Source organism: Quercus suber, unplaced genomic scaffold (genome assembly GCF_002906115.3).
Source record: "Quercus suber isolate HL8 unplaced genomic scaffold, Cork oak 2.0 scaffold_452, whole genome shotgun sequence".
Taxonomy (NCBI): Eukaryota; Viridiplantae; Streptophyta; class Magnoliopsida; order Fagales; family Fagaceae; genus Quercus; species Quercus suber.
Window position 1 is genome coordinate 255,376 of NW_027069903.1, and position 72,089 is coordinate 327,464.

Genomic DNA, 72,089 nt, shown 5'->3' on the forward strand with positions numbered 1-72,089 from the left:
TGTAATAGGAAAGATATATTTTGGTACACACATACATTTCTTTCGACTGATCTTCTAGCCTCTAATTATCTGTTAGCTTCTTCTTTCTTCCTAGTTGTTTATTCTTTTGCACTCTCTCCTGTCACTACAATAGGATCCTTAGCAGCTTGACTGTAAGCTCTGTAGCTACATGAATTGAATACTCTACTCCTAAGGAAGATTAGATGTACAATTGAAAACCCAATATGGATAAACATTTAGCAACTTTGCTTTCTTTGTGGTCGATGTTGTGTAATCCACAATTGTCTTAGTTGTGCTTACAATAGTGTCCTTTACTTGTGTTCCCTTCTTTGTTGCAATGTCTTTCATAGCCTCACTTTTCTCTACGAATGTATCCTTTGCTTGTGCTGGTACCTTAGTCTCTATTGCAAACATTAAAAATATATGTATATAGTGGATTATATACTTGAAGAGATTGTAGCCAGAGAGAGAATAAAGCCTCTGGAAGGCATAGCACTTTCTCGAAGGTAAAGGGAGGTAGCTTTTATTTGAGTCAATGATAAAGTGTGGGTTTTGGCAAAGAAGGGTTACGAAAAGAGAGAAATAAAGACGTGTTCTAGTTGGAATTGAAGAAAAAAAAATGATGTGGCAAATAAAAAGAAAAAGAAAATAGTGGTGACGTGAAAAATTGTGGGAATTCCAAAGGCTTTGGTTATATATATATATATATATATATAGACTATGAATTTACGAGATTCTATTCCAATTTCAAAATTAGAATGTTAGCTAACACCATTGGCTCCTAGAGAGCCGGTTGTACCATCATACAATTTTACACTATGGACATCCCTAATTACCTATATATACTCCTCATGCACATACCTTATTTCTCCACCATTCAGTTAACATTTTGCTTTCCACTAAAATGGGGTTGTGTAAGATTTCACAAGCTTTGTTTTCCTCTTGGGCTTAACCCTAATCGATCCCTCCTTTATTCAAGACTCCAAAAAAGACTACCTTAATGCCCACAATGCAGCCCGTGCAGAGGTGAGGAGTTCCACCTCTGAATTGGGATGACACTGTAGTAGCATATGCACAAAACTATGCTAATTAGCGTATTGGTGACTGTAATCTTGTGCACTCCAGTATGCAAGAATATGGTGAAAACCATGCATGGAGTAGTGCTGACCTCTCAAGCATGGAAACAGTGAAGATGTGGGTCGACGAGAAGGCGAACTATGACTACAAGTCTAACTTTGGTGGCTTGGAACAACTCAGTTTGTGTAGGATGTGCTAAAGTGAGGTTCAACAATGGAGGGACATTCATTGGTCGCAACTATGATTCTTTTGGCAACTATGTTGGCTAGAGGTCTTACTGAAAGCTATATCTTTAACTACCTGAAAGGGAGAAAATACACGCTAGGATGCCTATTGTGATCGTACGGGCTGGCTACAGTCTGCGGACGTAAGGATAGACGAGCCCATCATTTGCACGGGGCCTTAAGTGGACGGATCTTATGCGGACGGACCTAATATGGACGGAGCGAAGAAAGATGGGCTGGTTGGCCATGGGCCTGTTAGATCCCTTAGTGGAAATATTTTGGCCCATTCTCGTAAGGCCCTAAACAGAGTCCTTGCGCTACTTGGACTCTAGAAATCTCATATATTTGGTAAAGATTTTCCCCATAAGGAGAAGATCTGTCCACCATGTTTCAGACTCCAAAAAGGAGGACTCCTACAAGGAAAAGACTTGTATGCCAAGTCTAAGAGGAAAAACTTTCGACTACTATAAAAGCCCCAATACTCTCATTAATAGAGGTACGCATTATTTTACCCTCTCTAGCACTCTAGAGTTATGAGAATACTTTCTGACTTGAACTTCGGAGGGTATTTGGCCGGCACCATACTGGTGCCTTTTAATAGGTTTTCTCCTTTGTCTTGTGTAGGTTAACATACGAGCGTGAAGGCATAGTGTGACTCACTGGTGAATTTCTCAACTTCATCAGTTGGTGCCGTCTATGGAAACGTGAGAAGAAAGCAGTCAGATGTTGCTTCATCCCTGAGACAGAAGGGTTGCATGGTGCTCACTCGCTCGATGGCAATAACCAACGACATCCAAGGAGAGGAACTACCCACGACCGCACTCGAAAGACAGGTTTGGACCCTCACTGCGGCCGTGGAGCGTCTCACCAAACAAAATCATGACCTAGAAGAACAGCTGTCTCAAAGAAACACAGCACCCCACAATCGGAGGGAGGATTAGGAAGGTACCAGCGCCATGTAAAGAGACCGAGAAGGGCCTGAAGGGAGCAATGCCCCAAGCAGGCCAGAACGACAGAACACGAGCCTCCCATCCCTCATGGATGCGACTCCTCCGCCTATGTTTGCGGAGATGCAGGCGATGAAAGAACAGATGGAAGTCATGATGAACGCCCTAAAGGGACGAGTGTCCAGCGACCTGGACGACCTAGTGAACCGGACTGACTCTCCATTCACCGGCCCCGTCAATTCCTTCCCCCTACCACACAAGTTCCGGATACCACAAATAGAGAGCTATGATGGGGTCAAGGACCCCCATGACCACCTGGAGACATTCAAGACCTTGATGCATCTACAAGGGGTACCAGACGAAATCATGTGTAGGGCCTTCCCAACCACACTGAAGGGTCCCGCAAGGATTTGGTTCAGTTGGCTGACGCCGAACTCCATCAGCACTTTCAAAGAATTAAGCGCTCAGTTCACCTCACACTTTATAGGGGGACACAGGTATAAGAAGTCCACGGCATGCTTAATGAGCATCAGGCAGAGAGAAGACGAGACACTAAGATCCTACATAACCCGCTTCAATAAGGAAGCGCTCTCGATCGATGAAGCCGATGACAAAATACTGGTGGCGGCTTTCACGAACGGGTTGCAGAAGGGCAAGTTTTTGTTTTCACTATACAAAAACGACCCCAAAACCATGTCAGAGGTACTCTACAGAGCCACCAAGTACATGAATGCGGAAGACGCGCTACTTGCACGGGAGGAAAGGCCCAGGAAAAGGGAACGCCAGGTGGACGTGTGTCAGGATCAAGGGTAGAAAAGACCAAGGACAGGGCCTCGATTGACCAAGTTTTGATGCAAATCAAAGACGAGGAGACACTGACATTCCCGGGAAAACTAAAGAGCGACCCAAGCAAACGGCTGCGAGACAAATATTGTCGTTTCCACCGAGATCATGGCCACGGCACAGCCGATTGCTACGACCTGAAGCAGCAGATTGAAGCCCTCATTAGACAGGGAAAGTTGCAGAAGTTCGTCAACAAAGAGAGAGCAGATCACAATCGCCAAGAGCCGGCCCCCTGATGGGATAACGAGCGTCCTAGACCCCCCATCGGAGACATAAGGATGATAGTGGGAGGGACCGCGGCTACCGGTTCTTCCAAAAAAGCTCGAAAAATGTACCTTAGATCAGTCCTGAACGTCCATCTAACAGGCTCTAGGCCTAATACCACACGGGTGGAGAGCCCTATCATTGGATTCACCAAAGAAGACGCAAGGAGACTCCATCATCCGCATGACAACGCGCTGGTCGTCAGCATACGTGTAGGGGACTACAACGTCCACCGAGTACTAATCGACAACGGCAGCTCAGCAGACATTCTATACTATCCAGCATTCCAGCAAATGGGGATAGACAGAGCACGATTGATGCCAGCGAGTGCTCCACTTGTCGGTTTCGGAGGGACAAGGGTATTCCCAATAGGCTCCATCACACTCCCTGTAACAGTGGGCGATTACCCGCAAGAACTCACTAGGAATGTAATGTTCCTCGTGGTAGACTGCTCCTCCACTTACAATGGCATTCTCGGACGGCCCACACTTAACTCATGGAAAGCAGCAACATCAACATACCACCTAATGATCAAGTTCCTAACGGACTATGGGATTGGGGAATTGCGAGGGAATCAGGCAACCGCCCGAGAATGCTACATTGCCATGCTAGAAATGGAAGATCATCATCAGACAATGTGCATAGAAGAGCAGCGGACGGTCGCAGAACCGGTCGAAAAGCTGGAGGAGGTAACGCTCAACGAATCAAAACCAGAGCGGACGACCAGGATAGGAACATTGGCCTGCCAGCCTGTGCGCCAGGCCCTCATAACATTCCTCAGGAGGAACCAAGATGTTTTCGCATGGAACCACGAAGACATGCCCGGGATCGATCCCTCTGTCATAGTACACAAGCTGAACGTGAACCCTTCAACCCCACCTGTCCAGCAGAAAAAGCGAGTGTTCGCTCCCGAACGGGACAGAGCAATAGCGCAAGAGGTCGGAAAACTACTCGAGGTGGGTTTCATTTGGGAAGTATATTATCCGGAGTGGTTGGCGAACGTGGTCATGGTCAAGAAGGCTAGTGGAAAGTGGCGAATGTGTGTCGACTTCACGGACCTTAACAAAGTGTGCCCAAAGGACAACTACCCCCTCCCGTGGATAGATGCGCTGGTCGACTCCATGGCCAGACACCAGCTCCTAAGTTTTATGGATGCCCTCTCAAGCTATAATCAGATCAAGATGGAGGAATCTGATCAAGAGAAAACGTCCTTCATCACCAGCCAAGGCCTCTTTTGCTATAAGGTGATGCCGTTCGGACTCAAGAACGCTGGGGCAACGTACCAAAGGTTAATGGACAAAATGTTCGCACACCAGATAGGGAGGAACATACAGGTCTACATTGACGACATGCTGGTCAAGAGCCCACTCAAAAAAGATCACCTGAGCGACCTTTAGGAGACATTCAATACCCTACAGTCATACAACATGAAATTGAATCCGGGCAAGTGCGTATTCGGAGTAACAGCGGGAAAATTCTTGGGTTTTATGGTGTCCTAAAGAGGACTAGAGGTCAATCTAGAGAAGATACGGGCCATCATAGAGCTGGACCCGCCAAGGACAGTAAAGGATGTACAGAGCTTGAACGGCAAAATTGCTGCTTTGAACAGGTTCGTCTCAAAAGCAATGGACAGGTGTCTACCGTTCTTCCGCGTCCTAAAGAAATCATTCGAGTAGACGGATGAGTGCTAGAAGGCATTTGAAGATTTGAAGAAATACCTTGCCTCAACACCCTTGCTCAGCCCGTCCAAGCCAGGAGAAGACCTTTACTTATACCTAGCAGCTTCGCAGGTGGTAGTAAGCGCGGCCCTAGTAAGAGAAGAGGAAGGAACTCAGCGACCCGTCTATTTTATAAGCAGGGGGTTCCGGGGGGCTGAAGAAAGGTACCCCCACATGGAAAATCTTGCCTTCGCACTGATAACTGCAACCCGAAAACTGAAACCGTACTTCCAAGCTCACAGCATCATCGTCCTGACAAATCAACCCCTAAAAAGAGCAATGAGCAGCCCCGAAGCAGCCGGACGAATGGCCCTATGGGCGATAGAGCTGAGTGAATTTGACATACATTACCGACCGCAAACTGCAATAAAGGGCCAAGCAGTGGCGGACTTCATCGCCGAATACACGCAAACGGAGCAGCAGGAGCCACAAGCCCTTAGACAATGGAGCATCTACACAGATGGATCATCAAACAGGCAAGCTAGTGACGCTGGGGTAGTAATTCAAACCCCTGACAAGATAAAATCGAGTGTATGATTCGGCTGGACTTCCTGACAACCAATAATAAGGCTGAATATGAGGCATTGGTGGCAGGATTAGACCTGGCGAAAGCAGCAGGCACCGAGGCCATGGTTGTACATTGCGATTCGCAGGTAATAGTCAGTCAGATTAACGGCGCCTATGAGTGTAGGGGGGAAAAGATGAAGAAATACTTGGAAGAGGTCAGGAGACGGATCGATACCCTCCAGGTCATATTCGTCCAAATTCCAAGGGAGGAGAACGAATGTGCTGACTGGCTCGCGAAAGCCGCCTCCGCAGAGGTCATGATGGCCCCCGATCAGGTATTGTCGTTCATCCAGAATTCCTCAATCATTAACAGTAGGGCAGAAGTGCAGGAAGTAAACCCAGAATACAATTAGACTACGCCACTAACGGCCTACCTGAAGGAAGGCACACTCCCAAACAACAAAGACGCAGCAAGAAAACTGAAAGTCCGGGCTTCACGATTCATAATAATCAATGACGTCTTATACAAGAGGGGATTCTCACGACCATACCTAAGGTGTTTGGGCCACGAGGAAGCAGACTATGTAATGAGAGAGGTCCATGAGGGTATCTGCGGAAACCATTCGGGGGCGCGGTCTTTAGTACACAAACTGATCCGGCCAGGATACTATTGGCCTACAATGCAGAAGGACGCACAAGCCTACGTCAAGACTTGTGCAAATGTCAAAGGTTCGGTAACCTAATTAGGCAACCAACCGAAGAACTGACACCCATGACGGCCCTTTGGTCGTTCGCCCAATGGGGGTTAAACATCATGGGCCCTCTCCCGACGGCTGTGCGACAGCTGAAATTTCTGGTGGTAGGGATCGACTACTTCACTAAGTGAGTAGAGGCGGAAGCTCTGGCGACTATCACGGAGAAAAACATCAGGAGTTTCATATGGAGAAATATCATATGCAGATTCGGGATACCAAGGGTACTCATCTCCGATAACGGAAAACAGTTTGACAACAAGGCATTCCAAGATTTCTGCTCGGAATTAGGCATCAGAAATCACTACTCATCACCTACACATCCGCAGGCGAACGGGCAAGTTGAAGTCATGAACTGGTCCTTGCTCAAAATCATCAAGACCCGGCTCGAGGGGGCAAAAGGCATCTGGCCCGATGAGTTACCAAGTATCTTGTGGGCATATCGCACAACGGCAAGAACACCCACGGGAGAAACACCATTCAGGCTAGCATACGGGAGCGAGACTGTCATTCCAGCAGAGATAGGGCTTACAACTTATCGAGTGGAGAGCTACAATGAATTCAAGAACGAAGGGGCTTTGCGGCTATAGCTAGACCTAGTCGACGAAGTCCGGGCTACAGCTGAACAAAGGATGGCCCGATACCAAAACCTCATGGCAAAATACTACAACTCCAAAGTCAAACACAGAGATTTTCAGATCGGGGACCTTGTGCTGCAGAAGGTAATGGGAGCGGCTAAAGATCCTTCACAAGGAAAACTTGGCCCAAACTGGGAAGGACCTTATAAGATCTTGTCTTAGCAGAGGAAGGGGGCCTACCACCTCGAAACCATGGACGGGCGGAAATTGCAACACCCGTGGAACACAGAGCACCTACGGAGATACTACCAATAAAGACGACATAAAAGGGCATCAACCCCCCCCCCCAACTTTCCAGTTTATTTCTAAAGTTTTCAGTAGTTTTGCTTTGAACAACTATTTCCATTTATTTTTCTTTACCTTTACTTTGAACAAATCTCTCTACTAGTGCCTTTTTAAGCCCAAGGGGGCAGGCACCTTTTTTCCTATAAAGATTTCTTTCAGACTCTACTAAATTTTTCCTGCTTAATCTAGTTAATTCAATATCAGAAGGTTAAAAATATTGTCCACACAATGGACGGATCATCCCAAGAGGATGAAAACCTTAAGTCCAGATAATGGACGGACCAGTAAGACTGTCCACAAGATGGACGAATCATCCCAAGAGGATGAAAACCTTAAAGTCCAGATAATGGACGGACCAGCAAGATTGTCCACATGATGGACGGATCATCCCAAGAGGATGAAAACCTTAAGTCCAGATAGTGGACGGACCAGTAATATTGTCCACATGATGGACGGATCATCCCAAGAGGATGAAAACCTTAAGTCCAGATAGTGGACGGATCAGTAATATTGTCCACATGATGGACAAATCATCCAAAAAGGCTGGTAGCTACTAAATCCAGATAATGGACGGACAAGTAATAGCGTCCACAAGTGGACGGATCATCCTAAATGGATGGTAGCTACTAAGTCTAGATAATGGATGGACAAGTAATAGCATCCACAAGTGGACGGATCATCCTAAATGGATGGTAACTACTAAGTCCACATAATGGACGGACCCAGAATAACGTCCGCAAGTTGGACGGATCATCCAAAGAGGATGGAATGAGCTAAGTCTACACAGTGGACGAGCTCAAAAATAACAACCACAAGATGAACGGGTCATCTCAAAGGGTGATTGCACTTAGAATTCAGGCTAAACCCATGTACTAAACAGACCATTCTAAAACAAATGGTATTTCTATAAGTCCCACAAATCATCTTAAGAGATGACAACCCTTGGTTAAACGATTAATGAACGGAGGAATCATATAAGTGGAACGGAGTTCATTTTAACATAAAAATATGCTTTAAAATAAAAACATGCATTTCACAAAGATAAAACAAAGGTCAACGGACCTTTCAGAATGTAAACATACTGAATGGTCAATGTATATTTAAACCCCATAAACATGACGGGTATTAAAAATTGTTCCACACTTGATAATAAAAAAAAAAAAAAAACTGCTCCCTCTCCCTCTTCAGCTGGACGGTCCCCAATATCCTTAGCCTGGCTGTCCGCAATAGTTTGATCTATAGGAGCTTCGCAGACAGGGACGTTCTCATCAAAAAGAGCATCAATATCTTCCGACTGAACGGGCTGGACGATTGACGGCTCAGGGGCAGTGACGGTGACGGTGGATAAGTCTATATCTGGGTACAACGCCCTCACCTGACGGAGAGCATCGTCGAACCCGTCGTTATAAACAAGACTCAATTCCGCAATAAGGGCGTCAGAGTCGCGGTACTTGTGTATAGCATCCTCCTTGGCCTGACGGACCTCATTGTCTTTCTCCACCAGGGCTCTCTTCAGACGATCCGTCTGCTAGATAGACTTGTCCCGGGCCGTCTCGATCATCTTTAGCTTCTTCTCCTGGACGACCTTCCAGGCCCTGAGATCGAGCAACTCCTCCTCCATCACCTTGGCTTTCTCACGAATCCGGCCAATGGTCGTCTCATGATTGAGACACCGTCCCATCATGCCTTTCATCATGATCATAGCCTGAGGGACAACAAAAATGCATAAGTAAAATGTTTAAAGGCAGAAAATGGTGAACGGATGGACCAAAGACGACAGAGTAATTACCTGAGCAATGTTGAAGAGGCTCGTCTCCCCCATCGCCTCCGTTGAGTGATTCCCCAGATCCTCGTAGTCGTCGGTAGTAATGATTGACGACAACCTCTCCAGGGCATACTTAGAGTCCTCACGGAGCACGACGGGTGGCTTCTTTTGGCTGCCAGATGGACCCGTCATCAGACCCTTGCCCACACCATGTTTAGCCGGAGTGACTGACTTATTCCCCTCAGCCATCAAGCCGATGACCAGCTCCAGGGGGACCTTGGTCTGCTTTGGTGGACGGTCACCCTTCGCGGGCAATTTCCTCTTCAGATTCTGCTTGCTGGAGCCCGTCCCCATGGGGTCCTTTCCAGCCTCTTTGTTCTTCGCAGCCTGGAGTCTTATAGTTGCTCGCCTTTTTGCATCCTCCATCTTTGAAAAAGGTAGACGGATTAAGAAATAATAATGATAATGACGGTAAAAACAGGTCAGAAGGATCGACGGACTCATGTAGACGGGTCTGCTTCTTGTACTTTAAAGCTGCCGGGGTTGGCTTGGGCCCGTCACAATACCAGTAGATGGTATTGAGGTTGACGAGCTTGCCCCACGTCCGCTCCTCGGGTTTTGTCTTTGAAAAAATTCTTTCAAGGAAACTGAATTCCTCAAGTGTAATCTGGGGACGCCGTCGAACTGCATCAAAGAGGATGGACATTAGAAACATTATAAAAATTATTAAGTTGCACAGAGTCATTTACAACGAGCCATACCGGATGGGTTTAAAATGCCCCAAACTGTGTCGACGGGCATGAAGTCCGTCTCCCCTGGATGACACATCCAATTATCTCCTTCTATAAAAAAGTAGCGACTCTTCTAGTCTCTATTTGAGTCCAGGGTTTCAAAAATAACTTTCAGGATGGGGCTCCTAGGGACGAAGCTATACATGCCCCTCGACTTGTCTATCTCATCCGGACAGTAGCAATGGAGGAACTCTTTTATCGTAAGTCTTTTCCCATCGTTCGACATGGCTCCGTACAGAACCTCCATCACGATGAAAACTCTCCAGGCATTAGGAGACACCTGGCTGACGGATATACCTAGGTAGTTTAAGAGTTCACGGTGTAACGAACTTAACGGAAATCTCAGGCCAGCCTTAAGCACTTGTTCGTACACACCTACTCCGTCAACTCCTTCGTAATAATATTTTTCTGACATGTAGGGTAGACGAAGTGGGATGTGGTCTGGGATTTGGTAACGGGCCCTAAGGGTGTTAAAATGGCCTTCCTTGATAGTAGATGTGAAGGCGTGAACCGTCCACTCTGGGAGCATGATGAACTCCCTAAGTCCGTCAGCTCCCACGACGGACCTAACTATTGGCTCTTCGTCGTCAGCTGAACCCTCTTGTATTTCGATCATCTCCAAGCCCTCATTTGTTGAGGACGAGGAGGATGATGATGGACTACTCTCCTCGCTTGGGACGTCGTGGTCTTTGGGACCTGACGGGTATACCTCTTCGTAATCCACCCCGTCGCGGACGACCGACTGATTACTCAACGCACTAGACATGGCCTACAGGTAATGACAAAACTTAAGACTCTGACGGGTTTGGAAAGAACGACGGGCGCATAAAGTGTAAAAAGAGATAAATAAGAGCGAAAATTAAAAGAAGACAGGTAGGAAACAACTCACCAGAAGATCGAAATAAGCAAGATGTGGCAGGCGACGGGTATGTTAGTGAATGTACTATTCTCTGATAGGTGTGACAGACTCGCTCTGACAATTTCTTCCAGCAACAAGTGGAAAAATGAGGGCGGAGGGGTCGATATTTATAAAGGATGTGCACGGAAGACGAAGCGACACCTCGTTCCAAAACAATGGCCATTGACAGGATGACACTTGGCGCAGCTCATTAATGTGTTAACTCCTAATCCAGCAGTGTACGGATGAAAGTTCACGGACCTAGGTGTCATGGAAACATGATCGAGATTTTAAGTCCATCACCCCATGGGTCCGTTCTCTTATGCATGACGGACCCATCAGGTGAGGGGGCAACTGAAAGGGAGAAAATACACGCTAGGATGCCTATTGTGATCGTACGGGCCGGCTACAGTCCGCGGACGTAAGAATAGACGAGCCCATCATTTGCACGGGGCCTTAAGTGGATGGATCTCATGCGGACGGACCTAATATGGACGGAGCGAAGAAAGATGGGCTAGTTGGCCATGGGCCTGTTGGACCCCTTAGTGGAAATATTTTGGCCCATTCTCGTAAGGCCCTAAACAGAGTTCTTGCGCTACTTGGACTTTAGAAATCACATATATTTGGTAAAAAATTTCCCCATAAGGAGAAGATCTGTCCACCACGTTTCAGACTTTAAAAATGAGGACTCCTACAAGGAAAAGACTTGGATGCCAAGTCTAAGAAGAAAAACTTTCGACTACTATAAAAGCCCCAATACTCTCATCAATAGAGGTACGCATTATTTTACCCTTTCTAGCACTCTAGAGTTGTGAGAATACTTTCTGACTTGACCTTCGGAGGGTATTTGGCTGGCACCACATCGGTGCCCTCTGATAGTTTTTCTCCTTTGTCTTGTGTAGGTTAACATACGAGCGTGAAGGCATAGTGTGACTCACTGGTGAATTTCTCAACTTCATCACTACCTATGTAATTATGGGTAATGATCATCACACACTCACTATGACACACTCTTTGTACACGCACTGTCATGCGGGTTGAATTTGTGTTTTGCAAACACAATTTCAATTAAAATTGTGAAATCGTGCTTTAAAAAACAAAATTTCATCATATTACAATTTGAATTGAAATCTTGTTTTCAAAATACAATTTCAAAAAGAGTGTATACGGAGTGTGCAATAGTGAGTGTATAACAAAATTTACCCTACAGCTACAAAAATTTCAATGTATTGAAATCTTGTTTTCAAAATACAATTTCAAAAAGAGTGTGTATGAAGTGTGCAATAGTGAGTGTGTAAAAAAATTTACCCTATAGCTATAAAAATTTCCATGTATGAGCTAAAAAGGTTTAAATAAGGAATAAAAGTTTTTGGTTTCATTCTTAGTGTTTGTTTGGCATAATTAATTTTACTAATTTATTTTACTATTCAACTTATTTTTACTACTATTCATGGGTCCTATTGTACTACTAGTATTATTCATGAGTCTTACTTTACTATTTCAGCTAACTTTTATCTTAATCTACAGTACTTTCAACAAAATAAGCAGATTTCAAACAGACCCTTAATATATCAATTTATGCTCCACTACTAAGCAAGTCCCTTTCTTATTTTTCTATTATAAAGTAATCAAATCCTTTTTTTTTCCTTCTTATAATAAAAAATTAAAATGATAACAAATCATAAGTGCAACATATGTTGGTGGAATATAAATTAGTTGGAACATGACTTTGAATGGAACAAACTATGTTCATTTATAAATAAGCTACGTCACTACAAAAAAACAAGGGCTATAGCGGTGTTTTGCAAACGTCGCTATAAGTTCTAAAAACGCTGCTATAGGTCCATCGGGCTATGTTGGCATTTTCTATAACAGCACTACAAAATATTGCTATTGTCCTATAACTATAGGCAATTTTTTTTTTTTTTTTTTTTTTTGTAAACCGGTTATAGGATGAACGAAGATAATACTTACAATTTTTTTGAGTAGCTGTAGAAGTTACATGACGACTCCCATCTTTTATGTCTATATGCTTTGTTATATACCACAATACACTCTACCGGCACCCCTGCTTCTTTTTCCTGCAACGCGTTCATTATATCCATTACAATGTTTCTTTTTCTTTTAACATGTTCATTGTAGACCCTTCGAAATGTGGATGGAGAGGTACCTATAGCAGCTAGTAAGTGTTAAAGTTGTGTGAGTAGTTATTAGTTGGTTAGGGATCATCCATGGGTGATGGGACAAATGAAGCTATGATACCATTTGTTGGAGAGAGAACAAGTTTGGAGACTCCAATTTAGTAGTTGGTAATAAGCCTAATATATATAACATATAGGGATGTCACTTAACTGAAAAGCTTAAGTTTATGAGTTTTGGCTCAATTACGTTATAATAACCATTCCTTTCTATCATTCTCATTCAACACAGGACTTCAATCACATGTGTATACCAAAAAAACCTATTCTTGGTTGAGGCAATATTTTAGTTCCTTTCTTCATTTTGGATGGGTGACTCCTTAAATATGTCAGTTTATCCCTTTATTTTTCATCATTCTAAGAACTTCATTTGTCCAGGACACCAAACACTTAAACACCACCACCACCACCATCATTTCATTAAGCAGATTCATTACAAGTATTATTAAATGGTGTGATCTAGAAGTGGCTGATTATTTCCAAGAATTTTTCAGTTTCTCAATTGTTCGAGCCTTTGCAACCATAAACAATCAACCGCAAATGGAAATTCTGAACATAATGTCAAAGAATGTTAATTAAATATTATTGTCTCTAAAGTTCCTGTTCTAAAATTTAGTAAGGATACGAGATTCTTTTCATCAAATTTTAGAGTTCCTCAAGACGTTGATCGAGGAGGAAATCTAAAATTCTTGAATCAATGGAAAACGAAGAACTATCAAAACTAGACAATCCAATAAATGGCCATTAGGATGGAGTGGAACTAGCAGCTGCTGGTATGGAGTGCTATGACACTACTCGTTCATACCCAGTGTGCGTAGTCCCTTACTATTCATTAGTTTGGTAACCATTTAGGAATATAATTTTGAATATGCATTCACAATTTAGTAGAGTATAAAAAGAATGTGTAATTAAATCATTTTTAAGTCAAATTTCCTAAAATACACTTATTTTAGGGTGTTCAAAATAGAGCTAATAATTAACAACAAGGAAAATTTATTTTCTTTACTTTTGAAGATGTGGCAACTAATAGCTTTTTAGGAAATTTTTTGTAAAAAGTTATTACATAAGGTGAAGGAATAGATATTCAGTACTTTTAATAAGAAATAGTTATTCTCATTTTGAAGAATAGCTATTCATAAGAAATAACTATTCATTGTAATAAAAACATAACCAAACAGCCGAATAGTTATGTCATAGGAGTATCTATTACATTACAGTGTTTATTATAATCTACCAAACGTGCCCTTAGTGTTCTAAAAAAAAAAACCCTTATTATAATAATATATTAATTAAAAATAGCTCAACACTTAAAAAGGATAAAATCATCATTAAAAATGAATTTTTCATAACGGCTTGAGACTTCACTTTTTGTTAACCATCTCTCTCTCTCTCTCTCTATGAACACCATTATCAAAATTGAAAGTTAGATTTTAGGTTTTCTGCACAATGTATAACACTACCCAAGATAAAGTAAAACTCATTTATTTAACACATAATAAAGTCTCAAGCATAGATTCAATCGCTTTGCTGATTTTTTGGAGCTGGTTTTGCTGAGAAAGGACCTGGTTAATGTTAATCTCCCAGCCATGATAATTTGGCTGATTTGGAGTAGGCGTAACTGTGATAGGCTAGGTGAGCCCTTTACTCAAGTCTCTGTGATTCGGGCAAGAGCTGAATGTCTACTAGTTGAATTTCAATCAGCCCAAGTTCTGCATTCTCGGCTACCTCCAGATATGTCCAGAACAGCATGGTGGCTCTCTAATTTTGCTCATTATAAAATTAATTTCGATGGAGCCGTGTTTGATGAATTGGGAGCAGCTGGTTTAGGAGTGGTTATGCGTGACTCATATGGCTGTGTTATTGGAGCATTATCAGAACGGATTGCTATGCCTATTTGTGCTGCAACAGTTGAAGCGTTAGCCTGTTGAAGAGCTCTAATCTTCGCAAAGAGTTAAGCATCTTTGGGATTATTTTGGAGGGCGATGCAGAGGTGATTACTAAAGCACTCCTGGCTGAAGATGTGAGCCATCCAGAGTTTGGGCTCGTGCTGAATGATTTGCTGGTTCTAGCTGCAGAGTTCCGTTTTTGTAATTTTAACCATATTAAGCATTTAGGCAATTTAGTTGCCCACTTTCTAGCCAGACGTTCAAAGTCTGGCAGTGAGCTTTAGGTTTGGATTGAATTCATCCCTCACAATATAGCTCCTCTTGTTACTCGAGATTATGTGTAATTTCTTTCAGTATTTCATTGAATAATATATAGTTGGCCGATTGGTCTGGATTCTAAAAAAAAATTAATAGCAAATTCTCATTTATTTTAATTAACGTTTACATCTAAACCATGATATACTTCATTATCAATATGAAATTAATATTAGTGAGTATTAACTCATCAAATAATGTGTTTAGTCCATCTAGGCAGTATGCTTTGATAAAGTCGAGGTTATTATGTGATTGTATTATTAAGTAAAGTTGCACCTTTGACAGATTAGGTCTATTTTTGTACACTTTAAAATTTAGTTTATTCTAATTATATTATAAATTTATATACAAATAATTTTCCTTTGATTTGTAAATAATTTTTAATTATTACGGTCAAATAGAAAATGTCAAATAGTATATCTTAGCAAAGATATGAAAAATAGAAAAATTAGTTGAATCTCAAATAGCATACCAAAGCACGTTATCATATAACGTTTTCCTAAGGAGTAAATATTTCTTTTCCATAAGCAATTTCTATGATTCTTTTTGTTTGATTATTGGAAAAAAATTGACAATAATATTATTAAAAAATTCTAAAAAACTATAGAAAGAAAAAAAGAAAAAAAGATGAGTATCTAGGCCACTAGCATAAAATTGGCCCTTTGCAATCTAATATAAAGTTATTAATGTTGTAAATCTTTTTGAAGATGCACTAGGTGCAGTAGCTTCAGAGAAGCGCAAATTCTTGTATCTAATGTAGTTTTTCCACTTTTCTATAAATTTTTTTTTTTTAAAAGTATTTTTTTCTACAAAAATAGAATATTGTAATTACCAAATTTAATCTCAATCACGTGGCGTAGCTTTGATTCATTTTTCAGTTGTATAACTATTTTCAAAAGGAAAAGGAATCAAAGCCTATCCCACCATTAGTATAGCTCATGCCCCATTTCTTTCGGTTCGGTTTTTACTCGACCCAGGCCCATTCCTTCGCATAAACGTGACCCTCCATCAAACAAATTCAAATCCAAAGCCCATTCCTTGGCACACCAACCTTTGTTAGAGGTGGGCAGGAGTATGCCTAACCCACACAATAATTTGCCCAGATGTATATTCCTAGATAAAAGTAAAAAAATAAGTTAGAATTTTTTTTTTGAGTAAACAGTAATACTTATTATAACAAATATGAAAATAGTAATATTAGTGTTTTAAGCCGGATTTGTAATACATTATATAATCAGAGTACAACTACAAAAATGTCTAACCTCATGAGGTTATAAATAGTAGTCACTAGACACACACAACCAATGTAAGATGAATATCCTCTTTTTTTTCTTTTTTTCTTTTTTTTTGAGTAAACAATAATATTTATTAGAATACACATGAAAATAGTAATATTAGTGTTATAACCTCAGTCTACAGCTACAAAAGTTAGGTCATTTTGTAGTTATACTCTAATTACGTAATGTATTATAAGTTTAAGTTTAAGTTACTATCTATGGTGGGCCTTTTGTGTTTTTGGGCTTGATTTCTCCTGCTGTACCATGGCCTGTGATTCTGAGATAGGAAAGTTGGGACTGGCCTAAGTGAAACACACATTAGGCCAGCTTGTGCACTAGTTGGGCCATCCTAGTGTAGATGCGCATTGGCAGAAGTCTTAAATGTACAGCATGCTCACGGCAGGAACAGCTAAGCCATATGTGTATGCTCCGCTTCCGTTTGAATCCATTACTTTTCTGGCCTTCACGCATTTGTCATTGCTACATCGTTTGTCTGATTCTGCTGTCTGTTCTGGTAGCTGTTTAACTCTTGCGGTGCGGTGTGAAAGATACATGGGCCTTTAGGTTTGTGTTCTCTACCTTCCATCTCTTCTTTGGCCTAGGCATTACTTGGGCACAGGCCCTTTCCTTCTTGCCTAGCCCATGTCCTCTTCTTTCCTGTGTACTTGGGCTTCTTGGCTGGTGACCCTACCATGTCACTACACTGCTCCTGCTATATCATTACTTCTTTTTTATTTCTTTGTTACCCATGGGCTTACAGGCTAAGGCTCCTGCTAGCCCACTTTCCACATCCTTACCTCTTTTGGGCTCTATTGGACCACATTCCTGTTATGCTAGCCCATTTCATTCCTCAAGCTTCCTCGGCTCATTTACTTCTTTTTTACCTCTTTTACTCCCATGGGAAAAGCTAAATCCTTTGGGTTTCTTTGGCCCAAGTACTACATCCTTACCTCTTATTACCTTTTAGGCTTATTGTCCTTTATGCCAACCCTATAGGTTTTATTAACTCATTTCTTGGGCTTCCCCGGTCCATTTACTTCTTCTTTATCTCTCATTATTCTCCTGAGTTTACTACTTCATTTCTTGGGCTTTCTCGGCCCATCTGCTTTTTCTTTTCCATTTATTATTTTTGTGGGCCTACTAACCGTTATTCCTGCCATTCTGGCTTGCTGGTCTTTACTTTACTATTTTCTCTTCCCATTTTCTTCATATTGTTAGGCTTTTTCTACCATTGGGCCTTTTGTCTTTTTTTTTTTTTTTTGGGTCTAAAAAGGGTCCAAGACAATGGCAAACTACAGACCCATCAGTCTTGGGAACGTGGTATCCAGAATCTTATCTATGTTAGCTAACCGGTTGAAGATTGTGTTGCCTAATGTTATATCAGATGCACAGAGTGCCTTTGTCCCTGGAAGGCTTATCACAGATAATACAACGATAGCATATGAGTTACTACATAGGATGAGGAATAGAAGAAAGGGGAAGAAGGGGCAAATGGCAATTAAATTGGATATTAGCAAGGCATACGACCGGGTGGAGTAGACATTTTTGCGCATGATAATGCTAAAGATTGGGTTGGACCCAAGATGGGTTCATATGGCCATGGAGACAGTTAGTACAACTTCCTACTCGATATTAATCAATAGGGAGCCCAAGGGTATATCAAACCATCAAGGGGTATAAAACAAGGAGACCCACTCTCTCCATACTTCTTTTTACTATATGCGGAGGGGCTGTTTGCCCTATTACGGAAAGCAAAAGCAAACCACAACATAAAAGGCATTATGACCAGCCAACAAGGAGTGTGCATTTCTCACCTTTTGTTTGCGGATGACAGCTTGCTATTCTGCCGAGCAACTGTGGAAGAGTGCCAAAACCTACTTACCCTTTTGGAGAAGTATGAAGTTGCATCGGGTCAAGCCATAAATAGGCAAAAGACTTCTCTTTTCTTCAGTAAGAACACTAGACAGGATGTAAGAAATACTTTCCAACGGATGTTAGGGGCAAGAGTTATGCATGATTGTGAACATTACCTAGGCTTGCCCATGACATGCGGCAGGTCTAAGGTTAATACGTTCAAGGAGATCCAGGAGAAAATATCAAAGCGTGTAATGGGGTGGAAGGAGAAGTTCTTTTCTAAGGCGGGGCCTGAGGTACTCATTAAGACGGTGGCTCAAGCCATTCCGACATACTCTATGAGTGTGTTCAGGCTGCCTAAATCTATCTGTGATGGCATCAACTTTCTTTTGGCAAAATATTGGTGGGGACAGAACCATAAGAAGTGAAAAATCCACTAGATTAACTGGACTAAACTATGCTCTCATAAACGTAATGAAGGAATGGGGTTCTGGGATCTAAATGCCTTTAACCTAGCAATGCTTGCAAAGCAGGCCCAGAGGTTAATCCAAAATACACACTCCCTTTTCCACAGAGTATATAAGGCACGTTATTTCCCTCGAAGCTCATTCCTGAAAGCAGAACTAGGCCCCAACCCTTCCTTTGTATGGAGATCACTACTGGAGGCAAGAGATATCATCATGGGGGGTTAAGATGGCAGGTAGGGGATGGATGCACGATTGAAGTCTCCACACATGCCTGGCTGCCCCATGCTCCTATCTTCTTACAGGAACCAACACTGAATATGCGAGTCTGTGAACTTATAGACGAGGATAAATGGCAGTGGGTCCGGGGAAAGGTGCTGGCTACTTTTGCACAAAAGACATGTGAGGAGATATTGGGGACGCCGTTAAACAATGTAAACTCAAGGGACGTGCTGGTGTGGAAGGAGAACAGAGCCAAGAAATTCACAATGCGCACTGCATACCGTATCGCTGTCCGCTTGAAAAACCCTAGTTACGTGGAGCATTCCTTGGCTCAAAGCCACGGACCAACCTGGAGGAAGATTTGGAGGCTAAACGTGCCTCCAAAGGTACAAACCTTTTTATGGAGGGCTTGCTCTAACTGTCTACCGACTAAAGAGAACCTACTTAAGAGACGAGTAAAAGTGGAGGCCAAATGCGAAATTTGCTGCCAGAAACTGGAAACAGCTAGCCACGTGCTCTGGGAGTGTGCCTTTGCGAGGAATGTGTGGAGTTTGTCCAACAGAAGAACCCAAAAGTGTAGAAATGAAGCCATAGACTTCTTCCTACTATTTGAACAAATGAGGAGAAAACTGGACCAGCTAGAGCTGGAATGGTGGGCAACAACGGCTTGGGCGATATGGAACGCTAGAAACAGATTTTATTTTGAGCACGTTCAGGTTCATCCCCAGATTATATTTGATGGAGCAATTGCGTTCCTGGCTGAGTACCAAAGGTTAATGTCAGCTAACATTTAGTGGGAAGTCAGCACCTATATTTCGTTCTAGAGTTTTTTAAAACTTTAAAGTAACATAGGGACAGCATAGGCCCACAAGATATTTTGCATGGGAATTGGCTTTCTTGGGAGCACTGCTGCATGTAATTAGTGCTTCCCCCACGTCAATTTGTTAGTTCAGATTGACTTATACTTGTAATATGGTCTTTTTCAGTTGAATAAAATTCTATCTTCTTAGCTCAAAAAATATGTATGTCAAAATTCATGTGAATCAAATATTATTTATTATTCAATTCATAAACACATTTTTAATAAATATTAATAATAAAAATAAAATTAGATTCTTAAAATTAAAAAAAAAAAATATATATATATATATAACACATATACACATACACATACACAACACATAAATTTGAAATTTAAACATTTTATAGATGATATAATTATTGATCTCAGAGCATTATTAAAATTTGCAATCATGAAGATTGAAGTGTATAAGAAGAAGATTATAAACAAATTCAAGCAATTTCCATAATGCTTTTAATTTCTTTAATTTTTGGCAAATTTGTACCATGCGTTGCTGGCGTTGAAAAAACTTAGGAATCATGATATCGCCATGTTGAGGCAGCAATGATACCAACACTACAAGATGTTAAAAATTAGAGAGGTGCTATATACGTGCACAATATTTTTACAAATTTTCATAACAAATTATAGGTGGTTAATTGTTATTAATTCAAATTTAAATATAACACTAAGATTACGTTTTTACCCCAATAATAACAACCAGTAACAACTTGCTACTTAGAATTTGTTGTAAAAATATTATAGACATATCATTTCTCTAAAATTATGGACACTTTGAAGAGTTGCTGGGCCACTAATTCAAAAAAAAAAAAAAAAGATTGAGTAGTTGGGCCATAGAGTGTGTGTGTGAGAGGTGAGCAGGAGTCTGTATGGCCCATAGTGTGTATTTCTTGTGTTTGTGGTTTGATGGCCCATAGTGTGTGTTTCTTGTGTTTGTGGGCTTGTTTATATATATATATATAAAGAGGCCTAATAGTTGCACTACGCATAACCTGAACTCAAGTAAAAAAATTTAAAACACTATGCGGCTATGATACGTTACTCAAGAATTCTATGGACATTTGAAAGCACTGAAAAGTGAAAGCTAGATGAAAACCTTCTACTATCATTACTTAGAGCATCCGTATCAGATGTGACAAAAATTATGCCATTTTGCCACACTAAAACCCTGCTTTATTATTTTACCACATCATTTTACAATATCGCAATTATCAGATGTTTTATACTTCAATTCTCTACATTAAAATAATATTTCTACACATTAAAATAATATATTAAATTCCTCTCCCCATCATCATCGTCCTCATCAACACCACCGCAAACCAGAAAACCAGAACTGCAACAACAACAACTACAACCACAACCAGAAAATTGTTGCCGCCACAATCACCAAAAAAACCAAACGCACAACAACAACAACAACTACTACTACTACAACCACAACCAGAAAAATTGTTGCCGCCACAATCACCAGGAAAAAAAAAAAAAAAAAACCACCACCGGCCATCACCCCCAAGCCCACACCACTATCATTGTCACCCCCATAGCCACAGCCCACCACCACCATCAAATCAACCAAATGCAGCNTTTTTTTTTTTTTGGGTCTAAAAAGGGTACTTATATATTAAAGATTAGATGCAACAAGTCTATTACAAAAGTGGGCATTAATACAATCTATTTTTTATGTTTTTATAAATGGGTGAAGCTGTTCCTATTTAATTAGGACAGAATACCAAAAAAAAAAAAATTGTACAAGATCAAAAAAAACTTTTGGTGAACTAAAAAATTAATCTTTTATTGAAAAACAAATTTCACCGTTAGATTAAATGTTCTATATGTTCTAATAGTAAATATGTATGTCAGTCTTAAAAATCCCATCAATTAAGTATTTCTCATGGTTTTCTCACCACGGGTGAGCTCTCTTTCTCACCAAAGGGTGAGTCTTTTCTTCTACCAAGGGTGGGCCTTTTCTTTTCATGCACTTTTTGAGTAACGTCGGCCATTTCTTTTCACAACATTGGCCATTCTTTTCACGCACTTTTTGAGTAACGTCCAAAACATACTTCTATGCCATCTCCAGTGCTATTCTCATTATAGTTGTACCCATAAACATGGATTCAGACTTCATCGCTAGAATCCAAAGCTTAAACCTGACGGAGGATGAGGACGAAGTGATCACGGTGGGGAGGTCTCAATGTGGGAAAATACTAGATGAATGTTCATCGAACTTGCTAGGTCGTTTCTCACAAACTACCCTAAATCAGCGAGCACCAAAAGCTTGCTTTGGTCAGTATGGAAGCTAGGGACAGACTGAAGATTATCGACGTTGGACAGGGTCTTTTCCAATTCAAGTTTGCACTTGAAAGCCAGTTAACGTGGTGATGAACAACAGACCATGGAGTTTCGACGGAAACATACTGGTCCTCCGCAGGTGGGAGATAGGCATAACAGTGAGCTCTGTTACTTTTCCCGTCCTCCCGATATGGATCCAAATTGGGGACTGCCATTTGACTTACTTTCAGAAAAGGTGGGTCGGGAAATCGGAAGCGACGTAGGACGAGTGGTAGAAGTGGACACCAAGGCTTTCATGGCTGAGCAAGCCCGAATCATCTGAGTTAGAGTGGAAATCCCTCTCGATAAGTCAATCCGCTGCGGTGGGTCAGTTCTAATCCGGAAGGGAATAAAACTCGGATAGGCTTCAAGTACAAAAGACTAGTTGGGCTTTGCTTCCAGTGTGGCCGATTCGGCCATGAGAGGAGATCCTGCACCGCTTCAAGCACCGTACATGAAGCAGAAACACCATATGGTGAATGGCTAGGCTAGTACAAAGATAAGGGAGGATCACGGTGCAGCGGAAGGTGGCTTTAGGCCAAGGCAGACAAGAAGCACACCAAGGTCAGAAATGGCACCGGATAAGGGCCAAGCAGATCGGTTTCCATTACAACAAGCTATCAGTGCACTGCCACGTTAGACTGAAGCAATTAATGAGAATAATGCCAAATCAAGCAACGGTAATATTCTTGCGGATTCCAAGGATGTCAAGTCACAAAAATCATTAACTCCGGAGTCATTACAAACAAAATCTCGGGATTGGATTCTTCAATGCAGGAAACGGCAGATCACACAATCAAGGCTACCAAACCCGGATTTATGAGGAACGTGGGACCTAAATCAAGTATGAATATCAGCTTTCAAACCCACTGAAACTTTTGTCAGTATTCCTGTGAAATATCTTAGACAAGAACACATACCACACGTGCCAAATGAACAAGTGGGGCAATCACGTGAGGTTGCACATGACTCTATTAAAAATACTCAAAACAAGACCAATGAAAGAGAGTCAAGTGGACAAGAGTGGACGCATGCCCAATATACACAATACTGATACTCCTAGGGTGACCATCAACATGGAACTAAGAGGGGTAGGATGGAGTGCATGGAAGACACTGAGGGGAACAAGCAACTAACCTGTAAGAAAAGCAAAGGGGTGGAGACTCCTTCTACAGTACTTACTCAAAAAAACCTAGCATAACGGGGAGGCTGCAACCAGCCCGCCGAGGCAACGAGTATTTTAAGTTGGAACTGCCGGGGGCTTGGGAACCAACGTGCAGTCGATGTTCTCTCTCATCTTACGAGGGAAAAAGTCCAAGATTTTGTTTCTAATGGAAACAAAATAGTCTGTGGATGAAATGCGGCAAATACAATCTGACTTACCACCGTTGCATGTTTGTTGTATCAGTGTCCGCCGAAGTGGTGACTAGCATTACTATGGAAGGAAGAAGTGGATTTGCATATCCAAACATTCTCACCACACCACATTGAGTCTTATCCACAATGGTAACGACCCACATGGAGACTAACTGGATTCTATGGTTGGCCAAAAGAGCAAAATAAACATGAATCTTGGCAGCTTTTGAAACACCTTCACTCTAGGCTTCCAAACCCGTGGTTATGTTGTGGAGACTTCAATGAGATCCTACACTCAGGGGAGAAACAAGGAAACCGTCCAAAGCCACTTCAACCGATGCAAGAGTTTCGAGTACCTTGTTATGTTTGGCCTAGTTGATCTAGGTTCAGGGGAACCAATACACTTGGAACAATGGTCCCCTGGAGATGCTTTCGTGCAAGAACGATTGGACAGGGCATGTGCATCAGTGAGTGGCAAGAGCTTTTCCCTCATGTCAGTGTGTCTCATCTCTAAGCATCTTATTTGACCATATACCAATCCTAATCAACTCAAGGCCCAGACCAAGGGGTAGGAGGAAGAAAGTACCTCGACGCTTTGAGGAGAAATGGGCATCACATGCTGAATGTGAAAATGTCATTTGTCAGGCCTGGGAATCAGGAGCATGTCCAAGAAGTCCTATGTATGGCTTTTTGAAAAAATTAAACGGTGTCGGCTTGCATTGGTTGAGTGGAGCCGCAATACTTTAGCAACACAAAATCTGAGTTACAAGTGAAGCAGGTAGCTTTGGAAGAACTTTTAGCCATGAATGACCCTAACAAGGTACCAAGATCAGGAACTTAAAAACAGCATCAATACACTCCTCACCAGGATGAGCTCTTTTGGAGACAGAGGTCAGGTCCATCTGGTTACCAGCAGGAGACAAGAACACCAGTACTTCCATCAAAGGGGAGTCAGGACGCAGGAAAAATCACATACATGGTGTGGAAGACCAAAATGGGGAATGGTGTACTTTGAGAGACGCATTGCCACAGTAGCTAAACAATATTTTCAAGGCCTGTTTACTACGCCAACCTAGTGAACATGGAGACCTTCTAGACTCAGTGGAAAGAGTGGTCACTCGAATAATGAACAATTCCCTGCTTGAGCCATATACACCGAGGAAGTTAGGGAGCACTTTTCCAAATGCATCCCTCAAAGTCTCCGGCTCGATGGTATGTCCCCATTCTTTTTTCAAAAATACTGGCATATAGTTGGGCATGATGTTAGTGAAGCTGTTATTTCAGTCTTACAATCGGTCACATGTTGCATAAGATGAATTATACTCATATGTGCTATCCCAAAGAAACAAGACCCCAAGACAATGGCAACTACAGACCCATCAGTCTTGGGAACGTGGTATCCAGAATCTTATCTTGTTAGCTAACCGGTTGAAGATTGTGTTGCCTAATGTTATATCAAATGCACAGAGTGCCTTTGTCCCTGGAAGGCTTATCACAGATAATACAACGGTAGCATATGAGTTATACAAGGATGAGGAATAGAAGAAAGGGGAAGAAGGGGCAAATGGCAATTAAATGGATATTAGGAAGGCATACGACCGGGTGGAGTAGACATTTTTGCGCATGATAATGCTAAAGATTGGGTTGGACCCAAGATGGGTTCATATGCCATGGAGACAGTTAGTACACTTCCTACTCGATATTATCAATGGGAGCCCAAGGGTATATCAAACCATTAAGGGGTATAAAACAGGAGACCCACTTCTCCATACTTCTTTTTACTATATGCGGAGGGGCTTTGCCCTATTACGGAAAGCAAGCAAACCACAACATAAAAGGCTTATGACCAGCCAACAAGGAGTGTGCATTTCTCACCTTTTGTTTGCGGATGACAGCTTGCATTCTGCGAGCAACTGTGGAAGAGTGCCAAAACCTACTTACCCTTTTGGAGAAGTATGAAGTTGCATCGGGTCAAGCCATAAAAGCAAAAGACTTCTCTTTTCTTCAGTAAGAAACAAGACAGGATGTAAGAAATACTTCCAAGGATGTTAGGGGCAAGAGTTATGCATGATTGTGAACATTACCTAGGCTTGCCCATGACATGCGGCAGGTCTAAGGTTAATACGTTCAAGGAGATCCAGGAGAAAATATCAAAGCGTGTAATGGGGTGGAAGGAGAAGTTCTTTTCTAAGGCGGGCTGAGGTACTCATTAAGACGGTGGCTCAAGCCATTCGACATACTCTATGAGTGTGTTCAGGCTGCCTAAATCTATTTGTGATGGCATCAACTCTTTGGCAAAATATTGGGGGGACAGAACCATGAGAGTGAAAAATCCACTAGATTAACTGGACTAAACTATGCTCTCATAAACGTAATGAAGGAATGGGGTTCTGGGATCTAAATGCCTTTAACCTGCAATGCTTGCAAAGCAGGCCCGAGGTTAATCCAAAATACACACTCCCTTTTCCACAGAGTATATAAGGCACGTTATTTCCCTCGAAGCTCATTCCTGAAAGCAGAACTAGGCCCCAACCCTTCCTTTGTATGGAGATCACTACTGGAGGCAAGGGATATCATCATGGGGGGTTAAGTATGGAGGTAGGGGATGGAGCACGATTGAAGTCAAAAAAAAAAAAAAAAAAAAAAAAAAAAAAAACCACAACCAGAAAGAGGCAGAGTGAAAGGCGGACAGAAAGGAGAGGGAAGAGGGTGAGATCAACGACGGCCTCGGGGTGAGATTGACGAGATCGAGCGTAGGTGAGATCAAGCGTGGCTGGAGCGTGGTGAGATCGAGCTACGTCATCGTCGTGGGTGAGATCGTTGTCGGAGCTACGCCGTCTTGGCTGGAGCGTGGGTGAGATCGAGCTACGCTGTCGTCGTGGGTGTGAGTGTGGGTGAGATCGTCATCGGAGCAACGCTATCCTAGCTGGAGCGTGGGTGAGATCGTCGTCGGAGCACGCTGTCGTCGCTGTCGGACTAGTTGAAGAGAGAAGGAACTGGAGAGTGAGATCGAAGAGAGAGGGAACCAGAGAACCAGAGAGTGAGAGAGAAGAGAAGAAAAAATGAAGAGAGAGGAGAGAAAAAAGTGAATATAAAACAATTTTTATTTTTACCACATCTGTCCGTACCGTTGCAAATTTGCAACGATACTGTAGACATGTGGTATAAGTTTCGAGATTTGGCACATCTCATAATGCTCCATTTTTGTGTTTGGTGTGGCAAATGTGCCAAATATTTAGCATTTGGCACATTTGCCACACCTGTTGTGGATGCTCAGTCAATCCATTTCCTGAAAACCTTCTACTTATAACGTGATGTCACCCCTGCAGAGCCGGCCCTAGGCCATGCTATAAGATCATTTTCAGCAGATTCTCTAAATTTTTGTACTGTTAGGAGAGTAAACAGTGACTTTTACCTTTTAGCTACTCACTTTTTCAAATACACTTTTCAATAGATTGTCTATCTTATTTAAATATTATTTCTTCATTCATTTTTTTTATTATCATTTATTCTTTCTATATTCATTCCTAACAATTATATTTTTCCAATAAAAAGTGTTATATTCACAACATTTTTCACAATACTTTTACATGAATCACATCAAAATCTTTTGTGAAAAGTTGTTTCTAATTCTAATTTGAACTAACCACTGAAATTATTTTTTACTCATCAGTATTAGCTAATAACAATCTATTACTTAAGATTTATTGTGAAAATATTATGGTAGCATTTCTTAATTGTTATTTATTATTTTTTATATTATTTTTCCCTTCACACCATCTGTCATCCATACGATTCTTTTTCTTTTTTCTTTTTTCTTTTTTTCTCTTGGAGTTTTTCTCTACCACACATGTATTTCATTCCTTTCCTCTATCTACCTTCTTTTTCTTTTTCTAGTTCATTCCCGATCATTTCTTCAGCTGTCTCTCTCCCTCTTTCTAGAACACTCTCTCCTTCTATATCACACAAACAAATTCTCTCTCATACACACATAGATCACCGACAGAGAAGTGGAGGTCGGTGTTCTACACAGATCGGCATTCTACATGTTTTTTTTTTTTTTTAGTTCTAGTTTGATTAGTTTTATTTTATTGTTCAGATTTCATTAGGCTTATGAGAAAGATTGTTTTTGTGTTTCAAATCTTTCGATTGGGTTTTGTGTTTTTGTTTTGATTGTGTTATATTACCGTTGAGATAGAGAAGCACGAGAGAGTGAAGAATGAAAGAGAAGGAATGGGAGAGAGAATATTCAACTAGGTATTATTTTAAGGGATAATATTGTTTAGAGGTGCTACAGTAATTGCTACAGTGTTCTCTACTTGTAGAAAAGCACTGTAGCAACTCTAATCTAAAAAATAGAGATGGAGAGTGAGTTTTTGAGGTGAACAGTTGGCTTTTCTCTCCAAAAAAATAGATATAAAGAATCTGCGGGAGATGCTCTAGGGCCCCCTAACATAGAAAGGCCCCAAATTAAAATGGGGCCAGTAAGGAAAAAAAAAAAAAAAAAAAAAAAAAAAAACTAATTAAAAAAAGAGTGTGTAATTTGTACATTTCTTTTTATCACATAGGTCTTATAAATTGGTATCTTCAATCACAATAAATAATTTAATATTCATTTATTCTTTTCTTGAAATGTCACATCTGTTTATAAGTTTTTTATAGTAAAATTTGTAGTATTTTAGCATTTTCTTTCCAAAAAAATAATTATGAATTAATAAAAATACAACACAATTACCAATTCACCATTAAGTGAATGAAAAATGCTAAAACTAATAGAAATTTTATGACAAAAAATTTACAAACTGATCAAACAATATAATAAATTAATGTTTTAAATAACTTTAATTTATTGATGACTCGTCAGTTTGTAAAATTTATACAGTAAGTATCATTAGCTCACTTTGGATGAATTAGTCTTATTAATTAGTAAGAATTAATAATAGATTTGAAATAAAATAATTATAATATAAAAAATAAAATAAATATCATTTAAATTATATTAAGATATAAAAAGACCCTTTTAAAATTTTCACCTTAGGCCTCAAATTATCTTGGGCCAATCCTGCACCCCTTGTTACAAGTTTCAACCAATAATGGTTAGAAAGCTAGATGATCTACTCTAACATATTATTGGGTCTATTAAAAAGGTATTTATACTTAGAAAATCAAGAATGAAAAAGAGGCATGCTCCTAGTTTTTTCCTCCCTAATTTCATTAGTCTATTAAAATAATTTTATCCTAAGAATTCAAGCATAGAAAAGATGCATGTTCTAAGCATAATCATTGGGGATAAATAAAAAATTGCGGGAACCATTAGTTTTGATAATGGGTTTGACAATACCATATACTATATATTTTCTTTTTCTTTTTCTTTGCAGATATTGTGTCGTTTACTTTTTTAAATTCAAATTAATACCATATACTACATTTTCTTTTTCTTTTTCTTTTGGAGATAGTGTCATTTACTTTTTTTTTATTCTAATTAATGGTTCAAATCAGTCTAAGTAACGGATCATGACCAATGTGGATTTAATAACTATACAACAAATCCTAGCGGTAAGAAAAAAAATTTACCACCAGGATTTGTTCTGAAAATATTACAAAAATGTTGTAGATTTAGCACTTCAAATATTTAAATGAAGTAAAGTTTAAAATAAATAATCTAATATAAGTGTTTTGAGAGGTGGTTAGCTAAAAATTCGGAAAATAAGTTATTGTCCTAAAATAAGAAGAAAAAAGTATGGAATCAATATCAACTGAAATTGTTATTGTCCTAAAATCCCGGTAATAAGTTGCTACTGGTTTTAACTTGAACCTACTAATGAAATTATTTTTTTACCTATCAATAACAAAGTGTTACTAAGGATTTGTTGTCAAAATGTGGTATATATAACATTTCTTTTAAAGTAATATAGTAAAATCTTCCTACAACGGAGAATTAATAGGAAGTCTAATGTGAGAATACTATTTTTGGGATATTATCCGAAATTAGGAAACCTAATAACGATGTATGTATGCATCCCACTTGATCCATAACGACCACCGCTCTCTTGCCTATAAATAAATAAATCAATACTCAATAGTATATCACATTTTCATTAAGAACTAGAAATTGAAAAAGTTCACTCTGTCTTGCATTGAGATAAAAATGGGGTTTAGTAAGTTTTTGCTGGCTATATGCTTCTTGGGGTTAGCCCTAATTCATGTCTCCCTAGCCCAAAACTCTCAATCTGACTTTGTCCAGGCACACAATGTTGCTCGTGCCAAAGTTGGTGTTGGTCCAATTAGATGGAACAACACAATTGCAGCTTATGCTCAAAATTATGCTAATACGAAGATAGAAGACTGCAAATTGGAACATTCAGAAGGGCCCTATGGAGAAAATCTTGCTGAAGGTTATGATACCTTTAGCGGAGTAGATGCAGTGAATTTGTGGGTAGCTGAGAAGCCTAACTATAACCACAATTCCAACAAATGTGTTGGTGGTGAGTGCTTGCACTATACTCAAGTTGTGTGGCGTGATTCTGTTCATCTTGGGTGTGCTAGAGTCAAGTGCCACAATGGGTGGATGTTTATCATTTGCAGCTATGATCCTCCGGGTAATTATTATGGCGAACGTCCTTACTAATTATAATTAGCGATTAATTTATTGATTACTCATATTTGAGTATGTTGCTCTTGATCAGGAGTGTGTTTAGTAGTAACCAAATAAATATATGTGTACCCTTCTAATTTATATATATATATATATATATATAAAATAAAAATGAAGTCACTTTTATTATCATGAAGAAGAAATTTGTTTTTTACACTTACGTGCCATGGTGGCCATGCCAAGGTAATAAGTCAATTTTCTAGTAAGGAAATAAGTCACGAAATGGTAGTTAAGCAGGAAGGGTAAAAGAGAGTATGGAATTAAATCTTGGGTCTTGAGCCAACAATATTTTACAATGTAGAGTGTTTTTGTTTTGAGTCATCCCTTCCCTGGCCCACTAGAGACATGTGAGCGTTTCTTATATTTCATCAAAATGAGGTCTTAGCTTAAGAGCAGTTAGATGTAATTACAAGCAAGCCAAAGCGCACCGTTTCCTGAAGAAGGCAACACTTAAGTGAAACGGTGCGTTTCCTGAAGAAGTCCTTACTTAAGTGAAACGGTGCGTGTAGTATGAAACGCTGCGTTTGATTTAATCACAACGCAGTCGTTTTATGCTTCAGTCTTCTTCTTCTTCGTTGCTTCAGCATTCTTTTCAGGCTTCTTCTTTATTACTTCAACATATATATGACTGTATGAGTTTATGCATGGCTGATCTTTTCTTTTGTGGTATGAAAAGAAGAAAGGAAAATCTAAGATTAAAAAAAAATGCATTATGTTCTTGGTCACGTGAACATCGTTAATAATGACAATATTAAGATAGGAGGAATAGAATGACAATATAAAGACAGGGCAATCGTTAATTCCATTTCTAAGAGCTTTTGTTAATCTCGTCAAATCATGGGTGCTTTTTGCCATTTACGACAACATTGTCTTATTCTATATGAACATTGCCTTTGGTTCAGTCAGCTGTTGTCCAATATGGTAAAATTCTATGGTGCCATTTCTATGTTCATGAGTTATCGCATTGCTACGAGTGCATAACAATAAAGTTGATTTTTTTTTAGGGTCAAAACCCTTGAAAATAGTATTAAAAGCCCTCAAAAGATATTATTTTGAGGGTATAACTACTCTTGATGACTTTTGAAACAAATTTCCTTGAAATGGAAATTTATACCGCCTTTGTGACCCTTGAAACCGAAATTTCAACAGCTTACATGACCCTCAAAACAAATGTTTTATCTTTATTAAGGATTGGTTACCTTTGAAAATTTTAAAAGGAATAAAAGAACAATAACTTTTATTGAGGATTGGGCCTTTTTTTGAGGGTCTCCCGACCCTCAAAATAAGGTTTTTCTCTTTTAAAAAAATAAAAAATAAAAACCTACAGCTTTGCACATAGACTTTAAAGAATCACATATTAAAAAATCTATATTATACCAAAACACAAATATCAAAACAAAATTCAATTAGCTTTCCAAGTTACTCAAGGAACTTAGTATTTTAACTAGATAAAGGAAAAAAAAAAAAAAAAAAAAAAGAAGGAAGAAGAAGAAGAAGAAGAAGAGAAATGAATCAATACAAGAACCATGCATGATCAAAATCCTAATCTTAATATTATTCTAATTCAATGCAAAACAACCTGATATACTAATGTTTAAAAGGTCTCACATAAATGATTATGCCTTCTCTTGGTAGTTCTCAAAGACTGATGCATAGCGACCAACTTTCCCTTGCATTAAGAACTGTAAAGAATAGACAAACCAATTAATCATACACTTGTTAAATAGTTGAGGTGTTTGATTGAAAAATTGTCATACAATGAAATCCATATTGACATGTGATTTTCAAAATGTAACATATTTTTGAAAAAGCAAATAAATGATGCATATAAATCATTGTATTAATTTAAATTATAGACATGAATAGTTCATTAACACACAAGTACACACACTTACCCACTCTGTTTTGAACTTAAGGCTTGGTAACAATTGTCGTGTGACTCTGATCAGTTCATTATTTGTTTCATAGTTACAAAGAATATTTATTTGTTTCACTCTGATTTTATTTATTATTGAATCTAATCTTTTCTACCAAAAAAAAAAAAAATGGAAAAAAGAATCCAATTCCGTTTATATAGCTATGAATATCCTCAATATTTGGTCTACGTCATTTACTCAAATTAGACAAGCTAGACATCATATATTCAAAAAAACAGTAGTCCATAGAGTGCCGTAATAATTTTTCCCAAAAGGAAGGGCAAAACATTAATGAATGTACCCAATTATTATAGTTAAAAAGGTTAGATCTTTTATCATGCTGTTTTTGAGTAAATGATTGTATGTGTAGCCAATGCTACAAAAAAAGCAATTACAAACCAATTTAGCTAAAGCCAAGTATGTAATTCTAACATCTTTCTTCCTACAAGTTGACAGAAAAACCATCATAATGGAACTACAATAACTGACAAATTATCCACGCTACCTTTCTCAAATGCTGTATTTACTAGGCATTCAGCTAACGAGGATGAGGGCGAGCATGAACTTGAATCATGTATAAGATCACATACATCTTGCGGTGTCATGCTTTCAAAAATACCATCAGAAGTAACCACCAAAAATCTATTATCGGCATCTAGAGTTTGCCAACCTGTCACTTCAGGTTCAGCTATAACACCAAATCTGACCAAAATAGAATGAAAATACAAGCTCCATTATACTTGCAAGGCTATATAGATGTTAACATGAAATAGATAACAGAATTGACAGTGAATCATAACAAAGCGGTTAGTCTCAAAACTTTTGAGATTGGTTTTTTATTTCTGGATGGAATAAAAATAGAAAATCAGGTAATAAAATATGACAAACTGAGAAAATAAAGGAAAATTTAGCTGCATTCAAGTTAAGAAACCCACCTCTTTTGGTACACATCACTAATGGCTCGGGTCACAGGAAGTTCAGCATTGACCCTAAAGAGTGACGATGATACCATCAGCTGCTTCAATTCGAGCTCTTTCATCATCTCTACCTGGACTATGATCTTCTGTTAGTTCAGTAGCTGAAAGACTGGCTGTCAAGTTACCTGTCATTTTCATGTTAACATACAGATATTCAATTATTAGGTTAAAATAAGGTAAAGTTTTATACTCCTTTACTTGATGTACAACTAATGCTTAGGAAAGTCCTATTTCAGGTAAGAGCATTAAGAGAAAGGAATTTTTTATGATCTTAGCACATATCTAGTAGACACAACTAATTTCAACTCAAATCAGCTAAACCTTTCTTCCCATTAATTAGGATTATCTTCTGGATGCAACTGGTTGAAGAGTCAATAATCAATATCACTACTTAACAAAAAAAAAAAGGGAGATATCAGAGAACCAGTACCCTGACTAGACTGGATTTTCTTTGTGCATAAAAGGGCCTTTGAGTCACCAACATTGGCAATTAAAATCTTCCCGTCAAGAGTTTAAGCCATCTCATATTTTACGCAATTTTGTAAGGCAAAGAGTGTCAATGATCACCTCAAATGCTACTGCTTGTTTGACTTGTCTTAGGTTACTAGCACTTCCTCAAAAGGGTACAGGTATAGAAGATGTTGTTAACAATATAAACGCGTTTTGATATATGCAGGACACAAATAACACAGGATTCCTATAATCTAATCCCAAAGCAATAGAGTATATATACATTCACTCAAAGTAAATTGGTTAATCAAGGAAACAAGCAGCACACCTTCTGTGCATAGGCATTAATCAAGGCATTGTACATTGTGGAAGGTGGCTTCAACCCCTTAGACTTCATAACATCCAAGCACTTCATAACATCGCGTCATCAAACCTCCCCGACTTTCCATAAATATCAACCAATGTCGTGTATGTAACCACAGTAGGCAACTCCTTTGCCCTATCGTGGCATCCCGACTTACAATGACAATCAATGAGCGTGTTCCGCGTAACAGTATCGGCTCAATCCCCTCCGATAACATCCGTTCGAACGTGGACATAGCATGATCAAGACAATTGTACTTTCCAAAAGTATCAATCATCACATTGTAAAAATGCCTATCAGGCCTTATTCCACTACTCTTCATTTCCTTCAAAACCTGAAACGATCTTTACCAATATGACCATCAAATACTGCCATAACACCAACTGTACCCTCCCCAAGCCCATTTTTGCCTGCATCCAAGTCAAGCTTCAAACAATAACTTGTCCACATCAATATAAACATCTAATGTTTTCTGTCAGTTTGAGATGTGATGCCCCTAAAGCAGTGTTTCTTCAAGATATGAAACCTTACTTTGAGTGTCCTGTTATTGGAATCATTATAAATTTATATTATTACCCTCTCTCCTTTTTTTTTTCATGTGTTACATCTGAAATTTTTTGAACGTGAACATGCAAACTGGTAGCTCAGTCTTATTTTGAAGAGATCCAGTGGAGATCCCACTCAGAGCGTTCAGAAAGGCCACCTTCGTCATTTGCCATCATACGCGACAGGGATACTCCATATGAAGATGAAATCAAGATAACAAAAATTGCTAAACAAATTAATGAAATTTTAAAGCCTTCCATTATGAATTGGATAATAGAATTTTACTACTGAGAAAAAAGAAACCTCAAAAGTCATACAGATAAGATTCTAAACTGCAAAAACAAACAAACTAACTAACAAACTTAACTAACAATGGGTAAGAAATTGCATAGGAATTAAAAAAAAAAAAAAAAAAAAAAAAAAAAAAAAAAAAAAAATACAATAACTGACAAATTATCCACGCTACCTTTCTCAAATGCTGTATTTACTAGGCATTCAGCTAACGAGGATGAGGGCGAGCATGAACTTGAATCATGTATAAGATCACATACATCTTGCGGTGTCATGCTTTCAAAAATACCATCAGAAGTAACCACCAAAAATCTATTATCGGCATCTAGAGTTTGCCAACCTGTCACTTCAGGTTCAGCTATAACACCAAATCTGACCAAAATAGAATGAAAATACAAGCTCCATTATACTTGCAAGGCTATATAGATGTTAACATGAAATAGATAGCAGAATTGACAGTGAATCATAACAAAGCGGTTAGTCTCAAAACTTTTGAGATTGGTTTTTTATTTCTGAATGGAATAAAAATAGAAAATCAGGTAAAAAAATATGACAAACTGAGAAAATAAAGGAAAATTTAGCTGCATTCAAGTTAAGAAACCCACCTCTTTTGGTACACATCACTAATGGCTCGGGTCACAGGAAGTTCAGCATTGACCCTAAAGAGTGACGATGATACCATCAGCTGCTTCAATTCGAGCTCTTTCATCATCTCTACCTGGACTATGATCTTCTGTTAGTTCAGAAGCTGAAAGACTGGCTGTCAAGTTACCTGTCATTTTCATGTTAACATACAGATATTCAACTATTAGGTTAAAATAAGGTGAAGTTTTATACTCCTTTACTTGATGTACAACTAATGCTTAGGAAAGTCCTATTTCAGGTAAGAGCATTAAGAGAAACTTGAGCTTATTGGAAGTTGTACTAAAAATGGTGAACTGAATTTGAGTGAAAATAACATGTTGTTAAGGAAATTGTTTAATACTCTTAACTCCTTATCTATATGCATCTCTGGTTCTCATTCTTTCAACCCTTGTCTCACTTCTCATGAGACACTCATTCCAAACAATCATTTCGTTTGAATGAGGAAATGTTCCTGTGGTTGAGCTTTTGCTCTTTTGGTCCTTAATCTAATTCTTTCGATCTTTGTAGGACCCTTCATGCATTAGATGTTTCATTGACATGCATTTGTGCATCATGCATCTCTTTGTTTGCATTTGATCTTACTTTTATGCCTTTGTTTTGTGTGTGTAAAAAAAAAAAAAAAAAAACAAATCTAAAACTATATAAAAAGTGAAAAATTCAAAAAGTTTGATCGTATATGCTTGAGCACATATCTCATGTAAGTTTGGCCTAGTACCTTCGTACTAATAGCGTAGTGCATTTATGAGCTTAGCTTGTTTTGTATGCATCTTTATCTGTGTGGAAGAAATCTTGAAAATTATGTGTGATTGTTATAAATAGATCTTCAAGCTTGTCATGAATGATTGATCAATAGTCTTGATGGTCTTGATACTTGCGTAGACTTGTGCCTATATCTCTTCCCACTTTATTTTTTTATGTTTTTGCAAAAGAGCTCACCAAATGTAAATCTTCAAATGAAAAGAGATATTGAGCTGCAAAAACCTGTCGCACATACTAGTATTTGACTAGAAAAAAAGGAAAACGACATTTTAAATTGAAATGTATGGTGCTCAAAAAGCCAAAAGCTCATTCTCAAAATTGAAATATCAAAAATTTCAAGTACCGATCTCAAAATGAGATGTATTGTTAAAAAATGATCAAATGTTGTGATTTGTATAGAAACCAAATGAAAAGCTTCTAAGTTTTGTAATCATTTTCTTGTGGAAGGTTATATATGTTCAATTCTATAATTGAGATAGATCACTTAACTTAGTGCTTATTGTGTATGACTTGATTGAATTGATCATTGAAACTTCACTCTAGACTAAGAACTATTTCACACTTGATCCATACACACAACACATAAGTTTAATGTTCAATGAATGCCTATTTCATTTGTGTATTTGTACATGTTCAAATGTGATGTGTGTGTGCTTAACCATATGTGGTTCAAACCAAAAATATTTTTGTTCTTTTTGTTTGCTTTTGGAAGTGATTTGTATCACCTATGTTTTTCAAAGTTTTTCAAATTATTTTTGTGTGAAAAACATGTTTTCTAGGTGTTTTCGTGACTTATTTCATGTTTAAGTTCAGTCACAAGTGAAAAGGTCCAATTCTCAAGTTTTTCAGCTTTGGATAAAGTTTTGTGGTTGTTTCGCGACTATTTCGCGAGTAAGGCTTACCTACGAGATACCAGCGAGATACCTGCAAAATTTTCGCGGGATTCTAACCAGCGAGATACTAGCGAAAATTTTCAGATTAGTTTTTTAAAGGGCATTGCGTGGATCATTTTTTTAAAACGCTTCTCATGTTCTCCCAAACCCCTGTTTTAATGTTTCTATATCAAAACCCAACTAAATTCAAGTGCTTTTCATTCCATTAACATTTCTAAGATAATTTTTAATTCTTTTCATTGATTTTGATCCTTAGATTATGTTTTTGGGGGGTTTTATGTTCATAGTTGGAATTTTCTCAAATGAGAGTTGGAAAACTTAATTTTTGTTAATATTTTTGATTGGGCTTTGTTTTAAATGATTATTTGCTTTGGTTATTGGCCCCTTGTGGCAAAAATAACATGTATTTAAGCAAGATTTTCATATGTTCTTGCATTGTTTATCATACATGTGTAGCGTGTGTACTCTAAGTGTTTGATAAAATGTCTAAATGACATTTTCTCGTTGTTTTGGACTCCGATGAGTACCAAACTTTGGAGATCACCATAATTATTCATGTTTATCATGTTTTAATCATTGGTTGTGTGTTTTATACACCTTGCCCCATGAGTGCTTTTTCATGCATTGATCATGCATCTCACATGCACACTAGATGCACCTTTGTTGCACACACTTGAACACTTGACATGTTTTTTCATTCACTCATACTAGTTAAGTCTTTTTAGACCTTTAGCACATAGAACATGTTCTAGTGTCTTTGCCATGCCTAGGTTTATATCATGTTCTATCATCCTTAGTATGTCATGTTCTTTATGCTTTGTAACATTTTTTAAAGATGTTTTATTTTACGTTTGATCTTCATTTTCTCATACATCTTGCACCCGTTATGCATCATCTTTTACCCTTGTTTATATCTTCTTTTCTTTCCCTTCTTCCTCTTGATTAATTTGTCTATTCATAACAAAAAGGGGGAGAGTATTGTCATTTCTATATGACTCATGTGCACACTCTTAGGGGGGGAAATTATACATTGTGCACATTTGTAGGGGGAGAAAGCCATAGGGGAGATACATAAACCAAGGGGGAAAAGTCTTTTTTTTTTTATTTATAGAAAACCTTGGTTTACTTTATACTTGTTTTCTCGTTGCTTTATGGTGCTTTGATATACTTTATTAATCTCATTGCATTGTGTTTATGTGTTGGGACACACTTGTGCCCTTGTTGGATCTTGTATCCTTAATGCAAACACTTTGGTGTTTCGCATTGGTTTTGTGTTGGACATGCATTTATCCTTATGCTATTGTGCTTTATTGGTTGCATGTTCGGATGATTATTTGCTTTGCTTCATGATCATTGTAGTCATCTCCATATGACTGTTTTGTGTATAATCAAGTTGCTCATATGTTTCACATTGTGTTTACTTGATCGCATTTTACTTGTTACATTATACTTGTCCTTGTATCACTTGATTTACCTTGAGGGTCTAATGCGTTTTGTGCAAGTGTTTCAGGTTATAGGAATCTTGTTCCAAGTGCATTAAAGATTTTAGATTTAGGTGTGAGTGAGTTTTGCCATTGTTTCTAAACTCACGTTTAAGTCTAGAGTCTGTTATAGGGTGTTTTGTCACAGAATAGTCAAAGGGAGAGATTGTAAAATTGTGATTTACAACTATGTTTTATGTTGGCTTTATTCCATGACAAAAAGTGTTGTAATTGCTTTAATTTTATTCCTTGTACTTTGTGGGATTTTATTGTATTGGGTTTAGTATGAAGTTGGTGAAGACTCAAGCAAAAATGAATAATCCGTGGATTTCACAAGAAGCTCGCGAGAATCTAACCCGCAAAAGAGTCATGTGAGAAGCACATGACTAGAAGCTGAAGAGTCGTGCCAGGCTGTCGTTTTCACGAGTGTCTCGCGGGTAAGGCCTTTCCGCGAGATAGTCGCGAAACATTCTGCTTGGAGAATTTTAAAAAGTGACTTTCTTACCCTTCATCCATACTATACATACCTTTACCCATAAGGCCATTCAGATAGAAAAACCCTAGATAGGTTTTCTACAACACACACACAAACACACACCCATCTTTTTGAGAGAGAGCTACTCATCTTTAGTGAGAAATCATTGTAGCCTACTCTCCATCCCTCTCCCATTGACATACCTTGAGAGGAGATTTGTACCAAAACACAACCCATACCTATTCAGAGCGTAGAGAGTGTTTCGGAGCTGCTGGAAAGCATTGGAAGAAACCAAAGATGGCAAATGCAACATGGAGCTTGTTGCGAGATCCAGAGAGCTAGACAAGACAGGGTTCCAAGAAGATTTGTTGGAGTAGGAGCTTGGAGGGCTTAGGTACATAGGGTATTTTAGGCTTGGAGGGTCTCTTACTCACCCTTGTATCCCAACTGATTTTCTAGTGGATCCATTTCCGCTTGGAGGGCAGCGGAGAGGTTTTTTGCCAAGTACTTCGGTTTCCTCTTCGATAACACGTCTCGGTGTTATCTATGTTTGCATCTCCCTTCTCTACTCTTGTTCATTTCATTTTTTACTGCTGTGTTGCTTTAAATATGGATTAGAGTAGTTGTCTTGCTTATACGCTTGTGTTTACACTATTCCGCACTTAGTATTAAGTTAGTGTAAAATCAACCAAGCCGTAATTTTAATTTGGGGGTCTAATCAGCTCGTGCGTTTTCGACACATTTCCGAGCTTTCATATACTATAAGATGAATAATCAATAAACACAATAGACCATATTACCATAGTAAACATGATGAAAAGTCAACTAATTTAGTAACCACTTTGAGCATACAAAAGAAGACCCAAAACCATTCCCAAAAAAATAAAAATAAAAGCATTATGTCCTGTTTGGTTGCTAGGAAAGAAACCTCAAATTGTTTTGATTAGGATTTTTCATTATTTAAGAAGTAGAAAAACAAAAAAACAACAATAAAAAAAGATTCCACTTTACATTTTGTTCATAACAAGACTGATGGTTGTACCTGATCAATAGGGCTTGATTTGAATCTGAGAGAAATGATTCAATTGGGACTGTTGTAGTTGTAGAGTGAGTCAGTAATCTTTCCACATAGAACCTAAAAATTCAAGATTTACTTACTATTTTTCATCCAAAATCCAAATAGCAAAATTAACCAATAATTTAAGCTCAAATCAAACCAGAATGTACAAATAAATCCCAAAATCCTCTCCAATACATCATTCTTTTCCTACAATTTTTAGACAACCAAACAGATTCTCGAATGAATCAAAGAAATTTAATAGAACTCAAATTTCAGCACAAGTTAACGGTTAGGGATTCGAGCTAGAAAATTTACCAATTGAAAACACCAACAATAAATTATTAAAAAAAAAAATTTCAACCCAAAAAAAAAAAAAAAAAATCTTAACAAAACCGATACAATACAAACTCATTTATTTTCCTATGATTTCTCAACAACCAAATAGATTTAAACGAACTCAAATTCCACCACAAAGCTAACGAATTGAGCTAGAATTTCAAAGCAATTGAAATAAATATAACTGTTAAAATAAATAAAAACTCAAACAAAGCCTATTCATTTCAAACAATTTCTCCAAATACAGAATCCGAGTAAATCTATAGAAATGCAATAAAATGAAAAGCCGTAGAAGGTCGTACCTAGAAGAACCGGATATAAGTGTAATTTCCATAATTTCTTGGGAAACAAATAGAGAGAGACAAACCTGTAATTGGAAAATGGGGTGGCGAAGAGTGCTCAGTCTATCAACGACTCACTTGTTGTTGGAGATGAGATAGCTGACCATCACAAATCAGCTCGTCGGAGATGAGATGAGCTCCGATCTTTGACTTTTCTGAGATGAGCTTAGATCAATTTTGGGAGAATTTTCTAAGATGAGCTCTGATTTTGAGAGAATTTTCTAATTGTGTGAGCCGTTTTTGAGTGTGGAGCGTGAACAAAAATGAGTTTTCCTTTTGTATTTTGATTTTGGACTTTATTTCAAGGGTTGCGAATTTTGAGATATCTTCTATGAAAGGTTGTCATAGGATGCGTTGAAAAGTGTTTAAATTTGGAGGTAAAATTGGCGCTGGAGTGTAAAAACTAGCCCACCTAATTTTAATAGATTATTTGAGGGTTGTATAGGTTTATTTTGAGGATTTTAATGACCCTTGGAATTAAGCTTATCACACCTAGCCTTGCGCATTTTTTGGTGATGGTTTCGGCACCTTTTAGTCAACCCTTGAGAAAAGTGGGTTGAAACAAGTCAAGTTTGTTGTAGCATTCACCCATAGTACTTGTTATTAATTAACCAAAAAAAAACATATGATAAGTTGTGATTTATATTTTTATTGTTTTTGACCGAACACAAATCAAATATCTCATCAAAGCCATCTTTTTTTTTTTTTTTTTGGGTGGTCAGATTTGAATCACATCAGTAATTGCAAATATGTGAGAGTACGTCAAATGTAATTATATAAATGTGGTATAATTGAAGACTAGGTTAGGCTAGCCTTTCAGTTTACCTTAAACCTGCTAAGAATAGCAATTCAAAAAATAAATAATAATAATATCACACACTTTACAATTGGCTATGATATGATGCCTTAGCTTGTTGCGACAGTTTATTAAAAAGTTTTCATTTTTTAATTAGGAAAAAAAGTCTAATATATATATATATATATGAGGGCTGCCATCACTCTTGTAAATTGTATTCTTTAACATTTTCAAGTGAATTAAGAAAAAAAAAACATTATACCTTATTATCTTCTAATCTAAACATGGCGTGTAGCGTAAGGCCCTTAGTAAGTGATGTTTGTTTTCCACTGGGCAAATAAGAAAAAAATGAAGTTATGTTTGTTTCACCAGCAGTGAATTTACTTATTATTATTATTATTATTATTTTGATAAAAAATAGGCAACTTATATTAAGAAGAAGATAAATTCAATACATCGTAAGTAAAGACAGACTTAATCATACTGGAATTTTCTATTCAAATTATAAAATTATCAATTTCCTTAGTAAATTGTGCCAAAAGCTGTATTGGTTTGTTTCCTTGTCTTTTCACATGTGAAAACTGAGTAGCTCTAGATTCTGGAACTGCCCCCGAGGTAACATCAACCTTACTAAATGTAGTCTTTACACGCCCCAGAGCTTTTACTTAACCAAGGCTGGCTCAAGGTATTGTGGGGCCTAAGGCGATAATTTAAAGTGAGATTTATTTTTATACTTTGAATATTAATAGAATATTTATTAACTTTTGGTTTTTTTATTCATTTAAAATCTATTTTTTTAGAAAAAAATTACAAATTAAAACGAACCCATCACATTATTCAATGACTATACAACTAAAATAAACAGTATTTATTAAATGAAGTAACCAAATACTAAAAATTTATGATTGAAAATTGTAATAAAGTTATATATTTGATATTTCTAATAGAATATGAGTATAAACTTATTACTAGTTTAAGATTAATGAGTTTTTTTTAACATTTATGTGTAAGAGATTAAATGATTGATCCTCAATAAAAATATTTTTCTTTAACTGGTTTTTCTTTGATAAAAAACAACTACTTTTTATTTATTGGTGAATATTTAGGGGCTTAATTAATACTTTTAGTGATACATGAATATCTCTATTGGTAAAAATTTAGGGGCCTTTTTTTATTGGGGCCTTAGGCGGTTGCCTATTTGACTCACCCATTGAGCCGACACTGTACTTAACGCAGCCTATACATGCCTTATATGATCATAGATAACAACACCAACATTTTGCTTAACATCAACATTTTGCTAGCAATGCAGTAAAGACAGTAATGAAGTATTGAATTTACTTTTCCTTTTGAAGGAAATAAAAAAGATTCCTAAGTTTATGATAATATTTTTTTCCTGTGATTGGTGATAATTAGCTATTGACCTGACCTTTTCTTTTCTTTTCTTTTTTCTTTTTCTTTTTTTTCCTTTTTGATAAGAATGTTGGTAAGCTTTCATTAAACTGGGCTGAAACCCAAATCAGATACATCATTAAGAACTTGAGACACAATTATAGGGGGAATATCTTCCACTCAGATAGTACATTCAGAAATCTCTTTGGCGTGTTTAGCCATGAGGTGAGCTGCCTTGTTCCCTTCTCTGCGCGTGAAGGATGTCTTCCAAGCTCTAAACTTTGGCACCCAAGATTTTATATCAGTAACAAGTTGCTGGATCTGAATAGGGCCCGGGTCATGGCTGGCAATGGCATTCATAACAATTTGGGAATCCCCTTCAAGAATAATCTCCCTAAGGCCCAACTCCCAGGAGAAAATTATGCCAATCTCAGCAGCCTTGGCTTTAGCGTCCAGAGCACCCAATGGGTATGGGAGTGTTTTGCTAAGAGCTCCCATTATTTGGCTTTTATCATTCCAAACCACCACTCCAATCCCACACTAACCCCGCTCCTTGAAAACAGCCCCATCAACGTTAGTCTTATACCAACCTAGTGGAGGTGGCCTCCAAAGAGTGGGGACGTGGGACTAATGGGCATTAGAAGAAAAACAGTGGGTTTGGAACTCTGCCAAGTAGACTCTTGAAGCCTCAAAAATTTGCAAGGCTGTTCTACTGGTTTCCCTATGTCGCACTGCATTTCGATTGTTCCAAAGGAACCATGCCGCTGTTGCGAAAGCTTCAAGGTCTTGGGCTGGTTTTGCCTCCATTATGCACCAAAATAGGTCCATGAAGTTTGGTGGGTTGGCCATAAGGCCAAGGGCTTTGACACTAGCCATTTGCCAAATTGCTACGACAATATTGCAACTCCAGAATGTATGACTTGCTATTTCCATGCCTTCACACAAGTTGCACTCCACTTCCATTGGAATCTTGCTGTCTTTGAGCTTAGTCTTAGTTGGGAGGATGTCTTTACACGCTCGCCAAATAAAGTTTCTAATTTTGTTTAGGTAATGGAGCTTCCAAATTGCTTTCCATAGTGAATTCATCTTGGTGTTAATTTGAGCATTCCCCAACATTGATCTTGGACAATTGTTTGTGGCTTACATGGTAGGCACTTCAGACTGAGAACACCCCATTGGTTGTACCAGACCATACTCTATGGTCCTCAGGGAGAGTGGAGCTCAGAGGGATAGCCAAAAATAGTTGAAGCCTCATGGGGAAGCAAAATGGAATTAACCGACTCAGATTTCCACACATCTCTTTCTTTATCAATTAGAGTACAAACTTTCTCATTATACATCATGGGTTTATAGGAGTCAAGACCTTGTATGTTTCGGGGTTGGGGATCCACTTGTCACTCCATATCTTCACTTTGTCTTCATTTCCAATAAACCATCTAATTCCATCTTCCACCATGCTTTTAGCAGCCAAGATGCTTTGCGAAGTAAAAGATGGTATTTTGCCGAGTTGAGCTTAAAGGAAAGACCTGCCAGCAAAGTACTTGGCTTGGAAAACATGGTGGAAAAGAGAATTTGTGTTTTGGAGGAGACGCCAACCTTACTTAGCTAGGAGAGCTAGGTTGAAGGCTTTTAGGTCTCTAAACCCCATGCCGCCCATATCTTTGGATTTACACAACTTGTCCCAAGAGACCCAAGATATTTTACGTTCATCAAATTTTTGTCCCCACCAAAATTTGCTGATTATAGAGCTAAGTTCTTTGCAAAGCGAGTCAGGAAACTTGAAGCAACTCATGGTATATGTAGGAGTGGCTTGGGCAACCGCCTTTATGAGGACTTCTTTACCAACAGAGGACAACAGCTTCCCCTTCCAACCAGCAATTTTTCAGCCAAGTTGATCCTTAATCCTGTTAAAAGCCTTTTTTTTTTTCCTTAGCCAATTAAGGATGGAAGGCCTAGGTATCTTTCATGTTGCTTGATGACTTGGGAACCAAAAAGATTTTTGATTTTAGCTTGAGTAAAAGTCCTAGTGTTCTTGCTGAAGAAAAGGGAGGTTTTGTCCTTATTGATTTTCTACCCAGATGCAGCCTCATAGTCATGGAGAACACCCAGACTCACTAACATTCCTTTTACTGGCCCGACAAAAAATGATGCTATCGTTCGTAAAAAAACAAATGAGACAAACGCGGAGCACCCCGGCAAATAGAGATACCCTTAATAGGCCCCAACCTCTCTTTTCTTTGGAGCATTGCCGAAAGGCCTTCTGCACATAACAAAAATAGAAATGGCGATAACGAGTCCCCTTGGCGAATATCCCAAGAAGGGATAATTTCACCTTTTGGCTCCCCGTTGATTAATACAGAGTAAGAGATAGAGGTTATGCACATTATGATAATAGAAATCCACCGGTCATGAAATCCTATTTTCTATATTACCCTAGCCAAACATTCCTATTCTACTCTATCAAATGCTTTGCTCATGTCTAACTTGATTGCCATGAGACCTTCCTTTCCCTTTCTTCTCTGTTTGATATAGTGGATTGTCTCGAAGGCAATTAATACGTTGTCTGTGATGAGTCTCCTAGGGATAGAGGCACTTTGTGCTTCACTAACAATATCAGGCAGGATTTTTTTCAGGCGATTTGCTAGGACTTTGGCTAAGACTCTATAAACCACATTGCATAGACTTATGGGGCGGTATTCAATGACTTATAGGGCGGTATTCAGGATTTCTAAGTCTTGGATAATGACCTAACAAAAAAGCATATGCTTTCTAGATGCAGCTTAGCACCAAAGTAAAAAAAGTAAAACAAATCATTATTATTAGTAGTGTTAATTTAAAAGTAGGCGAAAATACTATTTTGATCCTTACATTTTGGGGTCACAGTTAATTTAGTCCCTATTATTTTCAAATTGCAATCAATTTGGTCCCTATCGTTAATTATAAACGAAAAATGTCTAGGTGGCATACGGTGTACATTGTTGGTACACTTAAAGCTGACGTGGCTGCCAAAATAATAAAAAAAAATTACCACATTAGCATCTGAATTTAAGAAAATTAATTTATTAATTTTAAATAAATAAATTATTAAAAACCGAAAATAAATTAGAGTTTAGATCTAGGAAATCTTGAACATAGATTTTGGTATATGAGTTTCAAAGGTTGATTTGGGTTTTGATTTTTCTAGGTTCATGTTCGTTCATGTTTAGGATAATTTCTAGATCTGAACTCTTTTTTATTTTATTTTTTTGGGTTTTTAGTTTTTATTTTTAATTTTTGTAGAATTGATAAATTAATTTTTTATAATGTAGATGCTGATTTGGCAATTTATTATTATTATTTTAGCAGCCATGTCAACTTTAAATATGCCAACAATTCACATCGTTTGCCACCTAGACATTTTCTATTAGTACTTAGCAGTAGGGACCAAATTGATTATTAACAAAAGATAAGGACCAAATTGACCATGACCACAAAATGTAAGGACCAAAATAGTACTTTCACCTTAAATGTATAAGCCACGGTTGACCCAAATACAAAACCACGAAGAAGATTTCTCAAGTATTATTGTATTAGCTTAATAAGGTATATATAATTGCTACTTGCATTATGCATTACGATTGTATTGTGGAATAGTCCAGGTTAGCAGGTAAGGCATGAAATTTCTGAAACAAGAAATATTCCAAGTTCGTTACAAATATTTGGAGGTAATGACATAAATATTCCAAGTTGTCCTGGTGCATGGTCATGGTTTACTTGTAAATGAATCCTTATTTTAAAATTTTTAATCATCCTAACACGGCAGTACTTTGAAACTTTGTCAAGGTCCCTAGCTATGGAAGGGGATCTTATATCCCAATCTAACACTGAGCCATGTAACTAGGTGTAAAAAGACACTTTAGGTCGATGGAACCTCAACCATGCACTGATGCACACTGGAAAAGTTTGGTACGTAATAGTCACCTATCTTTCATTGGGTCGCAAGTCACCTATCTTTTTACTAGCATGTCATCCATAGAGACTTGGGCGTTTCTCCCAATCTACTACCTGAACATCTTGTTCATAAGCCTTTGATACGTCACCCTCGCATTTTTTAGGCCGAATGACATTACTTTATAGTAAAAGAGACCTTGGCTGGTGATGAACGAAGTCTTCTCCTGATCAGCTTTGTCCATCCTGATCTGGTTGTAGCCTGAAAAAGCGTCCATGAAGCTTAGCAACTGGTGTTGTGCCATAGAGTCAACCAGGATGTCAACCCGTGGGAGGGGGTAACTATCTTTTGGATATGCCTTGTTTAGGTCGGTGAAATCAACACACATCCTCCACTTTCCACTGGCTATCTTGACCATTACTACATTTGCCAGCCAGTCGGGGTAGTAGACTTCCCTAATAAAGTTCACCTCTTGTAGCTTGCGAACTTCCTCCGTTATAGCTTGGTCTCATTCGGGGGTGAATACCCTTTTCTTCTGATGGATTGGTGTGAAGGTGGGCGACACGTTTAGTCTGTGCACCATAATGGTGGGATCTATCATCGGCATGTCTTCATGACTCCAAACAAATACGTCCCGGTTATCCCTAAGGAAGGCTGTCAGCGCTTGGCGAACCATTGGGATGGTGAGGGTACCGATCCTTATTGTTCGATCATTTCTAGAGTTATCGAAGGGTATCTCTTCGAACTCTTCCATGGGTTCTGTGGTAGTCCAATGTTCTTCTATGTTGGTGATCTAGAGGTGTTCATCTATCTCCATCATTGCTATGTAACATTCGCGTGCAGCCACTTGATTTCCGCACAGTTCCCCTACGCTATAATCTATAGGGAATTTGATCATCAAATGGTAGGTTGAGGTTACAGCCTTACATGAGTTAAGAGTAGGTTGCATTATGATGGCATTGTACACTGACGAGAAATTGACCACAAGGAAGGTTACGTCCTTAATGATCTGTTAGGGGTAGTCGTCTACTATCACGAATAATGTGACCGTACCAAGTGGGAAGACCCGTGTTCCTCCGAATCCAATGAGCGGAGCGTTTGTTGGAATCAATCGTTCTCTATCAATCCCCATATGTTGGAATACCGGGTAGTAAAGGATGTCAACCGAGCTACCATTGTCGACCATAATTTGGTGCATATTGTAATTTCCTACTCGTATGCTGACTATGAGTGCGTCGTCATGCGAATGGTGGAGATGCCGGGCATTTTCTTTTGAGAACCCGATGATGGGATTATCCATCCGTGTCATCTTTGGTATAGAGCTCGTCAGCTGGACGCTCTGAACCGTCCTTAGGTAAGTTTTCCAAGCCCTTTTGGATGACCTAGTGGCTGTCATACCCCCTACAATCATTCTTATATCCCTTAAGGGCGGCCTGGGGCGTTCATTCTCCCGTCAGGGAGCTTGCTCTTATGGCTGATCTGTGCTCTCCTTGCTGACGAACCTCTACAGCTTTTCTTGTCGGATAAGGGCTTCTGTTTATTGCTTCAGGTCGTAACAGTTAGGTGTGTAATGGTCGTGATTGCGGTGGAACCGGCAATACTTGATCCTAAACCTTTTATTAGGATCTCCCTTCAACTTGCTAAGAAAGGTCAAGGCTTCTTTGTCCTTGATATGCATTAGGACTTGGTCGATTGGGATTATCAGCAGGGCGAAACTCATGAATTTCCCCGTGTGAGGTTTCAAGCACCTTTCCTCCTGTTGTTCTCCGGTCCTTACCTTTTTCGGTCCCTTGTCCTGCCGTATGTCTTCCTGTCTCTCTCTCTTCTTGGGCTTTTCCTCTCAGGCTGGCAATGCATCTTCTGCATTCATATACTTGCTTGCCATGTACAGCATAACATAGTTTTTGGGTCATTCTTGTATAAAGAGAACAGGAACTTACCCTTTCGTAGTTAGTTCGTGAAGGCGACTACGAAGGATCTTATCATCTGCTGCATCGATCGAGAGAGCTTCTTTGTTGAAGTGGGTGATGTAGGACCTTAACGTCTCATCCTCCTGCTGCTTAATGTTCATTAAGCACACAGTGGACTTCTTGTACCTATGTCCCCTGATGAAGTGTGAGGCGAACTGAGCGCTTAATTCTTTGAAAGTGCTGATGGAGTTGGGCATTAACCTGTTGAACAAGATCCTTGTGGGTCCCTTCAACATGGTTGGGAAGGCTCAGCACATGATCTCGTCAGGCACCCCTTGAAGGTGCATCAGGGTCTTGAAAGATTCTAGGTGATCTAAGGGGTCCTTGGCTCTGTCATATCTTTCTACCAGCAGCATGCAAAACTTTGGCGGAAGGGGGAAGGATGAGACATATGTGGTAAAGGGTGAGTCGGTTTGGTGGACCAGGTCGTCTAGGTCACTAGATATTCGTACCCTGAGGGCGTTCATCATAAGTTCCATCCACTCTTTCATCATCTGCATCTCTGCGACTATTTGAGAGGGAGTTGTATCTAAGTCGAAAGGATAGCTGGTATCCTGTCCTTCTTGCCTATTTGGTGCGTTGCTGCCTTTCGGCTTCTTTTGGTTCCTTCTTTCAGCATTGGTTCCTTCTTGATCTTTCTTGCCTATTTGGTGCGTTGCTGCCTTCCGGCTTCTCTTGGTTCCTTCTTTCAGCATTGGTTCCTTCTTGATCTTCCTTTTGGGTATTCAGTGCTGTGTTTTTCTAGCGCAGCTGCTCCTCTAGGTTGCAGTTTTGTTTGGTGAGGCGTTCCATGTCAGTGGCGAGAGTCTGAACCTGTCTCTCGAGGGCAGTCATGGGTGGTTTGTCTCCTTGAATGTCGTTGGTAGTTGCTATCAAGCGAGTGAGCACCATGCAACTCTTTGTCCGGGAAACGATAGTGTGGCCTATGAATCGCACGAAGTTCCCATAAACGGTGTCAACTGATGATGCCGAAAAATCAACAGTAAGTCACATAGTCCTCGTACGCTCAAAACAATCCCTACACAACACAAAGAAAAAACCCTAGGAGAGTACTGATGTGGTACCGACCGAAGACCCTCCGAAGGTTATGTCAAAAAAACCTTTCTACAACTCTAGAGTGCTAGAGCTGGGGGAGTTATGCGTACATGTTTTCTGAGGGTCTTTGGGCTTTTATAGTAGTGTAAAGCCAAACTCCTAAGACTTGCGTAACAAGTATTTTCCTTAGAAGGAAGATCTCCATTGAAGTGCGCATATCCCAGAATCCTCATAATGTTAGAATTCTATTCATATTGGGACTCTATAGACTAGGGTTTATCGTGAGATGCAAGTCGTTTCCATTTAGGATTTCTTAGAGACCACATAATGATCAGTTAAGCGCCACATGACCCTTTGATCCGTCCACCCTATATCCGTTCGCATAGGATCCATCCAATATGAGCAAATCTGTCTAGCACTATCAAGTCCCTCTACATGGATCCGTCACCTCTAATTTTCACCCTCTTCAGTAGGAATATAAGGAGATATGGTAATCATTAATTCCATTTCTAAGAGCACTTGTTCTTGGCAAATCTTGCCATTTACGACAACGTATGTCTTATTCTTTCTATATGAACTTTGCGATTGGTTCAGTCAGCCGTTGTCCAATATGGTAGAATTTTATGGAGCCATTTCTTTGTTCACGGTTGATCGACAGATTCAGCACTACTGCAAGTACATATATAATTGTCCACGATACAAATCATCTATTTCACTTTTTGTGTTTCATTTTATGTTTCACAAATCATAACTTATTATATATTTGTGTTGAATTTCCTTATAAAATAACTAAAGTTTAAAATGAAAAAATAAAAAATAAAAAATCAAACACGTGGTAGTTTGTGATTTGCATTTGTATATTTTCCCAACCCACCACAAGTCAAATATGTGCATCAAAACCATCTTTTTATTATTATTATTATGATTATTATTATTGTTTTTTTGCGTGGTCGGATTTGAATCACATTAGCAATTGCAAATATGTGAGAGTTCGTCTAATATAAATGTGGTATACCGTATAGTCACTAGGTTACTAACAGGTTAGGCTAACCTTTCAATTAACCTTAAACGTACTAAGAAAATCAATTCAAGCTCAAGTTCCTGCTTGATATGTGATTCGTCCAAGGTTTTGAATTGGAATATAATGCACAGCCTATAAACTTTTCGTTTGACGAGCATTGCCTTAGCTTTGATTTGCTTCTTATCCTATGGTACTGTCGTTGCTAGAGTTTGTTAGGTAAGCCCAAATTCTTATAAGGCATTGTAGAGAAAAATGAAAAAAGAAGAAGAAGTTACATTGAACCTTTGAAGAGTGGGGGAAGAGGGGACAACAGAGTACTTCTAATTTTTAGATTTAGAGGGCAGAGGAAATCGATTAGACAATCAGTTATAGACTTATATATAGTTAGCTCTCAATCAATTGCCTTATCCTATAAACGCCACAGGGAGTACAATTGTTTAACTTAATTTTTTAGAATATATATATATATATAGCTTGATTGTTTCAGCAGCAAATTGCATTAAGGTTTGAACCACAGTTCTTAAAAAGTGGATGAGAGACTACACGTATAAAAATTTATAAGAAGCCTGTTTGGATATTATAATTTATAATTTGTTTGCTTAAACCTGTAACAAATGTGAATGATATCAATGAATTCTATTATATCTATAAAATAAAATAAAACAAATCACAAATTTTACATGTGATTATGATTTGATACCATAACTTGTAGTGATAGTTTATTGAAAACTTAGTAAACTTTTTCAACTGTAATTCTGTAAATGAGGAATATACATACCTACATACATACATATATATATATATATATAAAAGGTTTGGTATCAATCATGTATTACCGACAATGCATTTTATTTTATTTTTTTAGCATGGCGTGTATCCTAAGGCTCTTAGAAAGTGATATTTGTTGTTTCCTACTGAAAAGAAGAAAAAAAAAAGTGATATTTTTTTCACAAGCAGTGAATTTACTTTAACTTCTCTTGTGGGACATAATCATTTCTACACTTAATTTGATGATTTATATGAGAAATCAATGGAAAGTGGTACAAGTCAGTAAATTATGAAATTGAATGCAAAGAAAAATAAAATCTATTTTTAAATGTTTGATGTCACCACATCCGGTCCTAAAGTCATGGTCATTGTGTTTCCCGTGATTGGTGGTCTCCTTGGATAACTGCCTAACGGAAAGCATGTGCTTTTCTAGAATAAAAATTTTAATATGTGATTATAATTTTTTTAAGCCCAACTTATATAAGCTTGAATATGACTTTCTTAACAATCTGTCATTACAAATAAAGTTATAAGTAATGTTATGTTCACAGTATTTTCACAACACTTTCATAAAAAATCTTAATTAGCAAGTTGTTATTGGCTGTTATTGTTGAGAAAAAAGTAATTTCAGTAGTGGTTTCAAATTAGAATCAATAACAACTTACCATCTAAGATTTGTTGTGAAAATCCTTTAGACACCACACTTGTGAAAATATTGGGACATAACACTTCTCAATCAATTTATACTTTTGAAGGAATATATAAGTGGAGTGGCTGAATTTGAATGTGCTTTTAATGTGTTATTTGTTAAGTGGGGATTGGGGGCGTGGGCCATTCAATTCGTGGGTAGCAAATATTAACACTAATAAACAATTAGAGAGAGACATTCTCAAAAAAAAAAAAAAAAAATTGTTATTGACTGTTATTGTTGAGAAAAAAGCAATTTCAGTAGTGGTTTCAAATTAGAATCAATAACAACTTACCATCTAAGATTTGTTGTGAAAATCCTTTGGACACCACACTTGTGAAAATATTGGAACATAACACTTCTCAATTAATTTATACTTTTGAACGAATATATAAGTGGAGTGGTTGAATTTGAATGTGCTTTTAATGTGTTATTTGTTAAGTGGGGATTGGGGGTGTGGGCCATTCAATTTGTGGGTAGCAAATATTAACACTAATAAACAATTAGAGAGAGACATTCTCAAAAAAAAAAAAAAAATGATAAAAAATAAAATAAAATAAGATAAAGGGTGATTCTAAAAACAAACTTAGACAAGGGGTACGGGACAGGAGAGTAATTGAGTGAAGAAAAAAAGCAAATGTTCACATATATAACAAAAATTTTCCTAATACAATTACAAAAACTAATAGTTATCAATTTATTTTTATTATTATAAGACCAATACACTAATTGTTTTTGAGTAATGCTACAGACTCAAATTATTCTACAAACATTTTACAAACTGCTGACATGGCAGACTCCACCTCAGCTTTTTAAAAACTAAAATACCACGTCAGAAATTAACAAAGTAAATTAAAAAATAAATAAATAAATCTTCGAACCTCTTAAAAAGCTTGGTCCTATCAATGGGTTGGTCACAAAAAGCTTGACCAAGCTTTTAAAAAAAAAAAAAAAAAAAATCTCTGAACCAATACACTCATTGGGTTCATTTGGATAGCACTTATTGTTGCTGAAAGTTGATAAAAACTGATTGTTGTTGAAAACACTGTAGCAAAATAATTTTTAAATGTGTGAATAGTATTGTGGGACCCACTTTTAATATTAAATATTGTGTGAATAGTGCGTAAACAATGCGTGAACAGTGCACGCACAGTACACGCATAGTGAATTTTGTCCCCCAAAGTCAACAAGTGCGGCAAAAAAAAAAAAAACAAAAAAAAAAAAGAGAAAACATGAAGCTGAAAAACGCACCGCAACTAACCTTTGTATCTAAACCCACACATTGTTTTTTGTGTATGCGGATATTAAACTCTAAACCTCTTATTCAACAACAAATAACTTTACCAATTAAGTGAAATCCACTCCAAATCATAGGAGGGTATCTTTGAAGATTTGTCAAAATCCCTAATCACGGGGGGTATCTTTTCCCTATCTAGTAGAATTTGTTTACAGCAGACTCGGCTCATTTTCTGCAACAAAATGCGCTGTTATTTTCTTATTACTATTAGACAGACTTCCTAGGTAAGATTTTATGCAGGTCAAAAAGTATGACTAGCTATGACTCTACGAGGTAATAACCGGTAAATGCATTGATTTTGCTCCAATATATCACAAAACATATACTTTAACGCTCATTTTAAAAATCATATACCTTGACAAACATTAATCAATATCCTTTGGAGTTAGAGACTTTTTTGTCAGAAGTTTTTTAGTTCAGCTAGTCACATCTTTTGTTATATTCAATAGAAATTCCCCTAATTCCAACCATCAACGTATCAAAAAAAAAAAAAAAAAAAAAAACAAGTTGAGAGTTTTTTTGGTAAACTTAGACTGTAAATAATTTTGTTTGTTGTTGGTCTTGAACATGTAGCAAAAGTATTTTTTTTTTAAAATTAATGGATGTAATATATTAAATACATAATCAGTTGCCTTTTAAGAATAATATCTTATGACTTTACGTGATGCTATGTTATTTCAACTTGAAAATTCAAATGTTTGCTACCACCATTTGTTTCTAGTCTCTAGAGAACCGGGCAGCCCAAAGTATATTCTTGTTTATAGTCAAAGTCAATGGTTAAGACTGAAAATCGAATGGAATTTCATTATCTACATAGAAGTCATTATGCTTTCGTTCTCCTTCTCAAAAAAAAAAAAAATATATATATATATATATATATTATGCTTTCTTCAAATGAAATATTTTAACTGTCAGTAATTTGGATAACAAACGAATTATAGTTATTCCGTCATTAGCAAATACTATTCAAGGGTTGTTTTGGTCCTTCTAGTTCCTCTAACGTTTTACACATTGTGCTTTTGAACATTCAACCATTATTTCCAACGTTCATCACACCATTTTTCACACTACGTATATCCCTAATTCCCTATATATACCTCATGCACAAACCTTATTTCACCACCAATCACTTAAGATTTTGCTTTGCACTAAAATGGGGTTGTGCAAGATTTCACTAGCTTTTGTTTTTCTCATGGGCTTAACCCTAGTCCATCTCACCCTTGCCCAAGACTCCAAAGAAGACTACCTTAATGCCCACAATGCAGCCCGTGCAGACGTGGGTGTTCCATCTCTGACTTGGGATGACACTGTAGCGGCATATGCACAGAACTATGCTAATCAGCGTATTGGAGATTGCAATCTTGTGCACTCCGGTGGAAAATATGGTGAAAACATTGCATGGGGCAGCGCTGACCTCTCAGGCACAGACGCAGTGAAGATGTGGGTCGACGAGAAAGCCAACTATGACTACAACTCTAACTCTTGTGTTGGAGGGCAGTGTGGCCACTATACTCAGGTGGTTTGGCGCAACTCGGTTCGTCTTGGATGTGCTAAAGTGAGGTGCAACAATGGTGGGACATTCATTGGTTGCAACTATGATCCTCCTGGCAACTTCGTTGGCCAGAAACCTTACTAAGGGCTATATATGTTTAATAAAGCATCTCTATCTATGATTTTAAAAAGGTTTAATGATAAATAAGGAATAAAAATTTTCGGTTCCACTCTTAATATTCCAGTTTATGCTCCACCATTTATACCATATATTGTGATATACTCTTATGTCCTTTTTTTCTCCCCTTTGTTAGGTAATTAATTATTTAATTGGAACTGTATGAATAAAACCAAATGTTTTTATTCATAAATAAACTATTTTAGGAGAAAAATATTAAAATAAATTATAGAGTCATCCATCTTTCACTGGGTGGTAATTCGTTTACATCTTTATGTGACTTTGAACGTTCTTGCTTTCAACTTAAAGTGCTGTGGTTTATGGTTGTTTTTTTTTAAATATGAACCATGATATATTTCATTATCAATATGAAATTAATATCAGTAAGTATTAACTCATCAAATAATGCGTTTAATCCATCTATGCCATATGCTTGGATAAAGTTGAGATTATTATGGGATTGTATTATTATGTGATGTTGCACCTTTAACAGATTAGTCTATGTTTTTAGACTTTAGAAATTTATTCTAATCATATTATAAATTTATATTATAAATAATATTTCTTTGATTTGTAAATAATTTTTAATTATTAAGGTCTAATAGAAAATGTCAATATAGATATAAAAAACTTTATAAGAAAAAGAAAAACAGGGAAAGATAGGAAAAATAGAAAAATTAATTGAATCTTAAATAGTATACGTAAATACAAAAATTGAGGAACTTATAAGAACTTACCTATAGCACGTTATCATATAACATTTTCCTAGGGAATGAATATTTCTTTTCCATTTGCAATTTCCATGATTCATTTTCTTGGACTATTGGCAAAAATTGACAATAATATTTAAACAAATTAAAAAAAATAAAAAAAGTTGAGTAGCTAGGCCACTAGCATAAAATTGGCCATTTACAATCTAATATAAATTTATTAATTTTGTAAATTTTTTTTTGAAGATGCAATAGGTTCTATAGATTCAGAAAAGCACAAATTCAAGTATCTAATGTAGTTTTTCCACTTTTCTATAAAAAATAAAAAAATAAAAATTATTTTTTCCACAAAATTAGATTATTGTAATTACCCAAATTCAATCTAGCTTTGATTCATTTTCATTTGCATTACTATTTTCTATTTTTTTTTTTTAAAAAAAAAAAAAAGAGAAAGAGAAAGGAAAAGAGAAAGAAAAAAGAAAAAAGTAAAAACAGTAACTATTGAGATACCTGGCCAAAATGGCCCATTACCATTAATTTTGGAAAAATTTGGCCCAAAAACACTGTTTCGGAAATAATTAGGGAAGTACCATCTTTTTAAGTACTCGAGTTTGGCAAACTCGAGTACTATGTTTTTTGACTTCCACCGTGGCACGCTGACATGGCAGCTGAGTCAGAAATTTCAAATAGTACTCGAGCTTAGGGAGCTCGAGTACTGTTCAATGAGGTACCCGAGTTCACTAAACTCGGGTATTGATCTGTACTGGCGCCAATTGCTACTCGCAATTGGATTTAAAAAATTCAAAACAGTACTCGAGCTTGGGAAGCTCGAGTACCATTTAAAAATTTTTCACAACTCCAGTTAAAATCATTTCTAAAACCTAAAACCATTTTAATTTCACTCACTTCTCACTCTCAAACCAGATCGCCCAAACCCTCTCCCTCTCCTTCACACATTCACACAAAGCCCAAACCCTCAAACCGGCGGTGGCAGAAAACCCGTTGCAGCGGAGGAGTGTTGTCGGCGGTGGAAGTTTCTCTTCTGCTTTGGAAGCTCGAACGGCAAGTGGAGTTCTCGATCTCTCTCGTCGGCGAAGTCTTGGGAACTCTACGGCAACGGCGGCGACGGCGGACCTTGCTCTCACTCAGGTCTCTCACTCAGGCTTTTCGTTGGGCTGCCAAAGATTCTTCTGGGCTTCTTTCCCCATTTCATTTCTCCAGAAGGTACTGCTAATAATATAAATTTGTACTAGTGTAACATGTTATAAGAAACCCTCGGAAATGTTGAATAAAAATGCATGTCTGAGATGGTTTGAGCTTAGGTAATAATCACATGATATTGATAATAGTAATGATGTCTTCGTTTCGGTTTTTTCATGTTTTTCTCTAATTGGTACTGATGTTTAGTTATGGCATTGGCATGACTTCAATTTGGGAAATTGGGTGACAATGAAATTTCGCATATTGCATGGGGCAGCGCTGACCTCTCAGGCACAGATGCAGTGAAGATGTGGGTCAACGAGAAAGCCAACTACGACTACAACTCTAACTCTTGTGTTGGTGGGGAGTGTCTGCACTATACCCAGGTGGTTTGGCGCAACTCAGTTCGTCTAGGATGTGCTAAAGTGAGGTGCAACAATGGAGGGACTTTCATTGGTTGCAACTATGATCCTCCTGGCAACTATGTTGGCCAGAAACCTTACTAAGGGCTATATATGTTTAATAAAGCATCTCCATCTATGATTTAAAAAGGTTTAATGATAAATAAGGAATACAAATTTTCGGTTCCACTCTTAATATTTCAGTTTATGCTCCACCATTTATACCTTATATTGTGATATACTGATATGTCCTTTTTTTTCCCCCTTTGTTAGGTAATTAATTATTTAATTGGAACTCTATGAATAAAACCAAATGTTTTTATTCATAAATAAACTATTTTAGGAGAAAAATATTAAAATAAATTATAGAGTCATCCATCTTTCACTGGGTGGTAATTCGTTTACATCTTTATGTGACTTTGAACGTACTTGCTTTCAACTTAAAGTGCTGTGGTTTATGGTTTTTTTTTAAAGTTGGATTCCAAGCGCACCATTAAGCACCTATGTAAAGGTGAACTGCTTCCATTTTATCTAGGACTTTAAAATCTCGTAATTTGATACTTGAAAAGTTCTCTTCTAGTAGATGAAATACAAGACACCTATTTTTTTTTTTTTTTTTTTAAACAGTTATAACATGATGCTAACTCTGGAGTTTGAACCATTTCCCACCTAAATCTCCAATTCACTTCTTGTTTTCATGGTGGTGGATGAATGGAACTATCCGTGACCATGCATGACTTTTGCACTGGTGCATGCAGTAAGGCAAACAAGTATATTGATTTTGACCACAATCTTTTAGATTTGGGAAAAAATAAAAACCCCATCGATATGAAAATAGCATGAATGGATCTCGTTAAACATTTACCTATTAGTTGATACTATCATGCACCCCTGAAGTGATCGGTAAATAGAAGCAATTGAAACGTTGTGTAATGCTGTGATAGCATGTGACTCGTATAGGTCACACCCGTGGTTACTACAGAATAGAAAAATGCAATAATATGAGAAACAAGAATAACTTTCTCAAAAAAAAAAAAAAAAGAATAAGCTCTACGACTTGACTCTTTTTTGGTTGTCAATCCACTTCAAGAAAGAAAGAAGAGAAGAGACTAGAACAACCAAAGTTTTCATAAATTTGTAGGAGAATTTTATAAAATCATGATGCTACCAAAAGAAGGGAAAAAAGAAACGATTTTGTATACCCTGAATATCTTAAAAACACACAAAAAAAAAAAAAAAAATTTGTCAACTAATTAAGTTATAATATTTTTGGCATCATCGATGAAATCTTAAAACAATACTAGCCTCACGCGAATGATATTTTTTTGGTTTCAGCTTTATAATAAAATGTCACAATATTTTTATAATGCTCATAATAGTTGTAGATACGTGTATATTAATATTTATTTTATTTTGACTTATGATACATCTCAACTATTGTAAAAATGTTGTGATTATTATTATTATTATTATTATTATTATTATTTTTTGGGTTATCCATTGAACAACTTATATAATAAGTGGGGTGAGCCCATTACCTATCTAATTTGGGCAGAAGAAAATAAGTAAATTTGTATTGTGTCAACTTTACTCAGTCTACCTTTGTGATTAGAATCCCTTACATTTATAAAGAAATTTTATATTAAAATTTTTGAAATCTCAACTAGGAAATTTTTAAATAATTATATAGTTCATATACATGGCATAAATTACATCATCAATTATTACTTACGTAGATTTCATATCCTCATCAAAATTATAAAAAAAAAAAAAAAAAATTCATATTATGCAGTACTAATTTATATTAGATTAGGATCAAGTTACACCAAATAATCCTACGTACGTATACAATTTATTTACAAATTTTTGTTTTTTACTGTTATTAAAGTGATCAATTATGAGTAATGGAGAAAAATAATGGATCCACACATGTTAGTGTTGTAAACCACTCACTTTTAACAACTTTAGTAATTGTGTCATAACATTATTTAGTTATATCTAGTATAATTTCAACCAATATTATACTACCTATTAATTTTAAATAATTTTATTGAATTATTTAGAAATTATTTTATTAAATTACTATTTTTAAAATCCCACTATTTGAATACATCTTCTCGATGTTATTAATGTGCATGCCATAGTTTGTGCCAATCGAATATTATATATTATTTAATCCATAAACTCGTATTTAATAAATTAAACAATTTTATTGATCTCAGATAATCTTGAAATTTTGCAATCATTGAAGGTATAGGGAAAAAAATGTAAATTAACGATAAACTTATCAGAACTTGCATTAAAAGAAATTAAAAAATATATATATATTCCATAGACATTTGACAGTAGTGAAAAGAGATGCTAGAAAAGTAGCCAGCTGCTCCTTTTCTCAGTCGATGGTTGATTCCGTTGATCCCGTGCGTTCTCACTTCTCACATGTCACTCCTAGTCCTAACACAAGTTTCAACCAATAATGGTTAAAAAGCTAGGTCGTTTGGACCACTCAAAATCCAAGTATATTCAAACATAATATTGGGTCATTCTTACCTAATTTGATTGGTCTATTAAAAGAAATTTATACATTGGAAACCAAGCATGAAAAAGAGTCATGCTCCTAGGTTATTCCTCTCTAATCTGATTGGTATATTAAAAGAATTTATACTTCGAAATCAAGCATAGATAAGATGCATCTTCTCTTCTTACTATCTGTTCCGAAATATCATAACTTTCTGAGAAAGAATGAAAGGCTAACATGGTGCCTAAAGTCACGGTCAATAAACATTATAACTTATCCAATCTTTTTTTTTTTTTTTAATAAATAAATAAATAGAGTATGAAAGCAAGGAGAATGTATGTATCTATTTACGCAACTACGTACTGTTAAAAAAATGAGCTTATTAGGTTATTAGCTGAAATTGTTGACTTTTCTTTCTCTCTCAAGTTTCGATTTATGTCAAAGACGCAAATTACTGAAACAAAGAAAAAAAAAAGTTTAAGACGTGGCTTAGTAAAATGTTGTAGGAATAGGCGGTGATAGGGCTCAATTCAAATGCATGCACTTTAGATTGATTAGTTATTATTATTATTTTTTAATTTCAATTTTAATGTTTTTGAGAAGCAGATTGATGAAAAAAAAGTAACCTAACCAATGCAAAGAGATTCTCATGCAAGTCTAGAATGAATCTTCTTCTCCAAACAAAAAAAAAAAAAAAAAAGGCTTCATCACCTCGGTGTTGTCCTCAGGTGGTCTCTTCCCAACAGTGGGTCTCCTTTGTCCCTCGTTGGTACTTAGGTTGGGCTCTTACCGCGGAGGGGGCTTCTTGGTTTTCTTCCTTGGGCTGAGCCTTCGAGGTGGACTCAGATCTACACCCCTACAAAAATATTATGACATTTAGAACGTCCAACTTTTATTTTGTGAGAATTACATTGTACTCATGCAAGTATACATGACAATTGTGAAAAATCACAAGTTTACATAAGAATTATAAAAATACATTGCGATCACAGTGAAAAGACATTGCTTTAATTTGAAGTCACTTAATATTGAAATATCTAACAGTTTTGAAGAATCACAACTTTAAATTAAAAAATATATAAAAATACATTGTGACCATGGTGAAAAACCGTTCCTTAAAGTTGAAGTCACTTAATATAGAAATGCACATACCACCATTAGATATTTTAAAAAAAGTTTTGGCAATACCCAATATTAGCCCAAATCTTGAGGTGGTTTTTGTGTTTTATTCTATTTATAAAAATATAACTTGATATTTTTATCTTTGTTGTGTTGGACAAAAGGGGCTTCTGCCCTTTTTGGGCAAATTAAATAGGAAAATGCTCCCTTTTTCAAACAAAATAGAGAAATGCCCCTCTTTTAAAACTTGATTTTTGATAAATCGAGTTAGAAAAAAAAAATTCTAAAGCTCTATAATGGCGTTTTAAGGAGCCTATAGTGACGTTTTAAGAACCTATAGTGACGTTTTTTAACTCAACTTTAAAGAAATCGAGTTATAGGTAAAAAAATGCCACTATAGGTTGATTTCATTGCCTATAACTCGATTTTATTAAAGTCAAGTTAAAAAACGTCACTATAGGTCTTTAAAACGTCACTATATGCTCCTTAAAAACGCCGCTATAGGGCCTAAATCGATTTTGAGAAACTCGATTTTCAAAAGAAGGGTATTTCCCTAATTAGTTTGAAAAGGTGGGCATTTTCCTATTTAATTTTCCTGAAAATGGCAGAAGCCCCTTTTGTCCTTGTTGTGTTTGCTATAGTATTAATTCCTCATTACACGATTCTCAAAAAAAAAAAAAAAATCCTCATTACACCAAAAAAAAATAATAAAAAATACTTATTAGTTACTGTGAAGATAAAAGCCCAAATTCATGTATTGGGCTTAAGGCCCTATTTGAAGACTAAAGTTTGTCTGAAGAGAAATAGGCGATTGAGAAAGACCCTAGGTGGGGGAGATATACTTGGAAATGATTGAGGGACATAGTCCGAAGAGCGCATCAGTAGTTCGAAGAGTATTTCATCCTCGGATATAAAGAATCTTAGTTAAGCCAGTACCTGGGAGGTTCGAGTGACCTTCCTAGCGATTCCAATGATAAGGATAAATTTCGGGCATGTATGGAGATGATAAGAACAAAGAAATATCTAAAGGAAAAGCTGCTACCACCGCATTAAATGCACTGCAGCAACTTTTCTTGCAGCATTAATGTGGAGAAGACCTCTGAATAGTACAATCTCAACTACTGCCACCCGTGGAGAACCGACGAAGTTACCTGATGGGACGGGTACTCAAGTGAACGTTTAGATGAAGACAAGTGGACGATTAAGATAATTTAAAAGAACACTATATAAATGTAAGGGACCTCTTATAGAGGGGGGAGGAGGAAAAAAGTCTATGAGAATTGGAAGAGTGATATATACAAAAGTTTGTCTCTTCGGCCATGAATTCATTTAAGTTTCAAGTTTGTTCATTACACTTATTGTTCTATAAAACATCTGTTGAACGTTGTTTCATTTACAATCAGTCTAGCTCTTTCACCCACGCTCTACAAATTCATTGTATTGGGCTTATTGGGCTCATACTCCAAATCTTTTGGACTTGGCCTACAAATCTAGACCCTACAGTTACATTTTTACTGACCTTTTTAAATTGAAGCTTCATTTTTTATATATCATGACTTTGGATAATAGCTCTTCTTATGTTCATGGGAATGCCAATTTAATCCTCATCATGAGTTGAGATGAGCTATTCAATAATCACTGAATAATAACTTATTAGTTACATTTTAACTCTCTTAGAAGTTCATAATCCTAAAAAAGAGACATTATTTACTATAAAGAAAATCCACTTGACTTATGAAATAGTTATGATATATTAAATTTTATCAAAAGTAAAACATTTTCCAAATTAATTGACTTTCTTAAGCAGTAAATCAATGCATTTAGCTCTGTCTGTAATCATATAATACACTATAAATTGAACAGATTTAGTCTATTGGCCTCAAATATCTCATCATAATGTACTCGAATTCATATTTTAATTAAATCACATGTTTTGTACAAAGGTATTTTTTATATTAGTATTTTTCACGTATAATGCTAACCATATATGTTTTCTTTTTATAAATGAATGGTAGGATGAATTCAACTGGACATATTCTAATACTATATTGTTATCTTCTTTTTGAAATTACAATATGATCACTTTTGGAATACCCTCTTTACATGTTTATTTGTAATAAATTGTACTCATGCAAGTATACTTGACGGTTGTGAAGAATCACAAATATACATAAAAATTATAAAAGTACGAACTTTGCCATTGGTTTAGTCAGCTGCTGTTGAATATGGTAGAATTTTATGGTGTCATTTCTATGTTCACAGTTGATCAGCAAATTCAGCAGTACTGCGAGTACAAATATTATTGTGCACGATACAAATTATTTTTTCCATATTTTGTGTTTCATTTTATGTTTCACCAATCATAATTTGTTATATATTTGTATTGATTTTTAATATAAAATAATCAAATTTTAAAATGAAAAAAAATAAATAAATAAACACGTTGCGAGTTTGTGATTTGTTTTTGTAAAGTTCCCTGACCCAAAACAAATCAAATATTTGCAACAAAATCACCCTTTTTTTTCTTTGGTGGTTAGATTTGAATCACATTTGTAATTGCAAATATGTGAGAGTCCGTCTAATATAAATGTGGTGTAATCGAAGACTAGGTTAGGGGACAAAATGAGCTTCTGCCCTTTTCGGGCAAATTATGTAGGGAAATGCCTCTCTTCCCAAACTAAATATGAAAATGCCCCTCTTTTAAAACTCGATTTTTGATAAATTGAGTTAAGAAAAAAAAAATTTTGAAGCCCTATAGTGACGTTTTAAGGAGCCTATAGTGACGTTTTAAGGACCTATAGTGATGTTTTTTAACTCGACTTCAAAGAAATCGAGTTATAGGTAAAAAAATGCCACTAGTCGATTTCATTGCCTATAACTCGATTTCATTGAAGCCAAGTTTAAAAAATGTTACTATAGGTCCTTAAAACGTCACTATAAGCTCCTTAAACACGCCACTATAGGGCCTAACTCGATTTATCAAAAATCAAGTTTTAAAAGAGGGGCATTTTTCTATTTAGTTTGGGAAGGGGGGCATTTCCCTATATAATTTGCCTAAAAAGGGCAAAAGCCCATTTTGTCCCTAGGTTAGGCTAGCCATGAAGTAGACCTTAAACGTACTAAGAAAATCAATTCAAGCTCGAATTCCTACTTGATATGTGATTCGTCCAAGGAATTTTGAATTGGAATATAAAGCTCAGCCTATAAGCTTTTGGTTTCACGAGCATTGCCTTAGCTTTGACAGTAATATTTCACGCGCGTAAATATTATTGTCTCTCAAGTTCCTGTTCAAATATTTAGAGATTCTTTTCGTCAAATTCTAAAGATCCTCGACACCTTGATCGAAGAAGAAATATAACTTCTTGAATCAACGGAAAACGAAGAACAAACAAAACTAAACGATAATAAATGGTCAGTAGGATGGAGTGGAACTAGCCACTGCTGGTATGGATCGTGCTATGACAGAATACAAATCCTTTGTATCACTTTTTATATACCACTCTATGTTTAACGAATCACTACTTTCATGTGTATAATTGCTTTCTATTTTAAACTTTAATTATTTTATAAGGAAAATAAAATCAAAACATGGCACATTGTGATTGGTGGATTATAGAATGGTATATAAAAAGTGATACAGATGATTTGTATTCGCCGTGAAACTACTCTTTCATGCCCGGTGTGGGCAGTCCCTTAGTATATACGAATGCCAACCAGACATATACAGCCATAGGAAGCCTCGTCGTGCATTGCCTGTGCAACACCCCCGAGGCCAAATCACAAGTGAATTAATTGCAATTAACCCTTATTATAACAATATATTAATTAAAAATAACACAACACCAAAAAAAAAGTTAAAATCATCATTAACAATCAATTTCTCCTAACAGCTTGAGACTTCACTTTTTGTTAACCGTTTTTCACATGGTAGATAGTTAACATTTGTGTGTGTGTGAACACCATTATCAAAATTGAAAGTTATATTTTAGGTTTTCTTCACCATGTTACATGTATCACACTACCCAAGATAAAGTAAAACTCATTTATTTAACACATAATAAAATCTCTTTTTTTTTTTTTTAAAATATGAACCATGATATATTTCATTATCAATATGAAATTAATATCAGTAAGTATTAACTCATCAAATAATGCGTTTAATCCATCTATGCCATATGCTTGGATAAAGTTGAGATTATTATGGGATTGTATTATTATGTGATGTTGCACCTTTAACAGATTAGTCTATGTTTTTAGACTTTAGAAATTTATTCTAATCATATTATAAATTTATATTATAAATAATATTTCTTTGATTTGTAAATAATTTTTAATTATTAAGGTCTAATAGAAAATGTCAATATAGATATAAAAAACTTTATAAGAAAAAGAAAAACAGGGAAAGATAGGAAAAATAGAAAAATTAATTGAATCTTAAATAGTATACGTAAATACAAAAATTGAGGAACTTATAAGAACTTACCTATAGCACGTTATCATATAACATTTTCCTAGGGAATGAATATTTCTTTTCCATTTGCAATTTCCATGATTCATTTTCTTGGACTATTGGCAAAAATTGACAATAATATTTAAACAAATTAAAAAAAATAAAAAAAGTTGAGTAGCTAGGCCACTAGCATAAAATTGGCCATTTACAATCTAATATAAATTTATTAATTTTGTAAATTTTTTTTTGAAGATGCAATAGGTTCTATAGATTCAGAAAAGCACAAATTCAAGTATCTAATGTAGTTTTTCCACTTTTCTATAAAAAATAAAAAAATAAAAATTATTTTTTCCACAAAATTAGATTATTGTAATTACCCAAATTCAATCTAGCTTTGATTCATTTTCATTTGCATTACTATTTTCTATTTTTTTTTTTTAAAAAAAAAAAAAAGAGAAAGAGAAAGGAAAAGAGAAAGAAAAAAGAAAAAAGTAAAAACAGTAACTATTGAGATACCTGGCCAAAATGGCCCATTACCATTAATTTTGGAAAAATTTGGCCCAAAAACACTGTTTCGGAAATAATTAGGGAAGTACCATCTTTTTAAGTACTCGAGTTTGGCAAACTCGAGTACTATGTTTTTTGACTTCCACCGTGGCACGCTGACATGGCAGCTGAGTCAGAAATTTCAAATAGTACTCGAGCTTAGGGAGCTCGAGTACTGTTCAATGAGGTACCCGAGTTCACTAAACTCGGGTATTGATCTGTACTGGCGCCAATTGCTACTCGCAATTGGATTTAAAAAATTCAAAACAGTACTCGAGCTTGGGAAGCTCGAGTACCATTTAAAAATTTTTCACAACTCCAGTTAAAATCATTTCTAAAACCTAAAACCATTTTAATTTCACTCACTTCTCACTCTCAAACCAGATCGCCCAAACCCTCTCCCTCTCCTTCACACATTCACACAAAGCCCAAACCCTCAAACCGGCGGTGGCAGAAAACCCGTTGCAGCGGAGGAGTGTTGTCGGCGGTGGAAGTTTCTCTTCTGCTTTGGAAGCTCGAACGGCAAGTGGAGTTCTCGATCTCTCTCGTCGGCGAAGTCTTGGGAACTCTACGGCAACGGCGGCGACGGCGGACCTTGCTCTCACTCAGGTCTCTCACTCAGGCTTTTCGTTGGGCTGCCAAAGATTCTTCTGGGCTTCTTTCCCCATTTCATTTCTCCAGAAGGTACTGCTAATAATATAAATTTGTACTAGTGTAACATGTTATAAGAAACCCTCGGAAATGTTGAATAAAAATGCATGTCTGAGATGGTTTGAGCTTAGGTAATAATCACATGATATTGATAATAGTAATGATGTCTTCGTTTCGGTTTTTTCATGTTTTTCTCTAATTGGTACTGATGTTTAGTTATGGCATTGGCATGACTTCAATTTGGGAAATTGGGTGACAATGAAATTTCGCATAAAATATGAACCATGATATATTTCATTATCAATATGAAATTAATATCAGTAAGTATTAACTCATCAAATAATGCGTTTAATCCATCTATGCCATATGCTTGGATAAAGTTGAGATTATTATGGGATTGTATTATTATGTGATGTTGCACCTTTAACAGATTAGTCTATGTTTTTAGACTTTAGAAATTTATTCTAATCATATTATAAATTTATATTATAAATAATATTTCTTTGATTTGTAAATAATTTTTAATTATTAAGGTCTAATAGAAAATGTCAATATAGATATAAAAAACTTTATAAGAAAAAGAAAAACAGGGAAAGATAGGACAAATAGAAAAATTAATTGAATCTTAAATAGTATACGTAAATACAAAAATTGAGGAACTTATAAGAACTTACCTATAGCACGTTATCATATAACATTTTCCTAGGGAATGAATATTTCTTTTCCATTTGCAATTTCCATGATTCATTTTCTTGGACTATTGGCAAAAATTGACAATAATATTATAAACAAATTAAAAAAAATAAAAAAGTTGAGTAGCTAGGCCACTAGCATAAAATTGGCCATTTACAATCTAATATAAATTTATTAAATTTTGTAAATTTTTTTTTGAAGATGCACTAGGTGCTATAGATTCAGAGAAGCACAAATTCAAGTATCTAATGTAGTTTTTCCACTTTTCTATAAAAATAAAAAAATAAAAAGTACTTTTTCCACAAAATTAGATTATTGTAATTACCCAAATTCAATCCAGCTTTGATTCATTTTCATTTGCATTACTATTTTCTAATTAAAAAAAAAAAAAAAAGAGAAAGAGAAAGGAAAAGAGAAAGAAAAAAGTAAAAAGTAAAAACAGTAACTATTGAGATACCTCGTGTTGGAGACAAAGTATCAAAGCCCATCCCCCTAGTAGTATAGCTCAAGGACCATTTCTTTCGGATCAGTTTTTACTCGACCCAGGCCCAATCCTTGGCATAAAACGTGACCCTCCATCAAGAAAATTCAAATCAAAAACCCATCCCTTGGCACACCAACCTTTGTTCGAGGTGGACAGGAGTCTACTTAACCCACATTATACGTAGCTTCTATCCCAAGGCACAGATGTATACTCCTAGTTAAAAGTTAAAATGATGTGTTAATTATTTATCATTGGAACTAAAAAAAAAAAAAATACCAATTGAGTTACAAGGGTCTTAGTCGATGATAATTATTACTAAATATATATCTTTCATTTGGAATAGCTATTTTGATGGGGAAAAAATAAGTTGAAATATCCTTGTATATGTGTTTATAATTGGGTGAAGCTATTACCTATTTAATTAGCACTAAGTATAAAAAAATTGTACTAGATATTAAAAAAAAACTATTGATTGAAGCCACCTAATAACTTTTGGTTGAACTCTTTCAAAAAAACTAACCTTTTATTGAAAAGAAATCTCACCGTTAGATTAAATGATCTATATGTTCTAAAAGTAAATACATTTATCAAAATTTATGTCAATTAAATATTATTTACTATTTAATCCATAAACACATCTTTGACCATATTTTAAAAATACAAAAATTAGATTCTTAATATATATATATATATATGAAATTTAAACATTAGTAATTTAATTGACATAAATTTACAAGCATAGAGAGTATAGAAAGATAATTATAAACAAATTCAAGTAGTTTCCATGATGCATTTTCTATATATATACACATATATTTTGAGAGAGAGTTTCAACTTATGACGTCTACTTCTGATGATAACTTTTTGTCATTAAACCAAGACACCAATCTGTTTTTGGTATAGGCGAGAATTGAATTTCAGATCTTTTATTTAATCATCCAAAACTTTACCAGTTAAACTAATTGGAACCCTTAGGAATCAATGATATTAATACCAATAATTGATACACATATTTTACAATATGGACACCACGAAGAGTTGTTAGGCCACTAATTCAAAAACTAAAATAAAAAGAATGAGTAGTACTTGGGATATAGTGTACGTTGTGTGATGTGAGTACGAGTCTGTGTGGCCCATGCATAGTGTGCTACTTATGTCTCTATATTTATTTCTCAAAAAAAAAAAAAAAAGAAGTATATATATATATATAGGACAAAATTTAAGTTCCTTAAGTTCAAAAAAAAGGTATTGTGGGGCATAAGAATTCAGATAAGTTACCTATGCCACGTGTCGTATCCATGACTGAGGAGCCCATTATCGTGCTGAGGAGGCCACACGCTCGGATAGTAAGACCATGTTAGTGGCACATTGCCAGAGGAGGTCCTACTATTGAGAAAAAGCTTCGGTGAGGGGGTTAGCCCTAACATGACTGGCAGGATGGTGGCTACCTCCACATTCAATGCATCCTACCAAACCTTCTGGCTATATTTATATGGAGAAGACCATTGAACAGTACTGCCTTGGCTGCCGCAATTTACAAAGGGTTTAGGAAGATGTCTAATGGGACAAGCACTGGAGTGGTGGACTGGACAATCAATAAATGGAGGGCTAAGATCGCCTGAAGGGAGCTATATAATGTGAGAGACCCTCCAAAGGGTAGAGGACATAAAATCTATAGAGAAAACACTGTAGGATTAAAAAAAAGTAAGCTAGGAGAAATATATTCAAGAACTACTCTCCTCAAACATTGCTAAGGAAGAATTTATGTGCATCACATTTGTCTATTTATTACTTTTCCTTGCTCTCTTACCATCCTTAGCCCATTAAGGGGGTCGTCCGCTTTGTTGAAGCCTAGCTTTTTAGCCTACTCTTTACAAATTTATTGTATTGGGCTCTTTGAGCCTTCATCCATTCATCTTTAGGACTTAAATTATAGTCCTAAATTGGCGTTATCTGTGGGAAAGCTTAAGCTTCAGTGAGTTCGACGTCCAACCATGGCAGGATTAGGGCAGGATTGGGAGGATTCTATTGGCTCTCAACGTCAGGATCAGTTCCTCAACCTTGAGCGGAGGAATGACTATGAGGTTAGTGTGCACACCACGCATACTAGCAGGAGCTAGTCTCAAAGAGGGAGTCACATCTCCCATGAGGAGAATACAAGAAGCTTGTAGTTGGAGATAGACCGTCTTCACAGAAGGCTGTGCCACAAGCGATGAAGAAGGACTCCCTCAGATTCCGACCCTTCCTCTGAGGACGAGGAGGATGGTAGCACAGGCCCAAGTCTAGGCCTCCTTCTAGTGAGTGTTTTTTTTTTTTTGTACAACAAAGACCGTCACTACAAACAGAGGAGTAAAAGTCCGTCATACAAAGGTCTGGGAAATGATGCTATAAGCAAGGCCCTTAACCAGATCTCCAAATCACCATTTACGCATAGAATCAAAAGGGGAAAACTTCCCCAGCATTTTACTCAGCCAACTTTCACCATGTACAATGGAAGAACGGATCCCGTAAAGCATGTAAGCCACTTCAACCAAAGAATGGTTGTGCACTCCAAGAGCGAGGCCTTGATGTACAAGGTGTTCCCATCCAACTTGGGGCCTGTGGTGATGAGGTGGTTTGACGGCCTAAAGAAAGGCTCTATCAACTCCTTTAAAGAGCTTATTTAGGCATTTGGGGCCTGTTTTATGACTTGCAGCAGGGTTCCTCGGCCTTTGGACTCTTTGCTGTCTATGGTAGTGCGAGAAAGGGAGACTTTGAAAACATACTCCGGTAGGTATTGGAAGATGTTCAACAAGATAGATAGGGACTTTGATGACATGGCTATAAGAACCTTCAAGGTCGGCCCGCTAGCCGAGAATGATCTAAGAAAGTCTTTAACCAAGAAATCGGTCAAGAGTGTGCGTCGACTCATGGATTGCATTGATGAGTATAAGCGGGTCGAGGAGGACAAGCAACAAGGAAATGGGAAGGTTAAGGTGGTCCCTCAAGACAGAAGGGATTTCAGGTCAGATACATATAATAACAACCGACCTTAGAGAGATTTTGTGGGACATTCTAGATCAACTACTACTCAAGTAGTTAGTACTGTGTTCCGATAGCCAGTACACCAAATCTTGGAAAAAATCAAGAACGAGCAATATTTTCAATGGCCAAACAAGATAGGGGGACCCTGCGAAGCATAACCAAAGTCTTCATTGCCAGTACCACCAGGAACGAGGACACATTACTGGGGATTGCAGGACTTTATGGAGCCACTTAGGGCAATTAGTTAAGTCGGGAAAGTTGAAGTAATTCCTACATCAGCCAACAGACAGGGCGATTAGGCAAGGTTAGGGGCTTAGAGGGATTCTTCTAGAAGGCTACCATTGGGTACAATCAGCGTCATCTTGGCTGCCTCGGGAAGGACTGGTTCTCAACCATCTAGGGTAATGTCTGTGGCTCAGCCACTTGCAGATGGCAAGTCCCCTGATTCAAAGAGTAAAGTGGAGGTCCGACCAATATTGAGCTTTCCGATGAAGACAAAGTGGGGACCTTACAGCCATACGATGATGCCCTAGTAGTTACCCTCAATATAGGAAGGTATGATGTGAAAAGGGTGCTGATGGATCAAGGCAGCAGCGCTGAAATCATGTACCCTGACTTATTTAAGGGACTAAAGTTGAGATCTGAGGACCTGACACGCTACGATTTTCCACTAATAGGGTTTGACAGCAAGATTGTCTTTCGAAAAGGCCAAATCTGACTGCCCGTTTAGAAAAGGACAGTGGTTGTGGAAGTGAACTTCATCATGATAGACGCTTATTCCCCCTACACTACCATTGTGGCAAGGCCTTAGCTTCACGCCATGGGTATTGTACCTTCCACCCTGCACCTGAAGGTGAAATATCCGTTTGGTGTACGAGTTGAGGAACTGGTGGGAAGCCAATCCATGGCCTGGCAATGCATGGTAGCCGCAATTAGACATTAGGCCAGGGGCGAGTCCTCGGCCTCCACGGCTAGAGACTTATAGCAAACAAGGGTCTTAGAGTTGTCTCCAGGGGTAGCGGCAGAAAGGGCTAAGTGTGAGCAATTGGAGAAAATTGTTATCGGCAAC

General features: G+C 37.2%; 4 protein-coding genes across 4 annotated transcripts; 3 read left to right on the forward strand and 1 right to left on the reverse strand.

Annotated features, from left to right (window-relative positions):
• Positions 1–3,420: 3,420 nt before the first annotated feature.
• On the forward strand, positions 3,421–4,752 carry LOC136062780 (uncharacterized). The gene has a single exon (XM_065762325.1). It carries the CDS (start codon positions 3,421–3,423, stop codon positions 4,750–4,752), a length of 1,332 nt encoding a protein of 443 aa, XP_065618397.1.
• Positions 4,753–29,579: 24,827 nt separating this feature from the next.
• On the forward strand, positions 29,580–30,196 carry LOC112017595 (basic form of pathogenesis-related protein 1). The gene has a single exon (XM_024050055.2). The coding sequence runs from the start codon at positions 29,623–29,625 to the stop codon at positions 30,100–30,102; it is 480 nt and encodes a 159-aa protein (XP_023905823.1). The 5' UTR covers positions 29,580–29,622; the 3' UTR covers positions 30,103–30,196.
• A 2,313-nt stretch (positions 30,197–32,509) lies between these two features.
• On the reverse strand, positions 32,510–43,349 carry LOC111999609 (uncharacterized). Its single transcript, XM_065762326.1, is given in 8 exon segments — positions 32,510–32,747; positions 32,981–33,037; positions 33,039–33,147; positions 33,459–33,531; positions 33,994–34,170; positions 34,934–35,031; positions 35,353–35,445; positions 43,043–43,349. Coding segments are annotated over 8 exon segments (1,152 nt in total).
• Positions 43,350–54,659: 11,310 nt separating this feature from the next.
• LOC112003119 (basic form of pathogenesis-related protein 1) lies at positions 54,660–55,293 on the forward strand. Its single transcript, XM_024035296.2, has one exon. The coding sequence runs from the start codon at positions 54,712–54,714 to the stop codon at positions 55,192–55,194; it is 483 nt and encodes a 160-aa protein (XP_023891064.1). The 5' UTR covers positions 54,660–54,711; the 3' UTR covers positions 55,195–55,293.
• Positions 55,294–72,089: the final 16,796 nt, after the last annotated feature.

Excerpts from the sequence above, each read along its gene's own strand:
- LOC136062780 (XM_065762325.1), top strand. The coding sequence starts at position 3,421 with ATGTACCTTAGATCAGTCCTGAACGTCCATCTAACAGGCTCTAGGCCT.
- LOC112017595 (XM_024050055.2), top strand. The coding sequence starts at position 29,623 with ATGGGGTTTAGTAAGTTTTTGCTGGCTATATGCTTCTTGGGGTTAGCC.
- LOC112003119 (XM_024035296.2), top strand. The coding sequence starts at position 54,712 with ATGGGGTTGTGCAAGATTTCACTAGCTTTTGTTTTTCTCATGGGCTTA.